The sequence below is a fragment of the Telopea speciosissima genome, chromosome 10 (assembly GCF_018873765.1).
Source record: "Telopea speciosissima isolate NSW1024214 ecotype Mountain lineage chromosome 10, Tspe_v1, whole genome shotgun sequence".
Classification (NCBI taxonomy): domain Eukaryota; kingdom Viridiplantae; phylum Streptophyta; class Magnoliopsida; order Proteales; family Proteaceae; genus Telopea; species Telopea speciosissima.
In genome coordinates this window covers 56,670,275-56,742,363 of record NC_057925.1, presented here as the reverse complement: position 1 = coordinate 56,742,363, position 72,089 = coordinate 56,670,275, and the positions used below count along the sequence as shown (strand labels likewise).

At 39.0% G+C, this 72,089-nt stretch overlaps 4 protein-coding genes across 5 annotated transcripts; 3 read left to right on the top strand and 1 right to left on the bottom strand.

The window, feature by feature from the left end:
- Window positions 1–14,516: 14,516 nt before the first annotated feature.
- Window positions 14,517–18,605, top strand: LOC122643781 (ankyrin repeat-containing protein At5g02620-like). Its single transcript, XM_043837366.1, has 3 exons — window positions 14,517–15,204; window positions 15,992–16,524; window positions 17,934–18,605. The coding sequence occupies exons 1-3, from the start codon at window positions 14,517–14,519 to the stop codon at window positions 18,603–18,605; spliced, it is 1,893 nt and encodes a 630-aa protein (XP_043693301.1).
- Window positions 18,606–28,983: 10,378 nt separating this feature from the next.
- On the bottom strand, window positions 28,984–31,783 carry LOC122643780 (ankyrin repeat-containing protein At5g02620-like). Its single transcript, XM_043837365.1, has 2 exons — window positions 31,105–31,783; window positions 28,984–29,591 (listed from the first exon to the last, which is right to left on the bottom strand). The coding sequence occupies exons 1-2, from the start codon at window positions 31,772–31,774 to the stop codon at window positions 28,984–28,986; spliced, it is 1,278 nt and encodes a 425-aa protein (XP_043693300.1). The 5' UTR covers window positions 31,775–31,783.
- A 7,301-nt stretch (window positions 31,784–39,084) lies between these two features.
- Window positions 39,085–40,693, top strand: LOC122643779 (ankyrin repeat-containing protein BDA1-like). The gene is made up of 2 exons (XM_043837364.1): window positions 39,085–39,681; window positions 40,424–40,693. Exons 1-2 carry the CDS (start codon window positions 39,085–39,087, stop codon window positions 40,691–40,693), a joined length of 867 nt encoding a protein of 288 aa, XP_043693299.1.
- An 8,057-nt stretch (window positions 40,694–48,750) lies between these two features.
- LOC122642415 (mitochondrial Rho GTPase 1-like) lies at window positions 48,751–70,831 on the top strand. 2 transcript variants are annotated; one of them, XM_043835873.1, is made up of 15 exons: window positions 48,751–48,920; window positions 49,084–49,305; window positions 49,423–49,555; window positions 49,667–49,816; window positions 50,437–50,613; window positions 50,745–50,996; window positions 53,365–53,433; window positions 63,222–63,277; window positions 64,034–64,115; window positions 65,866–66,077; window positions 66,229–66,298; window positions 66,482–66,594; window positions 68,969–69,119; window positions 69,584–69,770; window positions 70,457–70,831. In XM_043835873.1, the coding sequence occupies exons 2-15, from the start codon at window positions 49,091–49,093 to the stop codon at window positions 70,528–70,530; spliced, it is 1,941 nt and encodes a 646-aa protein (XP_043691808.1). In that variant the 5' UTR covers window positions 48,751–48,920; window positions 49,084–49,090; the 3' UTR covers window positions 70,531–70,831. The 2 variants fall into 2 exon arrangements, with proteins under 2 accessions (XP_043691808.1, XP_043691809.1); XM_043835874.1 differs by having other exon boundaries at window positions 48,751–48,927.
- The last annotated feature ends 1,258 nt before the right edge of the window (window positions 70,832–72,089 follow it).

Here is a 72,089-nt window from a genome sequence, read left to right as displayed (position 1 = left end):
TGTTGGTGAGACGAAGGATAGGGGTGTAGGGGTGTATCTTGTGAGATGTAGTACCATGGTTTGAGGTATCGGAATCGGAATGTCCACATTGAGGGACCTATATCGGTATCGCCAACCATTGATCCGCAATACTGTGTACGGACCATGGGTAAAACAATAAAATAAAATAAAAACAACTCAAGTGTTTTTTCAAGAAAACTAGGGTCAAACTTGTTTGACACAGGCCGATCCAAACTGACCTTTATCGGTATCAAATCGATTTTGAAAGTGACTAATACCCAATCCGATACCATGCACTAAAATCATGAGTAGGACACGTTAGAGGATTGTTGGATTCCTGAATTAAAAGTTTTAGCGTGTTTTATATGCCGGGAAGAGATTACTTGGGAGGTTGATATTCCTTTTTGTAATAGTCTTACTCTATTAAAGTGTTGGCTGTATTCGATTAAATCTTTCCTCTTTAAGACAATAGGAGGATCTATGTTGTCTCTTTATTCAACTTTTTAATCTTTTAATGTCTGAGTCAAGGAATTAGACACTTTGAGTCAAGCATAAGCAATATTGCTTTTACAATCTCATGCCCCATTTTAAAGTCCAGAAGATAGTGAATTTACCTAGCTAGCTAAGAATGCATAAGCAATGAACTAGAAAGCCTTGTAGCTAGACTCCTTGCTTCCTTCTCCTCCCAGCTAATTAAAGCCTTGTGAACTCCTCCAATTTCCTTCTCCGATCCATCGATCTCACCTAAATCCTTGTCGTAGACGGACTTCTCCCTTTTGCCGAAGATGTCGTACAAGGCCATGGATCCTCAACTCAACAGAGCTGCAAAACTTGGTGACATTACATTTCTCACACAGGTAAAGTCGACGAATGGAGATTATTGTTGCCGACTTCTGAGTGTTACTCCACAAAAGAATACGGCCATTCACGTTTCTGTGTGTTTTGGTCGTATAGACTTCGTAAAGGAAGTCTACGCTCTGCTTCTCCAACATAATTCAAGTTTAGAAGGCGACACGGAATACGGTAGAAGCTTATCGCTTCTCAAACAGGTGAACTCACTAGGTGATACTGCCCTTCATGTAGCGGCCAGAAGGGGCCACACTTCCATACCTGACTTTCTCATCAAAAAGATTATGCCTTGGCATTCTTCAAACCATGATGAAGTACTCGAAAGTGGAAATAGTTCAGTTGCTCGTGAGACAATAAGGATGAGAAACAAGAGCCACAACACACCCCTGCACGAAGCTGTTCGAAGAAATTATCATGAGATTGTGGAGTTGCTGATTGGGGCATACCCTAATGATTTAGGGCATCCCAACTATGATGCTGCTTATGATGATGCTGATGCTGATGCTGATGCGGAAGGAGGACGTGGGGAGTCTCCACTCTACCTGGCTGCTAGATACCAACGCTTGTATATTATCAAGCGTATCTTGGACATTTGCCCATTTGCAGCTCACGGTGGACCACATGGCCGGACTGTTTTACTTGTGGCAGTCATTGATGGGTGTTTAGGTATTTTTCACTGTTTTTCTCTTTTATTTTTTATTTTTTTTAGGGGAGGTGGGGGGAATCCAGATCTCCTACTGCCCAGCTGCCCGTAGCAGCCTGTGCGACATGAGGGCCGTGTGTGCAATGATCGCCTTACCCCCGCTAGGGCAAGGCACTAGGCAAGGGGTAAGGTGGTCATTGCATGCGCGGCCCAGTTTGCGCTGCACAGGCTGCTACGGGCAACTAGGTCGTAGACGATCTGTATTGGGGGACTTTGGGGGTTGACGTCGGATCTAGATCTTCTACTGTCGAGCTGCCCCGCAGGATCGTGCTGCCCAGACATGGTGCTGTGTGCAAAGACCACCTTACCCCTACTCAGGTAAGGCGTTTGGGCAGGGGTAAGGCGGACATTGCGCGCAGCACCATGTCTAGGCAGCACGGTCCTGCCTGGTAGCTCGGCAGTAGAGAATCCAAATTGGTTGACGGTGCAGCTGTCCGTCCTGCCTGTGCTGCGCAGACATAGGGCCACGTGCAAAGAGTGCCTTACCCCTATCCGAGCGCCTTGCCCGAGTGGGGGTAAGGAGGTCTTTATGCATGGCCCTGTGTCTGCACAGCACAGGCAGGACGGGCAACTGCGCCACAATCGATCTAGATGGTTCGGGTTCTGTACGAGTATGCTTTTTTGTACAAGAACCATTCTCTCGTACACCAGATCAATGATGCACAGAGAGAATCAATTCAAGAGAGTGAGTGGATTCCACTTGTGCGTCATCTGGTGTACAATAATGATTGATTAATTCTTGTACAAGAACCATTCTCTCGTACACCAGATCCAGATCCATGATGCATAGATGGAGTCAATCCAAGAGAGTGAGTGGATTCCATCTGTGCGCCATCTGGTGTACGAGAATGCATGCATGGTTCTCGTAGGAGAACCTGTTCTAGCTATCTAGCAAATTCATTCATGAGCAGCTAAGAAATATTTATAATTACTTAATTTATGTTTGGCTTTGTTTTTGTTTTTTTGGATTAAAAAAAACAACAAAAAAAAAAAAAACCTGCAGATGTGGTGAAAATAGTGATAGAGAAGAAAGGAGAAGTTGTTGTGAATAAAGTAGATGAAAATGGAAGAACCCCTCTCCATTATGCGGTATCCAAAAGCCATAATATTATATTACGTCAGTCGCGATGCCGTGATACTGTTGAGATAGTAAAGCAGTTGTTAAGGCATGATACTTGGAGTGCGTATCAATTGGATAAAGATGGTCTCTCACCACTTCACATCGCTGCTCTTAAATCAAGCTTTAAAGTATTTAAAGAGCTCATCAAATGGTGCCCAGATTCAAGGGAGTTGCTAGACAAAAAGGGTCGCAATGTTCTTCATTTTGCTGCGATGAGTAAGGATTTAATGAAAATCTTGTTTGCCTCACAACAAGTAGAATTTAAGGATTTCATAGACCAGCCAGATGATGAAGGAAACACCCCTCTCCATCTCCTGGCAACACAAGGTTCTGTCACCTGGTTTTATGGATTTCGAGTTTTGGATCAGCTAATAACTCGAAGAAGAAGAACAATAGACTTTAAGGCGACGAACAACAAGGGCGACACACCTCTTGATATTTTTGTCAACAACTGCCAGCAACACACATTACTGGAATGGGTGAGTGAGTGAGGGATGCCTTAATTTCTTTAGCTAGCTAAGTTTAATTAATTCATTAACTTCCAATTGACATTCGGTTTTAAGTAGGGATGTAAATGAATGGTGGAAATCCGTTTCTGTATCCGTGTCTGTATCCGTTTAGCACTATCTGAATCAGTCCAAAAGCTAAACAGGTGCGGATATGGATAGGCTATGGCTATTCAAAAAGCTATATTTACACGTAAACGGATAAAATATTCGATCCATATCCGTGTTTGTATCCATTTAGTACTATCGAATCCGTCTGAACGCTAGACCGGATGCGGATACTGATAGACTATGGCTATTCAAAAAGCTATATTTATACGTAAACGGATAAAATATTTGATCCGTATCCGTGTCCGTATCCATTTAGTACTATCCGAATCCATTCGAAAGCTAATCGGATGTGGATGTGGATATAGCACTATCCAAGCCGAATCCGACCCATTTGCAACCCTAGTTTTAAGTAATATTTTGTTCTTAGCTAGCTATCTATCCATTATCAACATAGATCTTCTACGGTGCGCTATCCTGTCTTGCCTGTGCCTGTGCTATGCAGACACAGAGCCGCACACAATGACCGCCTTATCCCCACTTGAGCAAGGCGTTCGGGCAAGGGTAAGGTGATCAATGCGCGCCACCTTGTATCTGCGCAGCACGGCAGGATGGGCAGCCCGTGCCGTAGAAGATCTGGATCCATCTATTATATTATATTGAACCAACCTATACGTACGTACATGATATATTCTTGTTGCAGCTTCACTGGAGTGCCTTCAAGCCCATAGCTAAGTGGGTATTCCTTGGACCACAAGGAGAGAACAAATGGATCATAGAAGGAGCGAATTATCAGAAGAAGCAAACATGCAGTAATAATAATAATAATAATAAGCAAGAGGAAGAGGATGAGGAAGAAGTAGTAGTAGAAGAAGAAGAAGAAGAAGAAGAAGACCAGATGGTGTAGAGGAAAATTTTAGAAAGCAAGCAGAGCAAATGGGGCAAACCATACAAATAATAGCATCTCTTATTGTCACCGTCACCTTCGCAACAGTTCTTCAAGTTCCAGGTGGTAATAATGAGAAAGGAGAGCCTAATCTCCTGAAAAATAGATGCTTTTATTATTTTATATATTACGTTACTGACGGTATGACTACATCGGTTATCTCTTTGAGTCTGATGCTCATGGGAACACTTCTTGGGGACTATGCCTATTCTGTCTCTTTAGTTATGGCCACAGCTTTGCTTTTATTATACTCCATTAATATCTCCACTACAGCAGCGTTCGTGGATGGTTTCGCGGCAGTATTAGGTACTACTTGCGGTGGTCCTAATATTAATCCTAATCAACTTCATGAATCGGTCCAGCACTTATCATCTTACGTTTCAAACTCTATTCACTCAGTTATTTTTTATGTTTTTGGACTCTCATTTTATCTAATGTTGGGACCTTATGTCTTAATTGTTATCAAACATATTTATGCCCTGCTCCGTCTCTGTCTCAGTCTAGGCAATTAATTCTTCTTAGTCTTTAGTTGAGAGTACTGAAATAATTTTATTTATTTATTTATTTTTTCATTTCCACAAGCTATGTACCATTTTTTTATCATGTTATTGTAAGTTGTAATCAAGGATGGTTACAATAAAATTATAATCTTACTTTTTTGTCCATTGTCTAATTTTCAAAAATTATTATAATCATGTCAACTTGGGATCATATTTGCAAATATATAAGAGTAGGTGGTGGGGCCGAAGAACTTAGTGCAGTCGTCCATGTTGAGTATGATCGTGGTTGTGAGACTTTCTATTGGCATATAGAAGCTAAAGCCACATAACTAAACCTATTGTTATACTAGGCATATACTGTAAGACAAACTAGGTATACAAAAATAGAGAAATACATGTTATCGCACAACAGTTGCAGAGTGAAACGCACCAGAAAGGAAGAAGCACGGACGACCGAGTTGAGTCGTATCTGAAAGATACTTTCCTTAAGGATTTAGATGCCCCCTCTTCTGCAACGGGGTTGACCTTGCATCTTACCCTCCAAGATAAATACAACTCCTAAACGTATAGGTTGCAGAACCTAATACGAGTACCAAGGATACCAAACGGTTATACAACCCTCTTATTACTTAAACAAAAATACAGTAAGTATCTGTCTCTGGAACGGACTGTTGCAGAGACAATACGTTTCTGTTGTGTGTATGAAATGCAGGCATGACATGGTGTATATATAATGCTGGAGTACCCTTTCATGAAGGGAGGTGTGACCGTATGTATACCTCCACGTACAGGGAGGGGGTGTAACTATTCATATATATGTACAAATAGACAAGTATGGTTCAACCGTATAGATGAACCACGGGTGAACCAAATCGAGTTTTTAAATAAAACATTAAAACTCAAAAGTGCAAAACTCCTATAAGGTTTTGCCCACACCCACACCCCGACCCCGGGCCCGGCCGACGCTCAAGATTCAAAAGCACCCCAAGGACCCCCCACACACTAGAGAGTATGGTGACTTTCTTTCCAAAGGGCTCACACCTTAAGAAAACAATCCTATATATATACCCCTCAAGTAACTCTCCCACAACCAATGTGAGACTATTCTTGAGCTCAATTCTAGCCTTTTGCACACAAGAGAGTACAACCAATTTCAAACAAAATAGAGGAGGGAAACAAAAGAGGAGGAAATGAAACAAAACACAATTTTGAAACTTTGACATACATTTGAAAAAGTGCTTTTTGAAACAAGTTCTTTGACCCAAAAGACGCTTCTATAAAATAATAATACAACACCTATGAATGTATTACCCAAAAAATAAAACCTATGAAACGTAAATGGTCCATACTCTTGACACCTCTTTGTATTTTACATGTTAAAAGGAGTTCGGATCTGTCCCCACCAGTCCCCATGTGGGTAGCTGATCCGGCCACCAAGGGCTCTTGTTAAATGGTCCATTTTTATTTTATTTTTTTCCTTTACATCTCTTACCAAGTGGGATATAAAGTACTGGTTTGAAACGTCCTTTTGACCACTCCTGACTGCTATGCTGCTGAGGCTGAAGCCGCCTTATTGGGAATCTTAAACAAATTGTCCAATTAGCTAGTCAACATAAAAGTGATAAAACCCAAACCAGTGTTTTAAATTTGGTTCATTGGTTTGCCAGGTACTTGGTTTTGTGCTGGTTATGTTCAACCGGTTTGAATCTTGACCTATGGTTAGCCTTTTGCCCTTCTTTAATCTTACCCCTGATATTGATCATAGCCGAATAGTCAGCCTATTGGCTACTACCTAGTTTATAAGCAAAGATCTAATGTAAGATATCAACAACTACCTAGCTCAGTTGGTGAGCCATGGTGCTCTTCATGCCCATGCTCATCAGGAGGTCTTGAGTTTGAGTCTTTTGACTGGTACCTTAACCTGTCCCCGGTTCAATCCCCCTGCCCTCTATACAAAATATATATATATAATAGCTCCCAATCCCTTAAAATATATATATCTAATGTAAGACTTGTGATTAATCCAACGGAATGTTTCATTGAGCCACTTGATCAAAAGAAGGTTGAACCTGTGAACAGTCACTAAAATCGGTTGAAACCCGGCTGGGCCGGGTTTTCAACTTCACCAGATTACTGATGGTAAAGCACAAATAATATCAAGAGGACTCTTTTCAGCCTTATCCAATCCTATACTCTTCACAAAAACAGGCCCTACACGTGTCATTCAAAAACCGATCGCAACCGTCCACTCCTGCATTCCGAACATTACGCTAGAAGGGCATTTCCGCAATTCTACCGGAAAAGCAACGAAATAAGAATTAAACGACGAAGGCAGATAGAAAACATCACATCACATCACATGGCCTGGATTACAGAATGAATCGCAACAATAGAAGGAGAAGGAGAAGAGGAAAGCGAAGAAGCAGCAAAGAATGTCTGAAGCAACAGAGCAGTTCGAGTTCGCTCTCCATGCAGATCGTAATCTCTCCGCTTTCTACACACTTACCGATTCCATCAAGATTCTCTTCAGAAACCCCAAACTATTTATTTCCATCTATATCCTCACCATCTTCCCCCTCTCTCTACACCTTTTCTCATTAGCTCTCTATGGTAATCCCCTGAAAGCCCAAATCTATCATCTTCAAGACATAGCCCGGCTTTCACCAACTCGATTCGAGGGTGGTCAAATATGGGAGCTAATCCGAGGCGACTCGGTTACTCTCCTCTGGCTTAAAGCTCTGTTTTGGATCCCTTGTTATGGTCTTTCTTTGTTTGCCATGATAACGTCCGTTAACTCGACGGCATTGGCGTGTGCCGGTAAGCGGCCTAACTTACAAACGGCGGTGTCGGCCGTTCGGCTGACGTGGAAGAGAACGCTAGTTACGTCGATATGCGTATTTCTCATCTTGATGGTCAACGTACAATTGACGGGTACGATTACGGTTACGGCTTGGACAGGGTGGGGCGCATGTGCATGGTGGTTGATGCTGGTTTTGAGAGCGGTTTTGGAGGTGGAGTTGATGGCTGTTTTGAGTTTTGTAATGGTGGTTTCGGTGTTGGAGGAGCGGTTTGGGTGGGAAGCTATGAGGTTTGGGTGGGAGTTGATGGAGGGAAGGCGGTTTTGTGGGTGGCTTTTGGCTGGTTTTCAGTTATTGGTCTCTGGTGGTGTTGGGTGGGGCTTTAGGGTTTCGATGGACGGTCAGGATGATACGATGGTGGTGGTGATAATGAGCCTTGTGAATAAAGTGGGCTTGATTTGCTTCTTTGGGCTAATTGTGCTTTGGAGTTATATGGTTTATACGGTTCTCTATTGTGAGTGTAAGACAATACGGCGTGCCAATAGAGTGGATAGTGGATCTTCTAGGGTTTAATTTTGAAGTTTACAAATAAGGGCGTATCCAGTACACGAAGTTCCCACCACTGCGTTGTCTTTCTTGGGAGGGTCATAATGTACACAATCTTAATTTTGAAATTCAGAATCCGGGTGTTTGTTGTTTCATGTTGGGTGGGCTTTGAACCACTGAGGTAATACACACATACGAGTAGGTGATGATATGTGTCATTTTGCTTACCATTAAGAGAGCATATATGGAGCACACATAAGCTTGGGCTGATGGTTTAATACTGCTCACTTAAGAGCATGCCTAAGCTTTGGTCAATGGATCAAATTCTCACAAGTGCACTTGGTGTGAGGCCTGCACCATGCCAATCCCTACTTCATATTTGACCCCATTAGTGGGATTCAGATCCTCTTTAATGATATTTGACCACCAGAGTCAATCTCTCACCATCCATGGAGTGTGAGGACCATCTCTAGGACTCCCACTAGTGGCCATTATAATGCAAAAAAAAAAATAAAAAATGGTGCATAGTAGGTGGGTATACGTGAAGCGCACACATATGGGTAGGTGATCTTGGGTTTTATCTGTCTTTGAATACTGTATATTATACATGGTCCCTGTTTAATAAATGGTCCCACTTTAATAATTTTGGATTGATATCCATTAAATAGATCCTTTTTTCTAAACCAATCATATGATTGTGACCTTTTGATGGTTCACCCACCATCCTAGGGTTCGCAAATCTCTTCTAAGGTTTTAGTATGTTTCAAAATACCTTTCCAATACCCATTCTCACCCTCTCCCGCTCCTCGACGAATGAGATCACATCACATTCACCATGGGTGGAGGGAAACTCGATCCAATATAAAATATCTAACTGTAAAATTTGCTTTATAGAAAGTAAATAGATGGAACATAAAATTACATGCACATAGGTTTTTAAACTTAAAGAATATGATTTATAAGTGTCTTTCTATTCAAAGTACATATTCTGAAGAGAAACCTCGAGTATATCCTAATCTCATAAATTAGTTTATACAATCACATGGAGTAATGATTACAAAAATTTCTTTTTTAGGTTTGAAAATTTTCCCTTCCCTTCCCTTTCATTCCCCTTGAAACAAAACGGAGCCTTGAGGATTGTACATTCTCATTGAAGACCCCAAATTATATCATTGTTACTCTTTGATCCATCTGTAGATAATCCACCTTTTTATGTTTTCTACTTTATCCTCTCAAAGAACATACATATCAATCTTTGCAAGGTGAGCATAGGTTTTTTTTTTGTAACCTTAGGTGAAAGGGGAAAAACTTAAAGGGGGGGGGGGATTGCTGCTAGGTCATGTGGCACAGACACATAGGGTGAAATGACCACCCAACCCCCATAAGCCCACCCTTGTTGGATGCTTGTGCATGCGCTTTCAATACTCTGCGTTGGTGCATAAACATGTGACGTGGCAGGCTTCTTTCTCACAAATGTAAAATATCTAAGGGAGAGGGTTCTGAGCTCGTGCCATAGGGGAACACACCAATGAGGTGCAACAGAATGGTATCATACACAAGGATTAAATCTTCCACAATTCCTTCATCTTGTGGTGCCTTGTACTTCGGGCTTGAGACACGTGGAAGATGCTTCATCCAATGGTGCGAGCTCGATTGACCCAGTTTTTTTTTTTTTTTTCCCTTTCTTCTTGAGTTCGGCACCGCTGGATGTCACATCTTCCACGTATTGAGCTCTCAAGCCCGAACTGCAAGGCACTGCAAGATTAAGGCACTGCAAAGGATTGTTTTTCCCATACATAGGAGGACAACAAAGTCATTTTATATGAGATGAATAAAAACATAAAAATGCCTCCCAATAATGGTAGAATTTGCTTCATGGGAAGTAAAAGGATAGAACTTACAAGCCCAAAGGTTTCTAAACTTGGAGTTTAGATAATTGTGAAACAAGTTCCAGTGAATTAAAAATTCCATTTAACCAAATGCTCTTAGGTAGAGGTGCTATATGACCAGACAGAGATATCTAGAAGAAAGAGGTTCACCAACTTGTGTTTCTCTTCATTATTTGAATCCCAGCTTTGTAGTTTGCATTTCTAATGATCAGACATTGCCAAACTCAAGTTATTTATCACAAAACATAGTGGGTAGTCATTGTTCATTACCAATCACAAGCCCATATCATCTTTATTTTATTTTTTTGTTAGAACAAGTCCATTTCATCAACCTACTTAAAGGATAGAGAGGATCCAAATTATGGATGATCAAACTCAATACTTACAGAAGAGGAGGTCCCCCCAACAAAGATGATCAAAATCAATTAATAGTTACAGAGGAGGAGGTCTCCGGAGGTCCCCACATGCTTCTCATAGGGAAGGAAATTATTGTTTTGAAGAGTAGTAATCTTCCAAATAGAGATGTATGACAAATCAAAGCATCTCATGATATAATTGTGTACTGTGGAGGATCTTTATTCCCTCCGGCCATTTCCCTGCCCAACCCAGTTCCCCAGTCCAGACCTAGTTCTCCAATCCCTCTAATATGCATGGGGTGAGGTGGGGTGGATCCCACCTGAGTAGAGCGCTCGGGCAGGGGTGAGATGGTCTTTTCACTCCTTACTTTGTCCAGCATTGCAAGTGCAGCCCGGGCAGAGTGCTAGATAGGAGCCAAGTCCGCTACATGAGCACATGACCAACCGTCTTTAAAGGGAAAACTAATAAGGAAAAGTATAAATTTGGTGGGTCCCACAAACTGGAAGTAAAGGACGGTGTATTGGGCTATGGGTTGACTATGGTTGGTGTTTTCGGTGTGGGACTGATAGGTGTAAATGTGATTGCGACCCGATTGATGATTGCAGTCGTAAGATCAAAATCTTGAGATTGGCCTTGGCCATGATTGACCCGGCTGATTCCTCGATTCTGCAGTTTCTGCTCCATTTTTGACTGACGAGTTCAATCCTTGACTCCTTTTTTTGAAACCTTGGGCATAAATCATAATTTGAATAGCTGTCAAGGAGAGACTTCACCATCTCATGGTGGATCATATACAATTTCTTTTGGACAAAGTTTTCCTTCACCCATTGAAGACGGTTTACCCACTATCCTAGGGTTCACAAACCCTTCCTAGGGTTTTAGTATGTTCCAAAATACCATTGAGATACCTATTCCCTCACTCTCACACACCTCAGTGAATGAGATCCTCTTCACCATGGGTGGAGGGAAATTCGATCCTTTTTTTTGTAAAAGATCATTGGAGACTTCTCCATCCCTGATTCTCTCCATGGTAGGGTTCCTAATATACGTCTCGGATCGGCGGATTTGCCTAGTTTGGTATTAGTTGAGACTAATACCGATATCAATACCAATGAGGTGCAACAGAATGGTATCATACACAGGGATTAAATCCTCCACAATTCCTTCATCTTGTGGTGCCTTGTACTTCGGGCTTGAGACACGTGGAAGATGCTTTATCCAACGATGCAAGCTCAATTGATCCAGTTTTTTTTTTTTTTTTTTCTTTCTTCTTGAGTTCGGCACCGTTGGATGTCACATCTTCAAGAGGAATCCCTAAGCTGGGAATCGATCCCAAGGGGATCCCCAAGCTTGAAAATGAAAAAGAGAGGGAGAAGGGGAGAGCATTCACCTTAAGGATAAGCCAATAGATGGCTTCCACCTCCACAACTCCCTCCAATCTTCTCTTCAAAGCCTTCAAAAGCTCTCCAAGCCTCCACGGTTTGGGTAGTTAGGAAAAGTAAATAAGCCATAAATGGCTGGGCTTTGCCTTTATAATTAGTTCCCACTTAGGGCCTGTTTGGCTTGGGGCTTTAAGAGTTAAAACTCATTTAAATGCCAACTTAGGCAAGTGGGTCCACCTAAATAGCACACACACCATTCAAGGAGACCAAGGGTGGGGTCCACCTTGTCTAGGTGCTTAGGTAGGATGTCCAGGGCACGGGGTGTAGGTCCCATACGAGGAAAACACCCAAAAGCCTAAAATAGTACAGACGGACTAACGGACAGAAGCAGTCTTATGAGTCCGTTCGTGCGTCCGTTGCTGCTGTAAAGGACAGAACCCTAAAAAATTTATTGGGCTTTGGCCCACACTTCAAGACCAACAAGGGGAGGGTATACTAACATTCACAAGGGCAGTGTCTTATCCCTCGACCATCACGACGTGTCCTTCGTGATTCTGAAGAGTTTCCCGACCGCGATGCTAAGCTCATCGCCGAAAGAGGTGTCTAAGTTTGGGGATATATGAAACGCCTTTCGATACTCTTCACTCCGGGGACTCGTGCTAAGAGGATGGTCGACAAAGTCACCGTCAATAAATCTCCCCCACTGCCGTTGAGGAACCTCTCTTCCACATGCAGCCCTGTGAACTGGTCAATGATCTTGTGGCTAGGTTTGACCACAAGTGAAAACAGCTCACTAGCGTACACGGCTGCAGAATCTACACATCACAAGAGAGAGAAATTATAATTAATAGTAAATCCGGACGCAGATGTAACAAGGTAGGTGGGAGGCACCCCCTCCCCATTTTTCCTTCCTTCATTTAATGGTTGAACCCATTTTAGCCATTAGCCCATCAATTCTCCCAATTCTTCTTCCCTTTTTCTCTCTTCTCTCTCTTTCTTTTTCTTTTACTTTGATTTTTTTGTACAATCTATTCCACTGTCCCAGCCATTTGTCTTGGACGGTAGTTGGCCCTCATAAATGAGGAGGACCCAACATAAATTTGCAAGAACTTCTTGCTACTGAGCTGCCAAAGAAATAATCAATCACAAGAGTCTTCGCTTTTGGACTCTTTTTTTTTTGTTTTTTTTTAATAGGTAAGTTAATTTATTGCAAAAAGAAGAAAAACTAGATACAAACTAAGGCCACCATATAAGGAATTTAGCTCATCTCCAGGGAGTAGGGAACGTCCAGATTGCAGTCAGCTGTTGAACCGTGCTGCACACATCCCTAAGCATGTGCCAAGATGTGTGCATCGAGATGTGTGCGGCACAGCTCAGCCACTGGATTCCCCTTGACAGCACTTATGAGCCAAAGTCTCAGTGACATTAACCTCAAGGAGAGGAGAAACAAAGCACCACAAACCACTAAAACCAACAAAGAAGAATTCAAACCACCCCCACGAATCAGCTCAACATGGTACTGTTTCGTTCAACCCGCAAAGGATGGAATTTAGCTCGTCTCCAGGGAGGTGTGTGTCTAGGGTGCTACCAGGGGACATCCAACGGTTGAGCTGTGCCGTACACTTCTTGGCGCACACCTAGGGATGTGTGCGGCACAGCCCAATGGCTGGCAGCACCCTGAGCATTCCCTGCTCCCTGAAAACAATCCTGATCCCAAAGATGAACAACCCATTTTTGTACATTTTGGACCATTATTAAATAGAAACAAATATCAATCAATCAATCAATCAATCAATCAAATAATAGCTTTGACTCTAGATTTCTCCATGGAGTAATGATGATGAGAGGAAAGGCATGCCACATATCTTATGAGACGTAGGAGTTGGTTTGAGGTATCGGCATTGGATTATCTGTATCGGGAGATTCGTACTGGTATCACTTGCCATTGATACCCATATTGTATTGATACTTTATGGACCATGGGTAAAGTAGGGGAAAAAATCCATTTTTTAAGAAAAATTAGGGTCAAACTTGTCTCAAACTGGCCAATCCGTGCTGATCTATATCCATGGTTATAAGTATTGGTATCGTATCGCCCAATACCGGTGATATGTACCGGTTTTATTATTCACCGATACCATATCAGTAGCATGATACGGACAATGGGTAAAATGGCCAGAAAACTCATTTTTTAAGAAAATTCAGTGGTAATTTTGTTCGATACAACCAATCCAGATCGAAACCGTATCGGTGTCATATCAATTTTGTGAGTTATCGATACCCATTCTGATACCGTGCACTAAAACCATGTCTATATCAAAATCATATCGATTTCAAAGGTGACCGATTCTCAATCCGATATCTTGCACTAAAAGCACTAAAACCATGAGTAGGACCGGTTGGAGGATTGTAGCCTCTAACCTATGTCCTAGCAGTCACGAATAAGGTGTCTCTCTCTCTCTCTCTTCTCTATTGTTTTTTTTTGGGGGAAAGTTTTCATACACGGTTGTGTAAACCGTGAATGTTAGAGGGTGGGAATTTCAAAGCATTAATTAATGGATGGGGATTTATGATTTTTCCAACTCTTTGTGAGAGACCCTCTCAAATACACAGCTTTCTCAGCCGTGTATGAAAATTTTTTCTTTTTCTTTTTTTTTTTTTTTTTTTCTGTTTCTTCTCTTCTTGGTTTCCATTTTTCCACCCTGGGTTCCAGGAAAGAGGAAGTTCAATTTTCTCACCGAGAGGGAGATGACTTTAAGGGGAGAGTCCGATATAAAGAGAGAAATGAATGAAACCATCACCCACGATTCAGTCTCCACTTTTCCCTTCCCAACTGGTTCTTTCCCTGCTGCTCCCTGTGGGCTATCAGATCATGGATCCTAAACTCTACAGTGCTGCAAAATTTGGTGACATTACATTTCTCAGACAAGTAGTGAATGAAGATTCCAATCGATTGCTGAGCGTAACTCCACAAGAGAACACAACTCTTCATGTTTCTGTGAGGTTTGGTCACACAAACTTTGTCAAGGAAGTGTATACTGCGCTTCTCCAAAGTAATCCAAGTTTAGAAGGCATCACCGATTACAGCAGAAGCTTATCGCTTCTTACACTGGTGAACTCAGTAGGTGATACTGCCCTTCATGTAGCTGCCAGAGCAGGCTACGCTTCCATAGCTGAATTTCTTATTGAAAAGATTCTTCCTTGGCCTTCCCACCACCATGACGTCGAAAATGGAAATAGTTCAGATCCCGGAAATAGAACAAGAGAAGTCGCTCGTGAAAAAATAAGGATGAGAAATAAGAGCAAGAACACGGCCCTGCATGAAGCTGTTCGAAGAAATGACCTTGTGATGGTGAAGTTGTTGATTAGGGCAGATCCTGAATTAGGGCATCCCAACTATGATGCTGATGCTGAAGGTGGGGAGTCTCCACTCTACCTGGCTGCTAGAGATGGACGCTTGGATATCATCAACCAAATCTTTCACATTTGCCCATTTGCAGCTCATGGTGGACCACGTGGTCGGACGGCTTTACATGTTGCCGTGGTTGACGGGAAGATAGGTATTTTTGCAATTCAATTCCTCTTGCTCTCCCAGCCTTCCTTATTTCCCCCTCCCCTTCTTTTAGCAACTCTGTCGATTTTGCTGATTCTTACTTCTTAGTAGTGGAGTCAGGAAAAATATTTGGCTGCTACCCAGGTTGCAGGAATGTTCCTGCTACGGGAAAAAAATATTTTGCTGCTACACTTGTAGAAGGAATGTTCTAGCAACCCTGGTGGCAGCCAAGAAAATGAGATGTTAAAGAGTATTTTAGAAAATACTAAAACCCTAGGAGGGTATTTATGAAATCGAAATACCTATGGTTTTGGAGGAAGTCTTCTATTCAATTCTATCCTTTTGAGAGATGGGAGGTGCTATACACCAGACCCAATTGGAGGAGTCGACCAACGTAATCAAAAGGAGATGACTCAAACCACAGTGGACTTGTTGAAAAAGAATTAGTCCTTCCATGGGGAGAAAGCTATTTATTGGGCTAAGGATTTGAAGAGAGGCCTATAATTGGAATATGAACTACCTTTCCTACCTTGGGAAGTAAGCCTGGGTTAGGTAAGTTCATCACCCGTCTATTCCCGATTCGATGGGATATCTCTTGTTTTGGTTTGGAGAATAGGATACACATGTCGAAGAAATCCGTTGTCTAAAGAGTGTGGAATGATCTCATATGGTTTCTATTTAGAAATTTTATATGGTCAATTAGATATTTCTTGTTTTTCGAATCAAATAAACAAAAATGTCTTTCTCATTAACTAATTTAGGTTTGACTGTTTTTTTTTTGGAGAAAATACCAGATGTGGTGAGAACACTGATAAAGAAGAAAGGAGAAGTTGTGAATAAAGTAGACGAAAATGGAAGAACAGCTCTCCACTACGCGGCATCCAAAACATGGGGCCACAAGATAGTACAGCAGTTGCTAAGGCCAAATGATACTTCCAGTGCGTATCAATTGGATAAAGATGGTCTCTCACCCCTTCACATCGCTGCTCTTAAATCAAGGATTACTGTATTTCAAGAGCTCATCCAATGGTGCCCAGATTCAGGGGAGTTGTTAGACAAAAAGCGTCGCAATGTTCTTCATTTCGCTGTGATGAGTAAGGATTTCAAGAAAATCAGGTTTGCTATACAACAAGTAGAGCTTGAGGATTACTTAAACCAGCCAGATGATGAGGGAAACACCCCATTCCATCTCGCGGCAACACAAAGCTCTCTCCATCTTATGGAACTTTTTATTTCAAATAGAAGAATAGACGTAAGGGCCACTAACAACAAAGGCCAGACAGCTACTGATATTTTTGCCTTGATCGCTTCCGAAGCCAAAATAACGGTGAGCCTTAATTCCTTTATTGTCGATCATTTTTTCTTTTAAAATAGGGAGTGACTAAATGGGGGAAAAAAAAAAAATCCTCTATCGTGTCTAAATCTTGCGGTACCTTACAGTTCAGGCTTGAAAGTTTGACATGTGGAAGATGCAACATCCAATGGTGCTGAGCTCGAGAAGAGAGACAAAAAAAAAATGGGTCAATTAAGCTCACACCATTGGATGAAGCATCTTTCACGTGTTGAGCTCTCAGGCCCAAAGTGCAAGGCACCACAAGATGAAGGAATTGCAAAGGATTTTAATTTGTCTCAGTGACATCTTTTTGGCTCTATAGGTGTATTTAGAACTTGACATCATCCTATAATTACTCTTTGTCTTATTCTCATACGTTTTTTTAAGATAGGGGTATAAAAGGGTTTTCAAAAATTATATCATTATCAAAAGATATCATTGTGCTTCATATGAAATAACACTGTTAAGCCTCATTGAAAAAAACTTGTGTCATACCAAATGAGTAAAAAGGGTATGGTTACAAATTATTTGACACCTCTCAAAGATAAGAAAATCCCTCACAAGCCAATAATTGATGCCATATATTGTGAGCTTAGCTAAGTTCTTTATTGTTTTTGGTGGAATGGTTTTCTACTTATTTATTCCCCTTTTCGTCTACTTTGAATTAAATTAATTTTTCATAGAAAAGATAAATGGTTTCTCAAATTAAAAAAGCATCATCTGGCACATATGGGTTGCATTAGGTCTGATAATTTCACTACTATAAATCAAATTTCCCATGCCTCATGATAGGGGTGTCAATCGGTCAGTTTGGACTGGTTTCTGTTCATTTCACTGGTTTTGATGTGAGCATGAGTGAGTCTGAAACATCAAATTTCCCATGCCTCATGATAGGGGTGTCAATCGGTCAGTTTGGACTGGTTTCTGTTCAATTTCACTGGTTTTGATGTGAGCATGAGTGAGTCTGAAACATGATCTAATAAGGATATTCCCGTTTTGGTTTGGTTTCGATTTCTTATCGGTTTCTCTTAACGGTTTACTATCGGTTTGGTTTAGATTTACCATGTAAATATAGTAATAAGTACAGGAAAAAAATGTGCCTTTATATGAATTTTAGGCTAGCTGCTATCCATTTATTATCGGGTTGTTTTGGTTTTGGTCCAATTTTTTTAGTTCAATTTAGTATCTTATCAGTTTTCGGTGGTGCGGTTTACTTTGGTTTCGATGTCATAAGACCCCAGCCCGAAACATGATCCGGCCAATAAGCTCATATCAGCTTCGATTCGGTTTGATTTCAATTGATTTGGCTCAGTTTTGACACTCCTACCTCATGACAAGAAGTGTTTTTTTTTTTTTTTTGTATTTGTAGAAGTCCCAAATGAAATTTCACATTCTTATTGTAGAGTGGCTGGTGTCGTTTTATGACTTTTAATCTGCGGTATCGCTTTGCCATAAGAGGAGAAGAAAAATGGACAATAGAAGGAGTGAATGAAGAGCAAATACACACCGACCCGAATAAGCAAGGGGAAGTACCACTAGTAGCAGCAGCAGCAGCAAAATCAGAAACTATAGGGCGAACAGGAAAGGTTTTGGGGCAAACCCTTCAAATAGTAGCCTCTCTTATTGCCACAGTCACCTTTGCAGCAGTTTTACAAGTCCCCGGTGGATACAATAGCAGTAATGGAAGCCCTATACTTTTGAACAATCCACACTTCCAAAAGTTTATAGTCCACAATGCTCGAGCCATGACACTATCGGTTTTCTCTTTGATCCTCATGTTAGGAGCACCAGCTATTGGCAACAAGTTTTACTCTTTCTTATTGATATGGGCTTCACTTCTTATATACCAAGCGTTGAATGAGGCTTCAGATGCGTTTCAGGAGGGCTTCACTGCAGTATTACCTCCTACTAACTCTTTCTCTGAGGCTTCAGGAGCAATCGTATCATTCAGTCGATATATTCTCTCTCTTAATAGTTATATCCTGTTCTTGGTGGCACTTTTCCTTTTTGTTCTTAATCATTCGTTTAATAAGTTCAGGAACCATTATTTCTCCATTGTAAAACGAAAAAAATAGTTATTCAAGGAAACTTGGAAACCTTTTAATTTATTAGTCTTGTTATGTATATTAATGTACTGCTACCAGCCTAGCTAACATGCTTCTTAATTTATATATATGTTTTGGGTAATCTTAGGTCTTCCCATGTTACAATATTTTTTATTTTTTTGGATTTTCACAAGCAGCTGTTTTTTAATCTGCTGTCAGATAATTGAAAAACCCCAATTTTTTATTGGGACAAGTCATTCAAGTCTAATCAAAATTTTAGAAAACCTGGTCAAAAATCTTGTAGCGGAATGTACCCTCTTACCCCTGTCCGAGTGCCTTGTCTGAGCGGGGGTAAGGCAGTACTTTTCACCATGCTTGTGTGTGGGAGGCACACGACAGTACCGGGCAGGCGGAAGTAGAGGAGTCGGATCCTCTACCAAAGAGTAGAGGCGAGGGATGGTAGGAACCTTCGCCCAAACCTGGATGAGGTCTATAGAGATGACCCTAAGGTCTAAGGCCCGGGTCCAAAATACCATCCCGAAAAATAGACTTGAGTAATACCGAATACGATTACTAGAGCGCATGATAAGAAAACCACCGCCACACCATTTTACTTGTTAAATCGGATCCTTGTCTGTTGATTGTGAGATCTCATAAAATTACTACCATCGAGTTCTATTCTAATCTGTAATTTTAGACTCCTTGTGCAGTAGGATATTTCCATATCATCCAATACAACAGTTGGATTGATATATACATGTACAGATGTAAATAGGCAAACCCAAACAAAGCCCAAACCCACTCACTTGTCGTCCACATATCGTTCGGTGCGATTGCTAATGATTGCTTTGATACACACTCCCCCATATTAATTAGATCATTTAGGGATGCGTGAACATGGTTCGAAGATGTAGGAGGGACCGTAAGATTAGAATCTTGAGATTGGCCTTTAGCATCTTATTCCCTAAGATCAACTAAACTTCGACCAGAATTTTGTCCTTTATCTCATCCTTTGATGTCGTATTATCTGATTTTTCCAATTAAACCCTACCTTTTAGGTGCTTTAGAACCCCATTAATTAAAATTTTATCTTAGAAATCTAATCACTGTTAGAAAGCAAACATTTCCAAACACTAACCTTAATGGATGATATTGGGATCAGTCCGACTCTGATACAAAATATTAATTATTTGACCGATACGTTAAAAGCTTCAAAACTGATAAAACGTGTGAAATCAAGCCTTTTAACTTATTTCATACTAGATTAATCCAATCTAGCACTCATACATTAGATCAAGTCCCATTAGCCACGCTTTAAATCATCACGCTTGGGTTTGCACACAAATCATAATTTGGAAACATGTCAAAGAACTTGATTCTACAAGCTAAAATTACTCAGATTCCAAGATTTTGTAAAAGTTTGAAATATGAGGTTAAGTGGGCTTTGCTTGTTTACTTTTTCTCTCCCTGAACTGAAAGACGGGGATGTGGGTGGGAAAGGTGGTGGAAAGTATTGGCGGTGGTGGTGACTATAGCCGTATTGCTTACGGCCTGGTGGGTCTACTACTCTACTCTTATAGGGCATGGGCACATGAGCAAACCGTCTTTGCAAAAGGAAAAACAGAAGAAGGAAAAGTGGTAATTTGATGGGGCCCACAAACTGATAGTAAAGGACGGTGTATGGGCCTATGGACTATGGGTTGACCGTTGATAACGGTTGGTGTTTTTCGGTGCGGGACTGATATAGGTGTAAATGTAATTCCGACCCGACAGATGAATGCAGTCGTAAGATCAGAATCTTGAGATTGGCCTTTGGCCATGATTGACCCAGCTGATTCCTCTCGATTCTGCTCCATTTTTGACTGGCTACTTCAATCCATGACTTCCTTTTTTTGAAACCTAAGGCACAAATCTTAATTTGAACAGTTGTCAATGAGAGACTTCACCATCTCATGGTGGAAGGTGGATCATATTAATTTTTTTTTTTTTTAATAAAAGATCATTGGAGCATGAAACTACTTTTAGTTCAAATATGGATCTAGATCTTCTACGATGTAGCTGCCCGTCCTGCCTATGTCTGCATAGCACAGGCAGAATGAGGCAGCATGCCATAGAGGATCTGTTTCCTTCAAATATTACACTGAAATTTGACTCCAGTTGTATCCATGGCAGGGTTCGTAATATTGGTCTCGGATCAATGGATTTGCCTAAATTGGTATCTGTTAAGATCGATTCTAATTTGATAAAGATATCAATACCGTTGGTGCGATCCATAGATAAAAAGATAATAAAATTTAAAAAAAAAATAAAATTAAAAACAAGGGTAAATCCATCCAATCCAACCTGATTCTAATCAATTCCAAGAGTAATCCCAATCCAAGATTGATCGATCAGAAACCAATCCTGAGATTACGAACCATGATCTAGGAATAGGAATGTATTGGTGAGACAAAGAGTAGGAACGCGGATCATGTCTTTGTACCTATTTTTTTTTGTTGGTAAAAGATCATGTCCTTGTACAAGTACCATCCAAGGCTCGCCAGGGCTAATCACATGGAATCCACTGTGGGACCCACAAGAGGAGTGGATTCCATATGAGTGATCCTTGCCAGAGGGCCTTGGATGGTACTTTTACAAGGACATGGGGTGTCTTGTGAGGAGTAGGAGCCTAGAAGGTAGGACCTGTTGGAGGATACTAGTCGTCCCTTTCGGGATTTTTATCCTCTCAAGTGCAGTGCACTACACTTAAGAATCCAACCACGCACCAAACACTTGAGAAGATAAAAAAACGTTACTGCTATGTTTTTACGGTTGAATTCTCAAGCCATGCACCACACTTGAGAGGATAAATATCCGTCCTCACTAATCACGGATAAGGTGTGCTATTTTTTCCTATTGTTTTTTCCTTTCTGTGGGCCAGTAAAGAGGAATTTTAATTTTTTGAGCTAGAGGTGACTTAAGGGTTTAGACTTTAGACGGAGAGTCAGGATATCAGGAGGGGAATGGTAGCTTCACCCACGCGGTGCAGTCTCCAATTTTCTGAACTGGTTCTCCTCATCTCCCCATGGTCTCTTTCTACTTCCCTGCCACCTTAAAGCCTTGTGGACTCCTCGATTCCTTCACAATCCAAGACTTGTGGATCCCCAATTTTGGCACGTGGGACTCGTCCCAAGTAAAGTAGATCCCCATGTGGGACCAGGGGATCGTTCCCACATGGGGAGCTGATCTCGACTCCTCTTTCTGGTCTTCTAGCATCTCTTCAAAAGCAGCAAAACAATTACTTACTTTATATTGATTCAATAAGAAACTGATTTTTTTCATTGATTTTATCTGTTTGATTGTAGAGGTTTTGTATGAGCTTACAATACATAGGAATATGAGTCAATTATAGGATTCTGATACGCCCCCTCAAGATAGGGACTCACAAAGAAATTAAAATCTTGCAGTGGCAAGGCTTTTGGTTATAATATTAGTAATTTGATCTTTGATAGAGATGAATTGTACCTGCATCTCCTTTTTCGCAACCTTATCACAAACAAAATGAAAGTCAATTTCAATGTTCTTTATTCGAACATTGAAAATTTGATTGGCAGAAAGATACGTTACCCCAACATTGTCACACCAAATAATAGAAGACACAAATTGTTGACACCAGAGTTCATGTAATAGGGATTGTAGCCAAGTAATCTCAGTCGATACGTTAGGCAAAGTCTTGTGTTCTAACTCTGTAGAAGAACGCGCAAGAATTTTGTGCTTGCTTGAGGACCAGGAAATAAGATTGTTACCTAAAAAAATGGCATAACCACCCGTTGATAGGGACTCACACCCCATGAAAAGTAGATCCCCATCCCCATCCCCGCATGTAAGAGAAAAGGAGCTGATTTCCACTACTCCTCTTTCTCTTCTTCTTGCATCTCTTCATGAGCCGCAAAACAATTACTTATGGGACATTTTAGTTCAAATAGAAGAGTCGACCTAAAGGCCACGAACAATAATGGCCAAACAGCTAGTGATATTTTTGTGAACCGGATCCCTATAGACAGGTTAGCAGTGATGGTGAGACTTCCTCTTTCTCCGGCCGGGTCTCTTTATTCATTGGTAATGATATGGTTTTGTTCTTATTTTCCCCTTTTCTTCAATGGTAGAGAGAAATGGGACCTAAATCTTTTTCTTTTTTTTTTTTTAAATGATTATTTATTGGAAATTTTAATGCTAAGACTCTAAGAGTGCCAAATTAAAAGTGGTCATGAAGGGGACTGCCCTTCATGGTTTAGATAGCAGTAACGGATCGATCGTATCTGTCGATTCATATCAATATCGGTTATGATTGACATTGATACCTGATCGATAGCCTATCAGTTATATCTGAACAGAAATGGGTACAATGGTCAAAAAAAGATTAGACAATATTTTTTTAAAGAAAAAATGATCTGCTTAAGTAGACGGGAAAGTCCGAGGATTAGAGACAATATTTTTTTAAAGACAATATTAGACAATATTTTTTTTAAAGATAAAATGATACCTGTCACAACCTTGGTTTTGATACCACTTGTTAGGGACTTTGGTAGAACTCATGCATCCTTAAAACCATTAAGTAGAAGGTGCCCAAATACTTATAAATCTCCACATCAGGTTACTTACATTCGATGTGAGATTATTATAAGCCCCAACATAAGTATAGGAATTCCACTACATTTATGAAACTCTATTTTAAATTATTTTTGCATATTTGTCATTTGACCAATGAGGTGGGTTTTAAGCAATGTCCTAAATCTTGGTATTGTGATCTAGACTAGACATCACCAATCCTGAGTAATTTTCCCATTTCTTGTTGCAGCTTAGCTTGAGTATGATTAACCAGCGTATTAGGACCACAACTCCTTTGCAAGCAGACTATGCATTAATAAGTGTAAGAGGAGAAGAAAAATGGATTATAGGAGGAGCCAACAAGGAGGAAATATGCAGTTATTAGAACTGATAAATTATGGAACATGGAAGGAGAACATTATTAAACAGAACGTACTTCATTATTATTGCATACCTTGATCACAAAGAAGGGGCCTAATATATATAGGTCTAAGAGAAACTACTTACCTAATATAAGATAATCTACTTACCTGTAATAGTAGGTGTATATATGAGTGAAGGAATCCACATGTTGGAAACTCAATCACCTATAATACACATTCCAAGTATAAAGGATTACAATATGATATTATACTATTCATGGAAGATTGAGAGAGATACATTGAAGATTGCAAGAGATTATGAATTTGATTCCTAATATAACTAAACTACTTACCTAATGTGCTGTTGAGATAAGGATGGAAGACCCTTCTCTTATTCTAATACTAATATATTCCTAATATATCTCTAATACTCCCCCGCAAGATGAGTGTAGATAGAAGAGAAACGCTCAGTTTAATTATTGAATTGAAAGGCCTACACAATCTGCAACACGCGTGTGACTGAAATGGCGAGCGTCCTGAATGGCGAGGTCGTTGAAGACATAGATGGTGATCGGTTGTGGGAGCTCGTAGGAGCTAGGTGCGGTATGATTCATCGGCCAAAATTGGGGTGCCTGCGCGCTATTGAGCGGCTACTGGTGCACAAATGAGAAAAGGATTGAGAAGAAATTGTTTGCCCGTGCGCTATGGAGCTGCTGCTGGTGCACAAATGAGAAAAGGACTGAGAAGAAATTGTTTGCCCGCGTGCTGTGGAGCTGCTGCTGGAGCACACTGTTGAGACAAGGATTGAGAAGAATCTGTGTGCCCCGCGCTTTGGAGCTGCTGCTGGTGTACTGATGGAGAACGAAATTGAGTTTTGTGTTGTTTTTTTTTTGTGTTGTAGTCTTAAGCCCTCTACCTGAGGCACGCCCCTAAAAAGGGACCTCAACTTAGGGCACAACTTAAGGATGACGGAAATAGACAAGGCAAAGAGATAAGAGGAAAGACAAAAGAAAGGTGGATAGTTTTTGGATGCTTAGTATAACTGGGCCTACGATAGCAAGAGAAAGGTGGATGGGTTGTTTTTTTTTTTTTGTGTGACGAAAAGGGAATTAGGCCATGATGGATGAGGTGGTGATGTTATTGCGGTTGCAGACGTGAGATCTCAAAGAGGGAAGGGAGTAAAAGAAACTTATAGATCTAAACAAGAAAGAGCAAGGAAATCATAAAAGAAAAACGAAAACTAGAGAGGGAAGAATGGCGGATCGAGTGCTCATTGGAGCCTTGAAGGCTTTGATACCATATTAGAACTGATAAATTATGGAACATGGAAGGAGAACAATATTAAACAGAACTTCATTATTATTACATACCTTGATCACAAGGAAGGGGCCTAATATATAAAGGTCTAAGAGAAACTACTTACCTAATATAACTAAACTACTTACCTAATGTGTTGTTGAGATAAGGATGGAAGACCCTTCTCTTATTCTAATACTAATATATTCCTAATATATCTCTAATAGCACTGGCCCATATAATAAGCAAGAGGAAGTAGCAACAACAGCAGCAAGATCAGACATTATACAGCGCGAAAAGGAAATGGGGAAAATCCTCCACATAGTAGCATCGATCTCTTATCGCCACCATCACTTTCGCCGCAGTTTTTCACTCCTCCACAATGGATCCTTCCAAAAATTTCTACAGTATGATATATGCTATAGCTAGGGGTTCATCGGTTGCTTCTTTGTTTGTCATGCTCATTGCATCAGTTGGCACTAATCTCTTTTATTCTTACTCGTTGAAACTGGCTAGAATTTTAATATACCTAGCCTTTTCAATTATTGCAATCTCTATTATCGTTTTTATGGTTTATTTTCCATTATTGGTATTAGATGTTATAATACTATTATACATAATATTATAGTATAATAATATAGTATACTAAATATATGGACTGAATATAGGAACCAGAATTGTCGTGTAAAAATCGAGTTTCGGTATTTGAAAGCGAACCAAACTGACCCGAGTAGGTTCAGTTTATCGAATTTAGGACTGATTCGATTTCGGATAACAAGATTGCTTGCCGTTTATGGTCGGATGAAGATATAGATATATGCACGAAAACGAAAAATAAAGCATAAAAATGATAATAAAGATTGCAATGATTGAAAAGGTTCGAGTTGAATGCCCAGGAAAACAAAGAAAACGGTTCCCTCTTATCTTATTATGTTTTTTTTATTCCTTTTCTTGACTTCTAAACATACCCTAAGTAACAGTTTAATATTTGCCACCACGAGATTCTTGTCATTCCATGGACCACAATATGTGGCCCTAATAGTGCCACATGTGTTACTTCTTTAAAGTGACAGAATCATTGTCGCAAGATATTAGGAACGGTCGGTGGTCACAGACAAGACGTTTTCTACAATGTCATAATTCATCTTTTCTCTCTGAACATTCTTTTTTGAAGTGCCCTTCCTTGTGACAGTGGTAACACTTAATTTTTCTGATCTTGGATTTTGAGTGATTTCTGTTTCTTGAACCTCTTGCTTTGTCCCTACCTCTCACAACTAGACCCTCTGCTTGATTTTCTACTCCATTTTCAAATACTCTCTTTCTCAACTTCTAAGAGTTCAGGGAGGCTTTAACTAACATCCTCTATAGAAATAGTATTGTTTCCATAGAGTAGAGTATCAATGAAATATTCGTATTTGTGAGGTAGAGAACATAACACAATCAAGACTTGATCCTCATCACTAATTTTAATATCAAAATTTTTCAAGTCCATAATGATTTTATTGATGAGCTCGTCAAGGTGCTCATTTATTTGTGTATCTTCTTTCATCCACAGGGTGTATAATCATTGCTTCAGGTACAGCCGGTTTGTGAGAGATTTGCGCAGGTACAAATTTTCCAACTTCTTCCATAGACCAGAAGCGGTCTCTTCGTCTGCAACTTCGCACAACACCTCGTCCGTTAGGCTCAATTGTATAGCACTGTGGGCTCTTGCTAGCAAGAGTCTTCCTTGTTTGCTTTTGACAGACTTGCAAGTAACTTTTCTTTACCCTCTAAAGCCTTGTACAACCCTTGTGTAACAAACGAAGCTTTCATTTCGATACACCACATGCCTAAGCTGTTTCGCCCATAAAATTTCTCAATCTCATACTTAGTAGCTGAGACGTGTGCAGTCATTGTAACAAGACACTGGTAGATAGTTATCTCTGATACCAGTTTGTTGTGAATAACACCAAGATTTCACGAAAAATCGCCTACTAATTGCGGGTCTTATTCGCATGAGAAAATGACACAAAAACAAACACACACAAGAAACACAGGGATTTATGTGGTTTGGCTTTTAGCCAACGTGCACAGGTGAAGACGACGAGATGATTTCACTATTGAACAACTGGAGAATACAAGAAATGGTATCTCATGTGAAAAGGATGTAGAGTACACAAGTTTTTGTCACGATCGACAATCCCTTTTCATGCTTCTAACCACTCGCGACCCAATTTAATAAGAAGTACAAGGCACCGCAAGATTAAGGCACTGCAGAAGATTTTTTCTCGTTCTTCCGTTGGTGCATGGGGCTCTCACTTGGGAGGGGGCAGATGTACGCTTCCAGCCCAATTTTACTGATAACATTCCCAATAATTTTGGTACAACTATATGTAATATGAATATTGAAGGATAATAACACAGGAAAATGACAACAGAAAATCCAATGACTGAAAAGATACGGTTTTTTGGATCAGTGTTAGAAAAACAAAGAATATCACCACAATTAGGTGATAATACTGCCTTGAAGCCCTCCAAGAATGCAAATGAAGTGAAAATAACCGCTACGAATATTAAAATGCTAGCCACAGTCACTGAAAGAGAATATAAAGTCTTGCTGCCAAGCGATGCGATGAGCATGATGATCAAAGAGGCAACCGATGAACACATAGCCAGAGCATCGTACTCTAAATATTTTTGGAATGATGAAATTCCCAGGAGTAGAGGCTTTCCATCACTGTTGTACCCACCGGGAATTTGATAAACTGCTGCGAAGGTGACGGCAGCAATAAGAGATGCTATTACTTGGAGGTTTTTCCCCATTTTCCTATCCTCTGAACTTGCTTCTGCTGTTGCTACTTCCTCTTCCTTGTTCGGGCCTGTTAGTGTTCTCTCTCTATTAGCTACTATCGTCCATTTTTCTTGTCCTTGTACGCTTCGTTGCGACAAAAAAGAAATGTTCAAGGTAAGCTGGTTAAATTCGTGCCGCATGTAAAACTGCAACAAGAATGTGAAAAAGAAGTGTTAAGGTAAGTGTCTGATGCACTTTAAAGATGCATTGGCTGTGAACTGTACTTGAAAAGTTGAAAATCCCCCTCCGCTAATCCCACATCAACTAGTCTTGAGACGGTCTTGGGTTTTTTAACTAATTAAGGAAGGAAAACCACCAAATATGTGTAACTATCAGTGGTGGATTCGGACCCAAGGTTAATAAGGGTGTCAATTGGGCATTAGAATATTTACGAAAAGATAAAATAAAATAAAATAAAATTGTTCGCCCTGTACATCGATAAATTTTGGACTGTTTGGAACCGATTAAGTAGGCATCGAAATTAACCCATCCATTAGTTAATGGGCTTGGATCCCAAGTTTTGAACCGATTAGCAACTTATTGATATGGCCGGTTCTAGTTTATATTAACCCCTTAGAACTGCAACGATTAAGGAACTGGACCAATAGCCCAGAATCAGATCAATTAAAACCCTTATCCAAAATCACTATAGAGATGTGGATTTGTAAACACTACAATGTAGGACACCATGCCAAGATTTAAAGGCCTTTCTTTAAAAGCCCAAATCATTAGTCAAATGACATATTACCCTTTAGGTGTATAAAGAGGTCCTTGCTGTTGCCCTTGAGCGTACGAGCTGAATATGTTCTCGTACGTTGGATGTCAGCCATATGGAATCTGCTCTTTTCTGGGCAGGGAGTGTAGATTCCATTTGGTTGGCATCCACCAACATACGAGATTGTGAACCATTCTCGAATGTTCTCCTTCTTTTTTTTTTTTGGTTAAATCATATTTAATATATGAGTAGGAAAAAAGGATCCGACAAGGTTTCCCTCCACCCATAGAAGACGATTTATATATCCACCATCCTAGGATTTTTGCACTTTCTAAAATACCCTCTCGATACCTTTTCTCGCCCTCCTCCCATTCACCATGGGTGGAGGGAAACTCAGTCCAAAAAATTATACGAAGTTAGCATATTTGAAAGTGAGAAAAAAAAATGAAGGGAAGAACCAGAAATAGAAAAACAAAAAGAATTTGGATTGTCTATGATGCAGTTGCCCGTCCTGCCTGTGTTGCGTAGACACAGGACTGTGCGCAAAGACCACCTTACCCCTGCTTGAACACCTTATCTTAATGGGGGGGGGTAAGGCGGTCTTTGCGCGCGGCACTATATCTGCACAGCACAGGCAGGACGGGCAGCTGCCCCATCCGGAAAGAAAGGGCTCACCGCTTTAATGAAAGTTATTAGACCATTGAAGCTAGAGACCGCGTTCAGATAAATCTCATCAGCTGTCTGGCCGTTGTTATTCATGGCCGTTTTGTCGACCCTTTCATTTGAAATAAAAAGTTCCATAAGCTTGAGAGAGCCTTGACTGGCGGCGAGGTGAAGTGGAGTGTTTCCATCATCATCTGGATGGTTTATGAGTTTCTCACGCTCTAGTTGCTCTATCCCAAACTTGATTTTATCCAAATCCTTACTCATCACAGCATAATGGAGAACATTGCGACGATTTCTGTCCAACAATTCCCCGAAATCTGGGCAGCATTCGATGAGCACTCTAAATACACTAAAGCTTGATTGAAGAGCTGCGATGTGAAGTGGTGAGAGACCATATTTATCCAATTGATACACACTGGAAGTATCTTGACTCAGCAACTTCTGTATTATCTTGTGGCTTTCTTCCCATGCCACTGCATAGTGAAGAGCTGTCCTCCCATTTTCATCTTCCTTATTGACAAGTTCTCCTTTCTTCTCTAAGAGTACTGTCACCGCATCTGGTTTTTTTTTTTAAACAAAGAAAACTAAATTAGTAAATGTAATATTATATTCATGACCTATAGTGAGGAAAGATTCGGTCCTTTAAATCATTTTTCCCAACAAACAAGTGAACAACTAGGAATAGAGAAATTGATTTGATGTGTTAACAAAGATGAATAAATTGTAACGACATATAACTAATATTGAATCAATGGATAAATAGAGTTTGTACTCAAAACATTGTTACAAATCAAATCAATTGTTTATCATTATAAGGGAAAGATTAAACTAATATTGAAATCAATGGATAACTAATAAGTAAGAAGATGATAACTAATATTAAAATCATAAAATTAACCCTACTATCAAATAATTAATCACTTATTTTACTGTTTACCTAATTTTGTATAGTGAACAAGGAGATCAATGGAAGTATTGTGAAATCAAATTCGCTATTCATAACCTTAGGCGTGTCAAAATTGGGACCGAATCAGGTCAACCGGCTTGGACCTAACTGAGGTCTTATTGGCCAGGTTTCAGATTCAGGTATTACGGCCCCGAAATTGAACCGAAGCACACCGAAAACCAAAGGAACCTGACATTCAAACTGACTCAACAACCACCCTGAAATCGAAACTAAACTGATTTACCCGGATAAGAAACCGATAACAACCCAAAACCCATCTAAAAATCAGTTTTTTTTTTAATATTTTGGTTTCCCATAGTTTTGTATAAATTTGTATGCTAAACCAAACCCAAACCAGGTCAAAATCGAAGCTGACCCGATAACAAAATCAAACCGAAATAAAAAATGAGCCGCAATCGAAAGTTCCTTACTGGTTTGGTTTTGGATTCACCATTCCCACGCCCCTACATAACGTCAGACTCATTAATTTGTAACAATTCATCCCCTTACAACTAGAAATCTTCTCACTAATATTGAAATCAATGGATAATCAATTCACCTATTCATAAACTCATACTCAATGATTTTTTTATTGGTTTCATTCAATTTGATTTTCAGTCTGGATATCGATCGATTTGATACGGTTTGGTTTTCAAGCAGTCCCGTCATACCCCAGTCTAGAACCGATCCGATAAAGATCGATTTGGTTCAATCTAAGTTTTTTTTTATTGGTTTCGATCAATTTAACTAGTTCGGACTAAATTTTAACACCTCTACGCGGACGATGGCGGATTATGTGGACCTAGCTCTCCTCCAGTCGTGGCGGAAGCTGGAGGATCCAACCCAGCAAAAACAAGGGGGGGGGGAGCTTGTGATATGACCCAAACACCCTTATTTTTACTGGGTTGGATACTCCAACTCCCGCCACGGCTGGAGGAAAACCGAATACGGAGCATGTAGGAGAAGGATGAAATTTCGCTACTACACTAGTACATTCCTGCTACAAGACTGGCAGCCAAGGAAATGTGATCTTAAAAGGTATTTTAGAAAATATTAAAACCTACAAAGGTATTTATGAATCCAAAAGGGAAAGTGAAAGAGTATTATTGCAAAAAGGAAAATACCTAGATGACCCTGAACGACGGCCACATGTAAAGCCGTCCGGCCATGTGGTCCACCGTGAGCTGCAGATGGACAGATGTTCAAGATTTTGTTGATAATATCCAAACGTCCGTCCTTAGCAGCCATGTAGAGTGGAGACTCCCCACGTCCTTCCGCATCAGCATCGTAGTTAGGGTGCCCTAAACCATCAGGGTCTGCCCTAATTAGCAATTCCACCATCTCAAGATCATTTCTTAGCAAAGCTTCATGAAGGGCCGTGTTTTCGCTCTTGTTTCTCATCCTTATTGTCTCACGACCAAGGGAAGTATTTCCATTTTCGACGTCATGGACGTCAGAATGCCAAGACAGAATCTTTTCGATGAGAAATTTAGCTATAGAAGTGTGGCCTTCTCTGATTGCTTCATGAAGGGCAGTATCACCTGCTGAGTTCATCTTTGTGAGAAGCGACAGTCTTCTGCCGCAGTCTGTGTCGCCTTCTAAGTTTGTATTGTGTTTGAGAAGCTCAGCGTACACTTCCTCTACGAAGTCAATGCGACCAAAACTCACAGAGACGTGAAGGGCTGTGTTCCCTTGTGGAGTTACTCTCTGCAATCGGCTAGAATCTTCATTCACTACTTGTTTGAGAAGTTTGACATCACCAAGTTTTGCAGCTCTGTAGAGTTGAGGATCCATGACCGGCCGCCGTCCTGTATCACTTAATTTCTCTGATTTCTTCTTCTACTAAGCTTTGGTGTGCGCCCTTCTCTCTATCTCCCTCTGCCTTCTTCTGTCCAGCTAATATAGTTTATTTTTCAAATAAAAAAAATCGACTGCTTAGTCATGGGTAGGCCCTTAATTTCCAATTTAAAATGTTAGGACAGTACTAGATTAGCATACGGATATTCTCTAGGGATGTAAACAGATCGGATTCGGTTCGGATAGTACTATATCCACATCTGATTAGTTTTCGGATGGACTCGGATAGTGCTAAACGGATACAGATACAAATACGGATCAGATATTTTATCCGTTCACATATAAATATAGCTTTTTGGATAGTTATAGTCTATTCGTATCCGTATCCATTTAGCTAAACGGATAGTGCTAAATGGATACGGACACGGATACAGAAACGGATTTCGGCTATTCATTTACATTCCTAATATTCTCCAGTTAATGGTGAGACAATGGAGGGGCAGGGAAGCCGCAGCCCTCCATTACCTCCCCACAAAATTATCTCCTCCAGTTCCCTGCTCGGCCAATTCCCCAATTCCTCTAATAAGGGGGGGGGGGGAGGAGAATCCCACCCAGGCAAAGTGTGTTCGGGCAGGGGTAGGGTGGTCATTCCAGCCCCCCTTGTTAGAGGAACTAGGGAACTAGAGGGGATAAGAATTCCCCAATATCTTTGTTTCACCAGTCCTCTCCAGTTATTGGAGAGGATCCGAAGTCCAGTTTCTTTGACATATGTGAATAGAATAAAACTTGTTTCCAGAATCATAGATGAGTTTGTAAGTAAGAAAAAATGAAGGTGGCATTAAGAAATACGTTACACAAAAGGAGCACATGTTACATATGATATAATAATCAATGAGATAAAATATTTATTTTTTATGCAATTTTTTCGCTATATAAGCTTTTAAAACAAATTCTTTTACTATATTTTGTAACATCCAATTACGCCCTAATGCATGATAAATGGAGACGATAAATATCCCTAATGCATGATCCTCTCCGCCCCAGTGCGTTCATGTAAATATTTTCTCATATCACGGACCCACCCTTATGATAAAACATTGCTTCCACTAAAAAAATATTCATAATCTTAGTTTCTTGGTTTACTTGCACACTATGGTAGAAAGGTGGAGCATTGCTTCCATCACAGTGACTCAAACAAATCATTTGTTTACAAAAGTTAGACTACAAAAATCTTAAAAGCTGTGTTTGGTATGCATTCTAGGTCGATTTTGCATTTTTGAACGATAAAAAACAACTATTTTTATTATCTGAGAATACGAAATCGACCTAAAACGAATTCCAAGAATGCATATCAAACCCAGTTTTAGTTTCCTGGTCAATTTGCACAATAGATTATTTTTCAAAAATCAATAATATTGCATTCTTCAGCTGAGCTACTTTTATTATTAATCTTCAAAGTAATATCCATCAGTATCAAATATCACTGTAAAGATTTTTGAAAATAAGGATGTATAAGCAACAAAATATCATTAATATAACATATAGCCATATAGAGCTACAATTATTACTTAATTCATTATCATATAATAAGCAGCAGAAAATAATACCTTAAAGCTATCCACCAAACCTGGTTGGTTTCTACACACATCTACCTCGGGATTTCTCTCTTGTTGCAGTCTAATGATGTGCTTGCACAGTCAATCGAAGAGAAGTCGAGGACGTGAAAGGAAGGGGACTGAGAGAGTGAAAGCAATGAAATAAAAATTTAAAAAAAAAATGGAGTGAAAGACCTTTCGTCCCGTGTTGGGAGCTCATATGTTTTTTTTTTTTTTTTGGTAGAAAACACTTTATTTAGATAATGTGAAAGTTTATGACTATAGGATACATAAATCGAATAACCATAGATCGGAAATAGGTCATCCCTATCGTGCATGTCACCAATAGGGTTCTCCTTGTCAGGGAGTCAGCACAATTATTAATCTCCATTGGAATAAAATTGAAAATACAACTTTCAAAATAGGAAGATAGTTGAACAACATCTTCCAAGATGGTACGCCCAAAAAAAAAAAAAGAGATGAAGATTGCAGTCCTCCTTGCAAGTATGAGATTATACTCTTGTTGTCCGATTCCAATATAATCCGAACATAACCTTCTGAAACTGCCTCCAACAATGAATAGTGAATTGCTAAAACCTCACCCAAAGCAGCATCAGTAACAGTTGCAGGGATTGACACAACGTGGAGAGGTCGACCATTACAATTTTGACAAATTATGCCAAGACCACTAGCAGTTGTGTTTGAAGATACAGATGCATCACAATTGATCTTCACTAGACCAAGAGATGGGACACTCCAAGTCGTAGGTTCTGCCGATGAAATAAGTATATTGAAACCTATTGTAATAGATGCAGTTTGAGCCTTTTAATAGTCAATAAACCCCGAGAAAGATGCATGTATAACCTCTTGAGGAGTCCAAGTTCGTCGCCCAAATACAACATCGTTTCGGATTTTCCATTACATCCAACAAAAGGTACAATGATTTACCATTGTCCGTCGGTCCACCTTGTCAGTGGGTGCTATAGAGTCCCAATCTTGAATTGATTGAGACAAAGAAGGATCATCACCTGGTGTTAAAACATGTCCCAAGGAACTCCCAAACCAAACTGCCCTTGCAAAGGGACAGCCAAGCAGGATATGGGAGATTGTTTCCACACAACCACAATGGTGACACCCATGATCCACATGGACATTACGGTGTTGTAAGGCATCTGTTGTAGCAACACCAAAAGCGCAAGATCGATCTCCATAAAAAACGTTGAATCTTCGGCAAGGACTTTGAATACCAGATTTTCTTCCAAACATTACCTGATATATTCGTCCACGAATGAATGTAGGATGAGGATGCTCCCAAACTCCTACCATCAGATATGCTTGACGAAATATATGATAAGCACTCTTAATAGAGAAACGCCCAATTTTTGAAGCCATCCATTCAAGCTTATCCAGATGAGAAAAAAAGAATGTTGGATTTGTAAAATATTATCCACATCTGAAAAGCAAAATAAAGAATGTAGTAGATTCACATCCCACTCCATATTCTCTTGATCTATAAGGTCATTCACCATGTGAAAGGGGCAAAAATCAGGGTGTTGTGTAAGTACCAAGTACCTTGAAACCTTTAAGTGACGGTACTCATCTATCTATCCAAGTATCAACCAAATACCCATCTCCAATACGCCAGCATAGTCCTTGGTTCAACACCTTGATTCCTCTGGGATACTTCTCCAGCCCCAACTTGGAATATTTCCTTCACATTAAGCAGCAAAGAATAGGGATAATATATTGATTCTAAAAAACGAGTAATTTATTTTTCCCAGAATATGGCGAGCTTCTAAGACAAGAGTCCAGAAAATTCTTAGTTTTTTTTTTTTTTGGCTAAAGATCAAGAAAGAATGGATTAATTAGAAGAAGAAAAATAAAAAAATTTAATGTCTAGACATACCCAGACGATTACAAAGAACAAGAGAAATGGAAAAGAGCCCTAACCACACCGAAGAAAGAGGGACTCCCTCAAACTAGCCAAACCTGAATCTTTGGCTCACGAAGGCATCATCGAATAAGAAATCATTCATAGGGGAAGGGAAAATAGAATCCCAAATAAATGATAAACCGTGCTTTGCCGAATATTTAGCAAGAAAATCTACCATCAGGTTCGCTTCCCTGAAACAGTGAGAAATTTTCCAATGAATAGCATTCAAATAAGGAAGAAGGCTATTCCATAGCTGTCGCACAAAACAAGGAATAGACCCTGACTGGACCGCCTCCAACACCACCATTAAGTCACACTCAATCCACAACTGGTGCACCCCCAACTCCTTCACAACAAAGAGACCATGCATGATTGCCATAAACTCAGCCACATAATTAGATTTAATACCCAGGAACACACCAAATGCTGATAATGGAATTGCTTGGTCATTTCTAAGAACACCGGCCCTGCCAGGGTTCCCAAGAGAACAAATCAATATTTAACTTCATCCAACCTTTAGGAGGTCTACACCACCACACCTCTCTAATCACCGGAGCAGGCTTAGTGAGCAAGGGGAGCTTCATCCTTCTAGAAAATTCTTAGTCATGTAATGTATTAATTACTGTATTGCTACCAGCCTACTATACTGATGAGTAATGGTTGTTGTTGTTGTTGGTTGGGGTGTCTTATGTTTTCCCATTTCAAAAAATGTCATGTGATCTTCCAGACTAGTTTGGAGTAAAATATTTTTTTTGGATTTCCACAAATTACTACTTTCTACCCAATCCCATTGTTTCTTATAATGCCTTTTGGTTTGCAGTTCAATCAAATTTTACTACTTGCAAAGAGGGGTTTTGAGGCGTAGGCTCATTTTTTTTAAAACAGAGTGAATGTACCACCCACACCCAGACACAGAGGGGACAAAATGACCACCATGCCCCCCCTACAGATGAAAGGCGGAAATCCTGCCCCCAATGTGCCAACTAGCGCGTACACAGGGACCACACTCCCCCACAGAGTACATCGGCTCATTTACATAATAGCTAGATAAATTAGCATGTGGGTGCATAAGATTATGTGTGTGATTAAAGAGAAAGAGAGAGAGAGAGAACAGACTCGACGTAATAGCTACAAGACAAGACCAAATAGATCCAACAAATTTGGGGTTTGGGTGGAAAAATTATCTCCTCCAGGTCCCTACCCGACCTAGTTCCCCAGTGCCTCCAATAAGGGGGGAGTGGACCCCACCCAGGCAGACTGTTCGGGCAGGGATAGGATGGTCATAGCGCCCTCTTATTAGTTATTAGGGGCACTAGGAAACTGGGCGGGGCAGGGAACTGGAGGGAATACGCTGCAGGGAGGAGGGAGGGAATACGCATCAGCCATAAGGGAGCCAACACAAACGCTATACTTCTTTCTCAACGGAATGGAGACACGCACACACAAACACCTAATTGAAAGTGAAACACCCATAAAATCACACCCCATGAAACAAGATCAAACACATATGACTGCTGGTTCATATAATGCCTTTTGACTTGCAGCTCAATAAAATTTTGCTACTTACAAAGAGGGGTTCTGAATCGTAGGTTCTTTTTTTTTTTTTTTTTTTTTTAAAAAAAAAAAAAAAAAAGAAGAACATTGCTCTTGAAAATCCCAACTGGAGGCCCCCTTACTCGGATGCATACAAAAAATGAACATTGATAGTTTACTTTTGAGATGCATTCAACATTGTTTAGTTGTATTAATGCCAGTGTTATGATCCTAAATTTCATCATTTTTCATGCCCTTCTACCTCCAGGCCATTAGAAAATGGCTTTTAGGTGGCATTCTTTAGGGAAATCCCATGCATGGGGTAGTCCTAATATAATGAGGCTCAAAGCTAGCAATTGACTGCATTATTGAGTATTCAGGAGCTCCACGACAATCAACATAGTAGATAAATTAGATCTGGTGGCTTAAATCCTTCAATTTCTTCAGAATTGACTTTAACTTTGGATTCTATCTAGGCAACGTGGTAATTGATTTGCTCTTGCGTCTCCAATCTATATCCTTTTGACAGTTTTAGATTTTTTTTTTTTTTTTTTTTTTTTTTTGGGCAAGAATTCACTATGAGGGAGCATTGCTTCTGTGCACGCTGGGGCCAATGAGAGTGCACATGACAGCATTAATAGGGCAGTCATTATCGCCTTTCATGGGGGAGGGACGCCCATGAAGAATGTAATATTGTAGGTTTTTGGAAAATAATCAAATTTGCAAGTTGATCAAGGAGCTAAGGTTTTTGTAGTCAACTTTTGTAAACAAATGAATTTTTTCATTGTGATGGAAGCAAAGCCCCAAGCGTTCTATCATAATGTGCAAGTAGACCAAGAAGCTAAGATAATGAATTTTGAGTGAAAGCAATGTTCCATCATTAGCCCACTAGGATGGAGAGAGTCCACATTTTAAAAGACTGAAGGTGAGATAGCTTGATTATAAATTAACTGGGCCAGAGAGGATTACACAGTAGGGTGGTCCTTTCCATTTCAAGGGAAAGTTATCTCCTCCAGTTCCCTGTCAAACCCAGTTCACCGTCCCTCTAATAAGGGGGGAGGGTAGACTCCACCCAGGCAGAGTGTTCGGACAAGGGTAGGATGGTCATTCCCCCCCCCCTCTCCCTTTGTTAGGAGGACTGGGGATTGAGTCAACCAGGGAATGGAGGGGATAAAGATCTCCTTTTGAGGGCAAGACTAGATGTTACAAAATATAGTAAAAAATTGTTTTAAAAGAATATATATAACTAAAAATTAATATTTTACTTCGCTGATTATTTGATCATATGTAACAAAGACAATATAAAGTAAGTAATTGTTTTGCAGCTCATGAATTAGCCAGATCGCTTCAAACTAAAAATTACATAAAAATTAATATTTTACTTCGTTGATTATTTGGTCCCTTTGTGTAACGTATTTCCTATTGCCTTCTTTTTTATTATTCTTACTTACAATTTACAAATCATTTATGCTCATATGTGGAAAACAAGTTTTATATTTATCCAAAAAAAAACAGGTTAACAAGTTTTATTCTATTCACATATGACACAGAAATTGGGCTCCGGATCCTCTCCAATAACTAGAGCTGCAATAGGGTCGGGTTGGGTTGGGCTTTTCAAAACCCCAGCCCAACCCTGACTCCCCTTAGTTGGGCCCAAGCCCGACCCAATCCTAACTTAGGGCTTGAAAAATTCAATCTTGACCCGCCCTCAAGGTCGGGCTGGGCTGACCCTGATTGGCCCTAATCATGGAGTGGGGGAAGGTAGAGATGCATGGACTGAACTAAATTAGGTAGGGTCTAGGAGAAAATTATCAATTTTACATAAAATAACACTGTAATAAAATATATTACCACTCATTATCTTCATATATAATATATTATCACTTGTTATCTTCATATATATATATATATTGGGTAGAAATTCATATATAATATATTATATAACAACATATGTGTGACATTTAAAATTTATAATATATATATAGTATTTCAATATACATATTATAGTATAACTTAAAACAGGGTTGGGCTAGGCCGGGCCGGTCTCAACCCGAGGCCTCAACCCTAACCTGACCCGACCCTAACTGAAGGACAATAATTTCCAACCCTGACCTCACCCCCACCCCCCCCAAAAAAAAAAAAAAAAAAAATGTCCTTCCTTTCTTTTCTCTTCTTTTACTATGCATACCTTCTGATTGATTGCTGCTGATTCTTACTTTCTTAGTTTGAAGCGATCTAGCTAATTCATGAGCTGCAAAACAATTACTTACTTTATGTTGCCTTTGTTTTTGGAAAAAATACAAGATGTGGTGAAAATACTCATAGAGAAGAAAAGAGAACTTGTGAATAAAATAGATGAAAATGGAAGGACCCCTCTCCACTATGCGGCATCCAAAACATGGGGTCACAAGATAGTACAGCAGCTGCTAAGGCTTGATACTTCCAGTGCGTATAAACAGGATAAACATGGTCTCTCACCAGTTCACATCGCAGCTCTTAAATCAAGCATTAAGGTATTTGGAGAACTCATTCACTGGTGCCCAGATTCTGTGAAGTTGTTGGACAAAAATCGTTGCAATGTTCTTCACTTTGCTGTGATGAGCAAGGATTACAAGAAAATCAAGTTCGCCTTACAGCAAGTAGTGCTTGAGAAACTCGTAAATCAGCCAGATGATGATGGAAACACCCCATTTCACCTCGTGGCCATACAAGGCTCTTTGCAGCTTATGAAACTTTTTCTTTCAAATACAAGTGTAGACATTAAGGCCACCAATAAGAAGGGCCAGACAGCTGATGCTATTCTTCACTTGATCCCTAGGAAAGCCACAATATGTTCAAGGATGGTAAGCCTTTCTTTATTTCCTGTTCTTACTCATGCTCTAATTACACCCCCCCCCCCCTTCCCCTGAACTATGCTCTAATTTTTGAAAACACAGGGGAGGGGTGGTGTAATTTTCCCATTTTTATAATGTGAGCTTCGCAAAGCTTCTTTATTTTTTTCATGGTAAAAATCTTAGAATGTGACAAACATCGACAAATAATTAGAATCATTGAGATGGTACCACTGAGGTCGAAGGTCTTCTGTCTTGTACTGGCTCTTGGCAAACATGAGCATTAGGGCTGATAATTTCACTGCTCAGAAATCAAATTTCATATGCCTCTTGAAAAGAGGATTTTCAAGGATTGTAAGGGAAGATTGAAGGGACAGGGGAGGGTTGCAGGGGAGGAAGAAGGAATAAAAAAAAATGGGTAGAAGAAGGAATAGTTTCCCCTGCAACTCTCTCACAATTTCTCTTCTTCCATTCTTGATTACCATTTAAGGAGATTTCGATCTGGCGGCTCACAATGGAATTTTCCAAGATTTTTTTTTTTTTGCTTGTCACATACCATAGATGCATACATATATATATATATTTTTTTGGTCACTTGGCACATTTGGGTACGTTAGGTCTTATAATTTCACTGCTCAGAAGTCAAATTTCTTATGCTATCAAGTGCTGCAAGGGAAATTAGGATTCCACCCCTCCCCCCCCAAACCAATTGACATGCAGAAGTTCGTATTGAAATTTCACATTGTTGTTGCAGAGTGGCTGGTTTCATTTTAACGCTGTTAATCTGCTGCGACTCTTTGCTGTAAGAGGAGAAGAAAAATGGATAAGAGGAGAAGCCAATGAGGAGCAAAGACAAACTGACCCGAATAAGCAGGATGAAGTTGCAGCAATAAAATCAAAAATAAAGAAAATCAGGAAAGCCCTCCAAGTAGTAGCGTGTTTAATTGCCACCATCATCTTTGCTGCACTCGTGTTGCGCATCAGTATTAACAATGGAAAACCTATTTACCTGCACAAAGGTTGAATTACAGCTTCAATCCATTGTTGTGGGATCTTTGTCCCCTTTTTACTGAGCGTATCATAAGTTTGTTCCTTTTGTTTTTTTTGGTTGAAGTTTCTTCTTTTTTTGATATAAGCATTAAAGTCACCATTCATTCAAAGGGCAGGGATAGGGGTTGAAGGATATGATAAACTGAAAGCTAGCTATGCGGTTTCCAATTGAAAGATTGGGGCGAGGTGCAACAAAAACAGAATTCGTTAAAAATTTGAAGAACAACAAATATGGTGAACAAGGGAGTTCAACCAGACAAAACAGTTAGGCATTAACAGAGAACAAGATGGAATTCTTTGACGATATCATTTTTTTTTAAAAAAAAAAAAAGGGCCCAATTGTGAGTTCGTAACAGAATTGATTGATGTGTCTCACTTTCCCATCAATTAAACTCTGGTTACTCTCAATTCAGTTCTCTATTAAGCTACCATGAAGTACCATTGTCCAGAAGAGTCTTCGTTCGACCAAAACCAGAAAGAAACCCAATGCCATTTGTCTGAAATTTGATTTTTTGAGAGTTGAGAGATTGACCAAGTTGCTGGCTGTAGTAATCTATTCTAGAACTTCTTTCCTCTCTCTCTCTCTCTCTTTCTCATACATATATTGATAATTGTTTTGTATTTTTTATTCCATTATTTCTCAATTCCGGCAGAAATAGAAATCATATGGCATTTCAAATCTGTTCATCCAAAAAAAGCCAATGGAATTAGCTGGGCTTGTGTAGGCTTTAACATTTTGAAACTCAGTCATCACCTAACAATGGTAACCAGCCTTTCTAAGGAAAGTTTCTTTTGATGATAATGGAGGGATCTAAATATACATTAGATTTTTAAAGTTAAATTTTATCAATAATCTCTGTTGAAATTGTTGTCACTGTCAGATTTCCAAGCCTTGATGGCTTCTTTACACCTCGCCCATAATAATACAAAATTTATTTTAATCTTTCATTTCACCCACAGGAGTGGGAGCCTCGTGCACTGGTTACACTCTTTCTTTTTATTTCACCCATAGTGCTTTTACAAGATTCAATCAGTTTAGTGAAACTTAAAAACAATTTAATTCAAAGCAAGGAAGATAGGTTGGAGCAAAAGCATCGCTCATGTATAGATGTTTTCTGATGTAAATGTCTAGTCAGCTAACAAGCCTTTTTTACAACCAAAAAAAAAAAAAAACCAAGAAGCCTTTGCATCCAAGTCATTCTTTGCTTTTGTGTTGTTCTTGTGCTTAAGTACCTTTTTTTTTTTTTAGTTTTGATTTCACATTTCATGGAATCACTTGTGTTTCCCCCTCTTAGATCTTGCCCTTTTGAATTTCCAGAGACTTGAAACTGACTGAGAAAATACTTCATAGTTTTCAACTCTATATAGGGATATTGGATTCTAGAACTTTAGGACTGCATCTTCAAAACATCATGAATGTCAAAGCTTGTGGCAAGGTCTCATGGTTACTTGTAAATTCCAACCTCTGCTTGATGGATCTTTAGCTCAAATTCGTAGAGCACTTGGAACATGAGTATGTTCCAAGGGGATGGTGATTCAAATTCCCTAAGGCCCAAACTCCTTTAACCACTGAAGATTGAGACCATTTCTTATAGATATCACAAAAGATAATTCTAGATTTTCTGAAAGGATATTTGAAGAGTGCAATCACAGCCTCAGAGGATCAAGTCAAGATGTGCAGAAACATCCTTGAAGCTGTTAATCAGTTAGACTTGAAAAAAAATAAAGATTAAATTCAACTTTAGGTTATTGAAATTGTAATTTCAGTTTTAAAAAACTAAAATTTGACATATTTTTAATAGGATAAATTACACGTCATCCCCTGGTTTTCAAACGAAACTCAGATCACCCCCTAGTTTTTGAAAAAACTCAAATCACCCCTTGGTTTAGACCCTAATATGACAAATTAGTCTCTACCATTAGTTTTATGCTGTTAAGTGATGATGTCAGCCAGTTAAATAAATTTAAATCCCTAAACTATCATTGACCAATGTTGAAGATGAAAGAAGGGTAGTATTGTAAATTTAATTCTAATGTTTTAGTACAATGGTAAAATAGTCCTTTCACACCAATAACTAACAGCAGACTAACACCGTTATTATAGAGGGGGTGATTTGAGTTTTTTCAAAAACTAGGGGGTGACGTGTAATTTACCCTTTTTAATATCACAATAGTATAGGAATTTTTTAATTATATTTTATTAATGTAATATATAACAAATTAACAATGACATTTATTGGATAGTAACTCTTTTAACTGCCACTCTAATTCAAGTTTAAACATCAGGTGCATGCACATATCTTCATAAATGTCCCATATTCTAGCCATATAGTAACCAATATGTTGACAGAATCTTCTAAACCAAATAATTTTTCATACAGATTCAAGTTGAATCCAACTGACTGACTCAGGGTAACCAAACAGTTTTTCAGGAAGATTTAGCTAACAGATTCATACAAACCATATAGTTTTTTGTCAAGACAACAAAGCCACTGGTGCACCACCAATGGATTCCTTTACCAATACCAACAAATTTAGCAAACCAAACATGCCCTTAGACTGGGAAGGGATACAAGGGGCGAGGGCACTAAGGTAGGGTTTTCATCTGTCAATTTTTTTCTTTCAATCCGATCCACTGGCTGATTCTAGACCAATCCCAAACCAGGACGATCCAAATTGATATATATAGATTCTGATCCAAATCTCAATTCTAGTTTTTTGAACACCGGTGCTACTATCATAAGGGGTGCCGCAACCAATTGCAAGGGTAATTTAGATATTTTGAATTACTAGGGAAAACAGAGAAGTGAAATTTTATTTTGATGGAGGAATTTTCAATAAATATAAGAACAAGGCAACATTGATACAATTGGTTGGTACAATTACAAGTTGTTATAGAAGCCCAAGGGGTTAGGGGGTGCCAGGTGCCTCCCCTCTCCTTATAATAATAATAATTAAAAAAAAAAAAAAAGGAACATTGTATAAACATGATTTGGCATAGCATACTTTTTTTTTATAAAAGCATTTCATTAACGTGGGAACAACGTTCCTGAAACATCCGCAAACAACAGAGGGGAGATGAAAGGGGGAGGGATCGAGAGCCAGCACTTAGAATGCTGAGAGCCCGCAGCCGTGGAGGCTAGCTAGCAGATTAGCAACGTTGTTGACCTCACGAAAAGCATGAACAAACATAATACCATCGAAGGAAGAAATGAGAGAACGACAATCTAAAATTATAGCCGAGATCCTTCAGGGTGCCTCCCTGGTGTGCCCAAGGAGAAGATTGATGAGAAGTCAGTTGTCACTCTCAATGATAACGTGTTTCAAATTGAGGTTTCGGGCTAGTGACATTGCTCTCCTAGCAGCTAAAGCTTCCGCCACTAATGCAAAATTCCATCCCACGTCCTCCGAAAAAGCACAAATAAACCTGGCAAGACTATCACGACAAACTCCCCCAATTTCTGCTTCACCTAGGTTTCCTTTGCTAGCACCATCTATATTAAACTTGAGGAAAGGAGAATGGGGCTGGTTCCATCTGATCAGTCGGGTAGGTCGTTGAGTGCGAATTTTAAAGTGCTTCAGTGCTTCCTTGGCAGCTGTAATGGCTCTGAGTAGTATGTTGTTTGCATTAAATGGCTCCTGTCTGAAAGTGTAATCCCAGTAGCCAACCCATACATACCATAAGATACTACATACAAGCGCAGTTTGTAAGATACTATCTCTGTTGGCTGTATTAAGGGTTTAATAATGGATTCCAAAGCTATGAAGAAATTGTCAGTCCCAAAGAGGTGCAGTAACCCAACTTGTTTCCATATAGGCGCTATGTAGGGGCACTTCATAAACAGGTGTTCCGCTGACTGCCTTGGATCGTTGCATAGGTTACAGCGAGGGCTAATATTCAGCCTTCGGCTGAGAAGCAAATTTGGAAGGGGGAGCTTATTATGTAGTGTTTTCCAAAGAAGATGTTGGATCTTCGGAATAGTAGGGAGATGCCATATCTTGAGCCAACTGCTCTATGGCTGATAGAGAAGACCTTGTATGGAGATGCTGTAAGTTAATGCAATAGAAAAGGCTCCATTTGAAGTGGCAACCCATATATATTGGTCCTCCATAGGAGAATAAGGGAGCGGAATGGAAACAATCTTCCAAGCGACATCTAGTGGCCACCAGTGGAAAACTAAATCCCATTTCCACGAGCTTGCAGGAGCATCAATAAGATCTTGAACCGAGAAGGGAGCTTCTCTTTGAAGAGGGTACGGTGCAGCCAATGGAGGATGACCGGGAATCCAAAAGTCCAACCAAGGATTAATGTTCTGACCATTACCCACTTTGATAAAAACATCTTTTCGAATTAGATCCCTCGCCAAACAAATAGATTTCCAACCCCAAGACGAAGTAGAAGGACACCTTGCATCAAGGAAATTAGAGCTCGGGAAGTACTTACTCTTCATGATCCTCCCCCAAAGAGATGTTGGCGAAATCAATAGTTCCCATGCTTTTTTAGCAAGAAGGGTTTGATTCATGTCAGCCGAACGTTTGATATTCAAACCTCCAAATTGCTTCGGCTCACAGATGGAACTCCAAGCCATAGTAGGGATTGACCTTGTATTGCCAGCAGTCCAGTAGAAATTTCTGCCAATTCCATCCAACTCTTTGTGTATCGAGGTAGGTAACCGAAAACAAGACATCGAATAAATTGGCATTGTAGAGAGGGTTGATTGACTAAGAACCACCTTACCCGCAGGGGAAAGAAATTGAGTCTTCCACAATTGAAGTTTCCTAGAAACCCGAGTAATAAGATTCGAGCAGTGAGACTTGGTGATCTTTCCCGCAATATACGAAATTCCGAGATATGTATCAAGTGCGGAGGTGGGACTTATTTGAAAATAGTCTCGGAGCTGCCTTTCACATTGGAATCCACGTTGGGGCTAAAGTGAGCTCTGGTTTTGTTGATGTTTATTGATTGGCCAGAAAACTTATAGTATTCTTGCAAAACATCATCAAGGGCTCTAGCCTCCTCCATAGAAGCTTCACCAAAGAGAATGAGGTCATCTGCAAAGGCCATGTGGGAGATTCTCTCTCCTCCCCTACTGATTTGAATGCCATGTATCTTCCTTTCTTGCATAGCCACTACAAGCTTTGTTGAGGGGACTTCTGCACATAGAACAAAGAGATACGATGATAGAGGATCCCCTTGCCGAATACCTCTAGACGGGCTGAAAAAAGAGGATCCCCTTGCCGAATACCTCTAGACGGGCTAAAAAAAGGAAGGGGAGAACCATTTAGAAGAATGCCAAGTTGAGTGCTCTCTACGCAAAACATTACTCTCTTTACCCATCCTTGATCAAAGCCATATTTCAGAAGAGTCTCCTTGAGGAAGCTCCATTCCAAACGATCATATGCCTTTTGCATATCAATTTTAAGAGAGAAGAAGCCTTTACTTCCCCTTCTGGTTTTCTTGATTTTATGGAGGAGTTCATGATTGATTAACACATTATCTTGGATGTGGCGTCCTTTGATAAAGCCATTCTGATTGAAAGAAATAATCTTATGAAGGATCAGCCTTAGTACTGATCAACACATTATCTTGGATGTGGCATAGCATACTTGCAGCCACTATACACTACAAAAATATTATACGGGTTATTATTGAAAATAAATATAATATTATAAAAGGATTATATGTAAGGAAAGGAAAAGTAATAGAAAAGAATTATAGAAAACAACATCCATTTCAAAATTCACTATGTTGTTTTTTCCAAAACCCTAATGGTATCTTGATCATTGGTGATCTTAACACCCATGATTGGAATCTTTCTCTTACTTAATCGTGTTCAAATGTGTTTATTGAGTATATACAACAAAAAATTACCGACTAAAAAAAAATATGAAATAAAATTTAGGGCAAGAGCTCTCTACAAGGAGCATGACCCATGCACATGTCTACGGGAACCAATAAAAGCGCACGCAGCAACATCAATTGGGTGGTCATTTCGCCCCACGTGTCTAGACGCAGGAGGTACACTCCCCTACCGAGCATTTCTCCTAAAATTTATAAGTGATAATATTTTACGGTAAAACAAACATATCATTAGCAATGGCCATCATTTTCATTTGGGAAAAAGGTTCCCATAGTTGTTTACCATATTCCTTCCACCATTTATGGTCAATACACAACTGATTTTGCTTCATGATAATCATTCAAGCCTTTGAATTAATCAAACTGATATCCTTCTTGCTCTGTTACTAATCATGATTGAAGCCTAGAACAATGGTAACAATGGACTTCGTGCTATTTTCATCTCAAATTTGAGAATATTTTCTTCATGAGATATTTATATATTGGCTTGCTTTGCTAGCATGGGTTGTTAGGTATGGTAACTAATGAAGAGACAAAAGACCAAATCCAATCTATATGTGCATTATGCATCACTAGCCATTCTTTTGTGCTTTGTTTTGTACGATGGTTATTTGTAAGAGGAAATATTATATTTATTGGAAAAAGAATTTTGTTGAAAGTGTAGCTCCTGCACCCAAACACAGGTGGGACAAAATGACCATCCCGCCCCATGAAAGGCAAAAGTTTTGCCTCTTTTAATGTTTATGTGTGCTCTCCTAGGGCAAGGGTCTTGCTCCTGGACATAAAACTCTTCCCCTACATTTATTTAGCAAAGAAAAAAGAAAACCTCACAATGACAGTACAATACTTTTCTCATGCATTCTCACATTCCAACCATCTAATTTTGTTCTAACAATCTCTCATAGGGGTGCAAGTTTGGTCTTGATGGACCGAGCCTGCCCAGAGCCCGAACAAGGCCTGGGTTGAGATACCTTGGCCTTGAGGGTGGTTCAAGGTTGGGAATTTCTGGCCCTGAGTCAAGGTCGGGCTGGATCAAGGTTGAGCCCAGCCCGGCCCAACTCGAACCTATCTTCTTTTTCCTGTTCTTTTTTCTCTTATTCTTATTGTTCTTTCTTCTTCTTGCTCTTCTTCTTTGGGATTTCACATTACCAATCGAATCAGAAATTGCTTCTTTCTTTCTTCCTCCTCCTTCTTCTTCTTCCCAACCTAGCCAGCCCATGCATCTCCTATCCCTCCATGGTTAGGGCCAATCAGGGTCAGCCCAGTCCAACCCTGAGGGTGGGTTAGTGTTGGAATTTTTTGGCATTGAGTCAGGATCGGGCCAAGCTGGAGCCTAGCTAAGGGTACTCAAGGTTGGGTTGAGATTTTAAAAAGCCTGGCCCAACCCGACCTTGTTTCAGCCCTAATCTCTCTCCTTCTTAATCATGTAAACTCTTATTAAATGAGACCATTTTTCTATGTCATAATTGGTGTAGAATAAGAGATCCCCCACAAACTATCTCCCATTTATCTATTAGGAGATTAACCACACTACTCACTTTTGTGTTTTTTTTTCTTCCTAGACTTTGACATTTGATGGCTAAATGGAATAAGTCTCTCCATATGTGGTGGTTGTTTGGGCGTTTTTTCGTGCCATCAGATGATTTTCAAACTTTTGGAAAAGTTACATACGTCACCTTTAAGACATCGCTAGAGTGAGGGCTCCAAATATATATTATATCCAACTACCTAGTCAAATTAATAAATAAATAATGGGAGAAAAATGATACCTGGTTGCGTATGGTGCACGGCCCCTGCACAGGGTTACACAAATACAGAGATTTTCGGGTCTCTATAGAAGCACGATTGTCATTTCGCATGACTCTGTGTCTGGACGTAAGAGCCCCACACCGCACATGACCAGGTATTCTCTTTTCCATAAATAACTAATCTACGTGGCTGAAAAGTGACGGGTTCAAGGGAAACTCTTTCCTTGTAAGGCTTATATTGCTGGGCTTGGGCTGAGCTGGCATTCGTCGCTCTCCAGCCCACTCGGATGGGGCCATGAGGTTCTTAGTTTCTTACCAAAGTTTCCAGGTCTGGTTCGAACTTGGACCTGTGCCGGGCCAGTTCCGTGCCACTGTTAAGCAAACCGATAGTGAAGGTGGAGAGGACTGAGAAAGAACCACCAAAATATTTTGTGGAAAACACTTCAACGTTTCATCTTTGGTCCCATCTCATAACTTCTTCTTCAAGGATACGAGCTGCGTCCAGCACCTGGAATTAGGGTTTCGGCGGTTTCTTCACCGTCGAGAATTCTAGAGAGTCCTGATCAAAGTTCGAAACAGTAGACTGAGGTTCGTCTCACCCTTCGTTTTTCTTTCTTTACTCTCGAAAACTAGGGTTTTCATCATTCAGTGATTTGTTTATAGAATTGAATATATAGATAAAATTTTATTGATTGGGAGCAATTAAGCGGTCGTAATTTTAAAATCTGTTTGATTTTGCTATTTTGTGTTCTCTCCAGCTTCAATGGCGGGTTCAGATGGGAATGCGAGCTCACTCTCTCCCAGCAGTGTTCGTGTCGTCGTGGTCGGAGACCGTGGAACTGGAAAGTCGAGTCTGATTGTTACAGCTGCAGCTGAAGCGTTTCCTAGCAATGTTCCGCCTCTGTTGCCTCCCACGCGGCTGCCGGCGGACTATTATCCCGACCGCGTACCGCTTGTGATTATTGATACTTCATCCAGGTTTCAAAATTTTATTTTCTTCGCTGTTGGATTGGATCGTAGAACTGCTTATGGAAATTCCATTGATTGGGTATTTAATTTGATGTTAATTTGGATTCATCCTTGCTGTTCCCTTAGCCCGGAGAATCGAAATAAGCTTGCCGAAGAATTAAAGAAGGCTGATGCTGTGGTATTGACTTATGCATGCGATGATCCTGCAACGCTTGACCGGCTTAGTACCTTTTGGCTGCCAGAACTTCGTCGACTAGAGGTTCAGCATGTTTCTGGTTTCTTCGTTTGGCTCTGTATTAATTAATGATATTGCATTGTCGTGTGTACATATATTGATCGCCCCCACTCTTCTGCCTCGGGAAAAATACAGGTGAAGGTGCCAGTGATTGTGGTTGGTTGCAAGCTGGATTTACGCGATGATCAACAACCTGTGAGCTTGGAACAGGTGATGTCACCAATCATGCAGCAGTTTAGAGAGATAGAGACTTGTATAGAATGTTCGGCACTTAACTTAATTCAGGTATGGTGTTGATTTATTTTCTTCTGATTTATTGATCTTTCCCTTTTCCCTTCAGTTTTTGTCTGAGCTCACTTGCAATCAGTCTGGAGTCGAGATTCTATTTTAATAGCACTGATCCATTCCTTTTCTATAAAACTAAACTAACTAGTAGTACCACCAATGGTAGTTTATCATTAAATATTTATTGAGAAGGCACACATGAAAAAGGCAAGAGTTTGTACCATTGTGCAGCTTTAATGAAAATTATAAAAAAATGCACATATATTTTTTTGTTTGGTTGGCTACTTTTCTGTTACAATGTGTTTGAGCTCTATTGTGGAATCAAGTATTTGTAGCCTAGTGAATTTCACTTGGGCTTTAAGACTCAATCTCCCTAGTGACAGGTTGTCAAGGAGTGTAGCCCTCGGTTGCCTGCCCCTACATTTGTGGCCTGAGGCCCGTCGTTGCTACACACTTCGCCTGGTGATCCCCTTTATAGCTAGGTTGTAATACTCTCTTTCAGTTGATGCACTTTCTTTGCTTTCTTACCATCTCTGTGTCTGTGTCTGTCTGTTGGTATAATGTCAGCAAGATGCGTCACAGTCAGAAAGTTAGTATTTAGTTTATTCATCTGCTCGCAGGTCCCAGAGGTTTTCTACTATGCTCAAAAGGCAGTTCTCCATCCGACGGGCCCACTATTTGATCAAGAAACACAGACTTTGAAGCCTCGATGTGTGAGGGCTTTGAAGCGGATATTTATTCTATGTGACCATGACAGGGATGGTGCTCTCAGTGATGCAGAATTAAATGATTTCCAGGTTATCGTACTCTTTATTACCATATTTTGTATTTGGTTTTTGCTTTGTGTTTTAGTAGTTGAGCTATGCAAGGCTACTATTTATGAGTTCTCACTTTTTGGAGTATTTTTTTCTTCTTCTCCTGTAAACAGGTTAAATGTTTCAATGCTCCACTGCAGCCATCTGAAATAGTTGGGGTTAAGAGGGTTGTACAGGAGAAACTGCCTGAAGGGGTCAACGGTCGTGGTCTTACGTTGACAGGATTCCTTTTCCTTCATGCACTATTTATAGAAAAAGGTCGCCTTGAGACAACATGGACTGTCTTGAGGAAATTCGGATACAATAATGATCTTAAACTCAGGGATGATCTGCTTCCAGTCCCAATCAAACGGAATCCTGATCAGGTATTTCTCTTATTGAGCTATTTACCAGAAATGATAAGGGTACTTGCTGAAAAGTTGCTTGCCTCTTTATACTTGAAGATATTTTGGAATTCAGATTGCTTTCCTTTAATGTAAAACTTTGAATATTTTCCAGAAAATGGGTCTTGTAGTGACAGCTAGAATTCTAGAGCCATATAATCAGCAATATAAAATTATGCCAGTTGAATATTAGGATTTGTACTACTGGATAATGATAATCTTTGTGAGATTAGTTAATCAAGATTTATTCTTACCAAAAAAAAAAGTTAATCAAGATTTATTTTTTCTTAAATAATTTACCTTATCTGAAGACAGATAGTGCATGTCCAGTTATATGATAGTACTGTTTTTGGTATGTTTTTTACGTTAAAAACGGCCTCATTGTGACACAAATCTTATTATAATTAAAATTTTCTACTTGGAATATGGTTTCCCACATTGGGGTCCTAATGTTGGAGAAAGAAAGTCAAATACATGAGATTGTATTGTTAATCTGAATCTACATTTATTTATTTGCAGCTTGTGAGAATGTAAAATGTTGTTCTTGAAGACCTTGAAAGGGAGCATGGCAGATGCAACATCCATGTTTTTATGTGCATGAGATTGCTGATTTGGACTTTGAAATAATTAATTGCTATGCTACAGAAAGAGCTTTTCTTGATTTGAACCAGTTCTTATGTTTATATTGGGCTGAGGAAGACACATCACATTGCGGGTGTTAATTTGAAAATGTACTGGCTATTCACATGCTAATCAGTAAGATAAAAGATGTGATTATTAAACTAAACTTTCATCAGGCATGTTATAATACGGAGTCATCTGAAATATTGTCTATCCTCTCCGGTGTGGCTCCATGTAGTTTGCAAATAAGGTTTGATGCGGAAAAATAATTCTACAGTTATGTAGTAGAAAGAATGGTATGCCAACAATTCACCGATACTTTAATCACGGTTAGAGTTTGGGCTAGCAGAGATGCCTATCATGTTAAGAGGATCAAGTTATAGAGTTTGTGGTGCTCCAAAGTCCCTAAACGTCAACATTGGAAACGTCACATGTTGGTGATGGTCTTACCAATTGGTATTTCCCCTCTCTTGTTGGGCATATGATTACCTTTTGACCTTTAGGGGGTTGTGAGGCACTGTCAAGCATCAGCATCTTTAACCGCTCGAGCCAACCTTCCTCAATAATTAGGTGTTCTCACGATCATTCCGCCTTCACTTCCTGTAGTCAGGGTACTTCACTAACAAGCATTAATCAATGCTCAACTCATCTCATTCCCTGTATTTCTCTCAAATTAAGAAAGCGGTGCATTGAACTTTATGATTCCACAACCCTCATAAGGACAGGATTGTAGGCAAAACTTCCTTCAGGGAAATGACAGGGAAACCTCTCCTGTTTGTTTCCTCTTGGAAAGATTCTAATGTTTGTTCATGAACTCAGAAGGTTAAAGATGAATTTCCTCTCAGTAATCCATTAAGTACCCCTACAAGTGAATAGAGGGAAATAAAAGAAAACCTGTAACTCTCTTGAGGCCTAGGTTACAAATGTCATCCATTTATCTGGAATTAAAAATAAAAGTGAGTTATGCAATTTAGAAAATGAAGAAGTCTACTGGAGAAGTTAAGGCATACTAATTCTTCACAGATGACATTAAATCATCAATGATTCAAATGCATTGCATTAGATCACTATTCATACCTCTATAATTATCGGTTTAAAGGCTCCACAAGTCAAAAACACTTGGGGACTTTGAAGGAGAATATATATATATGGAAAGTCATGGTCGATTCCAAGTTTGTTGGATATTGGCTTCTTGTTTGATTGGGCCTGTGCATCCAAGGATTTTTTCTTTTGACTTGCATTCTATGAGTTTAATGGGGTTATTGATAGATCATCTTTTGGGGTAGTTTGAGATTTTTTTTTTGATAGAAGGGACAGTTCATGGGGTCCTATGCTCTTTCATGCATACAAATACATACATGCATTCTGTTATTGTTTTAGATGGTGATTTCCATACATATGTACATAGACACACAGACTACTGTTACATGTTCAAATGCTATACTTATATTCGTAAATCCTTTCATATCCAACCGGGGAAAAGAATTTCCCAGAGATCTACAACTCCATCCATCTTGTTTCACTGTATACATACTTTCTACCTTTTTTTTTTTGGGTGAATCATACTTTCTACCTTTATTATAGTAGAATAGAATGATCAACTATCTGTGTCCAGCATTCTCTTGAAATTGCTGGGAAACAAGCCTCTTACTTTTGAAAGCTTGAATGTGGGTATTATCGAAGCTTCTGGTGTTAGTTCAAAATACTTATTCTGAACTTCTTCTTGTAGAGTGTGGAACTGACAAATGAAGCTATGGAATTCCTAAGGGGAATCTTCTGCTTATTCGACATCGATGGTGTATGGATTATTCTCTTCCCCATTCTTTTTCTATGATGCCCATGTTTTATTTCATTTGATTCATTTGCATGATACTAATGCATTACCAATTTAGTGTGAAAAGTTTTTCCATGGTTTGATTTTGTTCTTTTAAAAATAATTGTTCATTTCAATTTCCTTTTTTTGAATGTATTGGCATCTCTGACATATAATCTTGTATAAATATCAACCATTTGTTATCTTCATTTTTTTCCTGTTTCCCTGTTGAATCTTTTAAATTTCATATCTATATCTGGTTAACTTAAGCGTATTGCAAGGAATTAAATTGCTTAAATTGGCAGTCACAGATCAGGATTTCGGTTGAATTTTGACTGAAATCTGTTACAATTCAGCTGCACATTTGGGTTGACATTTCGGTGGTCAAATGGCCATATTTTGGCCCAAAATTTCAAGGAAAAGCATCTCTAAGCATGTTTGAACCTTTAGATAGTAAAAAAACACAGCCAAATGGAAGTTTGTCTTCGGACCCTAGGTTGCTAGTGCGAGCTGTACCCTGTTGTAAACTTCTCTAATGTAGCGTATTCTACACATGATTTAGTATTGGATCACTCAAAATTCAGTTAAAACAACTAAAATATGCATTTGGAATAAAAAAACATAATTATCAATAACATTATTAATTTATTATTCTATTTTTTACAAAATTAATTTAAAAAGGAAAAACTGTAAAAAAAATCTTGCACAAATCTTGCTCAAATCTGGCAAATCGTTGTTGCAGATGGGCTGTAGTAGTCCCCACTACTTGTTTCAACAAGAAATATAGACAATTTGTTATTCTATTTTTTACAAAAATTAATTTAAAAAGGAAAAACTGTAAACAAAATCTTGCTCAAATCTGGCAAATCGTTGTTGCAGATGGGTTGTAGTAGTCCCCACTACTTGTTTCACCAAGAAATGTAGACAATTTGGCCAAAAATCTGGAAATCTGAGCTTTTCTGGCAATTTTCCTCTCTAGTTCGAAATAGGCAAAATTAATGAAATGGGTCGAAATGATGCATTGGCAATTTCCCTGTGTTGTATAGTTTCACAGAAATGACACTGATATTGAAATTTTGGCCGATATGCTGAAAATTCGACCGAAATTCTGCATACTCGCTGAGTTGACCATCATTTCATTTCAACTCACGTCGAAACCGAAACAATTCATGAAATTTGTCGTCTCAACTGAAATCTCGAACCATGCTGGTAGCATATACTAAAAAAGTTGCAAATGGAAGGCAATACTAAAAAGGTGCAAATAGAAGGCAGTAATAGATCAATGACATTGTCTTCATTGCAATGATATTTTTTTTAAGGTTGAATTGTTAACTTGGTTGAGAGAAACTGAGTCTACTTTCACATTCTAAAGATTCATGTTGGTCCTACAGTTGGGCAATTAATCACTGTGGAGGTGGGGAATCAATATGTGGGGTTTCTTATAGTAACAGCTCTGGCATGGCAGAAGACAATGTCGTTGATCTGCGGATCGAACTTGTTTAAGAGTATCAAAGTGTTAGTGGCTCTGAGAATCTCTTTTCAGTGATGCAGCACCAAGTAGGAAGAAGGAGGAGAAGAAGAAGTCCTGAATTAGGGCTTAGTTTGGAGCCATAGCTTTAGGGTTGCATTCTAGTATTTTTTCATTCCATACTTAGTTTATTTTTCTGTTTTTCAATTGAACCGGTTCAAATTGGTTGCATCCAATTGGTTCAATTGGGTCAATTTAAGTTATTTAACTAAGTGTCTTTTAACTTAAGTTAGTAGGGTTAATTAGGTCTTTTCAGTATTTTAAGTTATTAATTTTAGATAGTAGTCATTCCCTTCCATGATTTATGATGGAAGAGGTTAGATTGTGATAGGGTTTGGCTGTTAGCCTATTTTATAAATATTCAAATCTTGGGAGGCTCCCCCACAAGTTTTATAAAAAAAAATCATGGTTGCTTGGCTGCCATTGTTGCTGCTCCTTTGCTCCTTGTGAGTGTGTGCATCCTTGTGGTTCTATCAAGGTGGAAAGGGATTGGTGGAATCCAGTTGACTCTTTACGCCGTGACTGTTGGGAGGATCTCTCTCTGAAGGTGGTTCCATCCTTCATTGCTCAAGCTTGCTGCCAATGGAGTTCTGCTGTAAGTTTGAATTTTAAATTCTGATTCCATTCCTTGCCTTCCCCAATCGATTCCCCCTTTGTTTTTGTTTGGATTCCATAAACCCTAGTGTTCTAAATTCTGTCCAGCTAATTCCTATCATTCAAATCCCCTCAAATTTCAGACTTAACATCATTACATTATTCTCAACCCCAGCCCTAAAATTCCCACAGCCTAATCTAACCATTAGAATCAGCCCAAAATCTGGTCGAACTTCCCTCTTACTGTCCCCCAAACTCAATCTCAACCCCGGTCCTAAACTCCCATTAGAAACCCTAAATTCAATCTAATTTCTAAAACCCGAAACCCTAACCCTAATTTGTGAGATGTTAAATTCTTATCTAAACTTAATCAAACCTAGTTCATTACACTCCCTAAAACCTGCCTAGTTTAATCATATAAACTATATTCCCATTACCCCACCCTAACCCTAGGATTTTTACCTAAAACTATACTTTTGTCCTATTGAAACTGCAGAACCAGCAGCCCCTTAGTTCTTTGTTATTGGTCCTGGTATAATTGGCTTCTAGTAGCGCTTTACCCTATCTAGAACTACATTATTTAGTCTCTTTGCTATCAAAGTGTTAGTGGCTCTGAGAATCTCTTTTTAGTCTCTTTGCTAGCCACAGCTCAATTTACTTACTAAGCCTTGTCCCCACTACTTGTAGCCAAGGTTCTAAATTTTGGTTTTGAGGCTGATTTCGACCCTGGCCGAAACCGAGATTTCCCAGGTTTCGACCGAAACCTGGTATTTTCTGGGCAAAACTCGACATGTCATGGGTGGGTCAAAACAGGTTGAAACTACCGAAATGTGTGAAATATGGTTGAAACTGGTCGAAAGTTGGTATGAATCAGTATTGACTCAAGGTTTTAAGAACTGTGCTCGTAGCATGTGGTACTGGTTTCTGTTCTCCTCTCTGTTGATAGCTCCCTTCATGAGAGACTGGGACCCATTCATCTATTCTATTTGTGTCTCTTCTCATCTTTTGATAAACATCACGTTATAGAATACAGCTACCCATAAAGTAATACATGTTACAAATATTAAAATGCAAGTCAAATAGCTTATACTAACTAGCTAGTCAACTGGTTATCCTCTGATCAATCTCCCACAATAAGTTACTTTCATCTACTAGATTAACGGGTATGACTTAATGATGCAGTTGCATGTGCGTGGCTGGGTCGGGCATGACCTGATTAGGAAACCCAGATCGAGAAGAACCGGGTCCAGACTTGGCTTCTGGGTCAATAGGGAAATTCATGATTTTTATTTGTTAGGCTTATCTTGTAACTGCCTTAGGGCATGTTTTGATAGTACTTGCTCATGGACTTTTGTTTTTAATGTTTTTATTTGTAATACAACAGAAACAACTTGACCTTATCCCAACTAAATGGGGTCGGCTACATGGATCCTTTCAAAACAAAGTACGAAAAATGAAGACGAATGCAGGTTAAAATGAAGAAATGGGATACGAAAAAAAGTAATGGAACATGAAAAATGTAAGTAAGAGGAAAGAGGATAGCCCAGGGATTCGTAGATGGGGATCTTATCTATAGCTGGAGATTTTTTATCTCCTTAAAAGTAGGTTGATTGGGGCTTGACCAGCATATTTGGAGGATATCTAGAGGAGATCGACCATAATATTTGGAGAATATTCTGTTGATGTCTTCTAAGTTTTATAGGAGATTTGCGTGGGAAATATTCTGTTGTGATCTTCCAGCTACTTGTTGGGATAGTGGGTTTTACTTTGTGGCTTCTTTATTACTTATTTCGTTACCTTAGTCTAAAAGATTTTAGTTGTATTTCTTGTAAGTTTCTACTTTTTATTATGATAACTCTTCCGTAGTTATGAATAGCTTCTCATTATGTAATGTTGCTTCATTATTATAAAGAGGACTGCCACACCCTAGGTGGCACGATTTGATGATTGATATTTAGTTGATTTAGTAATATTGAGGCTATTCCCTTTGGTGTTTCTCTCCCTTCCCCTTATTTCCTCTCCCCATTTTCTCATAACTGTTGTTCACCACCAGCAGATCTATCTACCTGATCTGTGTCACTAAGACTTTGGTTGCCAGGTTTTGGTTTCGAGCCTGGCTTCAACAAGGCTTGAAATGGAAATATTTCACGGAACCGTGTCTTTTGGTCAAAACCTCTCCAGGTTTCGGTGGATGATAATTTTGAGGCCCAAAACAAATCAGGTCTCGAAACTTCTAGGAAACCATATTTTAAGCTCTCTAAACATAGTAAAACCCTTAGATTGTAAAAATACACACTCAAAATGGTAGTTGGACTTCAGACCTAGGTTGGTAAAATATGTACACTGATGTATACGTTCTCTAATATGGCCTATTCCACACATTTTTGAATGTTGCCAAAATTTCACAAATGCAACAAATCTTTGCTTTCGATGCATTCTACTACTATCAAATGACTTTTTTCATGCTTGTATGGGAGTGGATTTTGCCAAAAATCCGAAAAAACAAGTTTCCGCAAACCTTAGGAGTTGAAATCAGCGAAACCAAACAAATGGGTCAAAATTTAGACCCATTTTGTTCGAAACTATGCATTTTCTATTAAAAGTTTGTATCAGTTGATACAAAACCAAAACCATACACCCAAACCTTACACTTTTTTGATATCAATGGAGTCTTGTCTTGATATCTTGTGAAATTGAAATACATGGCGAAATTTTGTGGCGAAACTTTGAACATTGTTTGGGTGTGAAATCCCCTACCCTAGACGACTCAACCTTGGTCAGTTTGGCTTCATAAAAGTATCACTATGCTAAGACGAAACCCATCATCAGATCTGGTTCCTGATCTTCTGCCAGGTATAGTTTCAGTATTTTAGTATTAAAGACTCGGCTGCTCTTTCGGGTAGTTAAAACTGGATTCAGGAGGGTAGCGTGTTGGGATTCATAGCCTGAAATCTCATGTCAATCATAGCTTACAATTTACATTAAAGAGTACTCTCAATTGGTTTAGGTGCTGGTCTATCGTAGAACCAGTCCTGTCACAAGGAAGAAGGAAGAAGGCTGGTTCTTCGTATTGGCAAATAAGGACAAGTTTTCTGAAACTTACGAATTTGATCTCCTTTCTGAACTTTGTTTCTAAATTATCCCCACTCTGAATTAAAAATCCAGAATGGTCCTTGCTTTCTGATACAGTACAAATCCAGCTCAACCAGTTTCAGTGGTTTAATTGTAACAAGCCCAGCCAAGCCCCTTTTTCTGCCCATCGGTTCAAGCTACACGCTGTCCCATCTACGGCCCATAATCTGGTTCATATTAAAGCCCAAATTTTGCTTAAAATAAGCCCATGTTGTGCCCCACAACATGGCCTGCAATTCAGCATGGTTTTTAGAAGATTCTTTGAAGATATGCCCACTTCAGCATATAGAAGATTTTCTAGGTTTTGTGTGGGGCCCATTCTGATCTTTGCATGGAGAAAAGTTTTTGGAGTTCGGTTGCTGCCTTGCATGGAGAAGGGCTTCTAGGAGTTGCTGGATTGTGTCTAAGAGAAGATCCTTGGTTTCTATTTTGTGTTAGCATCATAGTTATCAAGGTGTTGCCAAGGCTTCGCCTTGGCGTCCAGGCTCCTTGGTCACCTTGGACGCCTTGGGCGCCATGGCGGTGTCGCCTTGCTTTTTTATCCTCTAAAACGCCATGGTCGCCTTCCCGCCTTGATAACTATGGTTAGCATTACTGAGTTTTTATTATTGTAACTTTAGTTACTAAGTAGGAGTTTCTATTTCTGTGTTTTTCTTTGCAGAGTAGGCTTTTTATTTCATGTTATAGCAATATTAGATTTAGTTTTTATTTCTGCTTAGAGGCCTTGACGGATGGAGGATCGTAGTTTGTAATAGCTTTTAGTTGGTTATTATCAATAAAGAGCAAGGAGCACACTGGCCCATAATTTGGATGTTTTGAAAAAAACTATGCTCTACGTGAGTGTGTGCTGCTGCAGTGATTCAGTTGCTGTCCTATGTGGTGAAGCCTTTCCCGCAGGCCAGTAGTAGTGAAGTCCTGGTCATATCACCCTTTCTATCTTCTTCTTTCTTTTTTTCCCCTTTACTGTTCTTGATGCAATGATAAAGGTTGCTGAATTGTGACCAAGAGGTCACGGGTTCGAGTCTGGAAACAGCCTTTCTGCGAAAGCAGGGGTGAGGCTGCGTACATTTTGACCCTCCCCAGACATTGCAGTGGCGGGAGCCTTGTGCCCTGGGTACACCCTTTTTTTATTCTGCAGTGATTCCAGCAGTATTTTTATCTCTATTGTGGACTCATCTTGGGTTATTGCTAAACTACTTTTGTGTCTTAATGATCTGTCATTGTGACTCTCGTATTCTCATCTATCCTTTGTTCATTTTACCTATTGTTTCAGGTCTGTGATGGGAGTATTTTACAACATATATGTGTGAAGTTCAGTCTCTGTTAGTATCTAACCATCAGATTAGGCTGAGTATTGGATATGTTATTCCATTCCCCTTTTACTTCCTTCAACCCAAATTTGAGCACCATTGGACTTTTGGAGTATGAGTTATTTCAGTTTTCTTGACTTGTTATTTTTCTGTTTTTAGACTTTCTATATTCTGTCCATGCAAGTTTCTGTCCATCCAATTATTACATCTCTTTGATCCTTCTACCACATTACTACCTCCATAGGCCCTCTAGAGTATATTAATTTCATCTTCATCGAGTTCATTGTTTGTAAGTTCTTTTTACTTTGATTTTCTTCTGTGTTTTAGGTTCACTGTGATTCTATTTCTGTAGGTTTGTTAGTGTTGCTTTGTTTCAGTCTATCATACCTTATCACTTTCATATTTCATAACTTGTTTTTATTTTTTACTTTACCCCTATAGTTTTCTGAATTTCCAGATTCATCCTTCCCTTTAAATTTAATTACTTCTACCTCCCAGATTCTGTTACTTCTTTCAAAAGGCTCCTAAAACTGTTTCAGAAATTACAAAATTGCAATTCATCCTTCTATTTGAGGTTTTCATCACTTTATTGGGCCCAATTCAACCTTGAATTAGGGTTTTGGAACCCTAGGTTGCATTACTTAACCTATTTATTGAGCCATGATTATAATTCCTCATATAGTGACAGTGAATTAAATTTAGAAAACATAGTTTGCTTGTAAATACTAACCAATAGTCCCTGGGTGCTGCCCATATAAAAAGATAATTACAATATGATAAATGTAATAGGAGAAAACTCTCTCATGGACCCATCATGAGGGCCTTCTCATGAAGATCACTACTTTTGGGCGACGCAGAGTGTGTGTCTCGAGCACCCACCATTGGATTCCCACATGTCTTCTTTGATGTCCTGTCTCAACTGTATGGCCCATATTGTATTGAGCTCTTTACCTTATACTATTTCAATGGTGAAACCTGTGACAGAACCTGAACTTAAAAACCATGACATGTGAAGAAGAAGCAGAGAAGGAAAGCAGTAGAGAACCAAGAAAGATCACGATAAAAGAAAAGGGAGAGAATCTTAGAGCCACGATAGGATTCAGAATAGTCCTATCATGGGCTAGGCCCACTACTTATATTAAACTAAGAATCCTACTCGACTAAACATAAGCCAACTCTAAAACAACACAACTCTCACGACTTAACTGGGAGGACATTCCTCACGGTACACTTTAACAAAAGCAAAATTCTCAAAGTTGATTTTTCAACCAGTTTTTGGGGCTTTATATCTCTATGTGAGAAAATTGGGTTGGTCTGAAAGTTAACCAAGCGAATGGATGATAATGTGAACAACTGTTCGATGAATTTTAGGACCAACAGAAATGTCAATGGGGCAGAAATTTAGGCCATTATGAGAGGCTTGCAGGGAGACTTCACTTTGGTAATATATCACTTTTAATGTTTTGTGTACCTGCATGTCATTTCAAAATAGTTATAGAGATGTCTACACATCATATTTCCAGGGCTGCTTTTTCAAACACCTTATATGTGTCTCAGTCAGCAATTTATCTGTGTGTCCTTGTCACATGTTCACTATGTAATTCTTTGCATGGATGCTTTCCTAAAGAAGTTATCTCTTGAGCATTTTAAGACTAGAGGTTTCTCTTTGGCAAGAAGATGTAGTCTATTTGACTGGGTTGAAGAGACTGCTGTTCACATTTTGCAATATGGCTTATTTCTTATGGTTCTTGGAACTTTTGGCATGGCGGGATTCCCCCCAAAGTGAAGATGGGATGGAATATGATCCCATATACTATCACCTGGACCACATGGAAGGAGAAGAATAGACAAGGTTCAAGAACTCGGTTTCTGTACAGGTTTCGCCCAGCCAAAAAATCGAGTTGGGCTGGTTTCGGTGGGTTTTAGACCAGTTTGGGCTTGAAATTTGGTATTCAGCCTATTTTAGGCCATTTAAGCACAATGACACTATCAGATTTTGCAAAAACAAAGTTCAAATAGGAGTTTCACTTCGGACCCTAGGTTGGTAGGCGATGACGTACTAATAGGCCCTATTCTACACATAATTTAGTAATTGAAATCAATCAAATCATACAATTAATATAAAACAACTTAAATAAACATTACAAATGTAAAGTGTACAATACATCAATCTTAAGATATTACATATATCTCTATCATAAACCATCGTAAAAATTCCTCAAAAATCAGGTCAAATGCACACTTCTCTGTTGAGTTCTGGAGAGATCTCGATTGTCTCGGTCGAGATATGTACATTATAAATATAAGTTTGGTATAAATCTCAGCCGAACCGAGAGACCAAGATTTCAACCGAGTTGGGGTAATATTTCATTTCGCCTCGAGCCTCGTCTCGCTTTTTTGAAAAGAAAGATATTACCGAGATCTCGCCATCGGCGAGTTATTGAATTATTGGAATAGAAGATTATTTGATGGGAAGGAAAGAGGAAAAGTCAGGTGGTGCCTGAAGACTGGACAAAATATTTTTGAATGAGCATGCTCAACTGAGGAATTTACTGCCATTACACCTCAAATTCTTGGAAGTGATTCGAGAGCCAGTTTGGAGATTTGAGATTCTGCTGCCTTCGTAGATTTTAATTGTATTTTTCGTTTGTATTGTGTAGAGACTGCATAGTTCATTTTCGTTTCTTAAAGGATGTATACATATTCTCAATGGTGAGTTTGCACATAACTATCCTTTTAAAAGGGCGTACCCAGTGCACAAGGCTCCCGCTATTGCAGGGTCTAGGGAGGGTCATAATGTACTCAATTATCCTTTTGGTTTTTTTTTTTTGGTGGGTGGGGGTGTTGTGTTAGGCAAAACATAGCTTTATTAACCAAAGCACATGGAATATTTTTATTTCTATTAGTGGATGGAACTTTAATTATACATCTAATAAGTCAAAACATAAGTCTTGACTCTTTCTCTATTTAATTTTTATGTCGTGAATTGGTCGACTTTATTGCTCAAAATTGACATCCTGATACACTACATGTTTGAAACTTTTAACTATATTCAGATGAAGAATCATCACAATGAACCCGCACTATAATTCAGTTATAATCTAGTTATTTAGTTGCTTCCCTATTTTAGATTTTGCATAAGGAACTCTTATATGTTAGCTAATCCCAATTTTTAAAGTTTCTGAAAATATGTATCTTGTGTCTGCCAGGATGGGGCCCTACGACCTGCTGAATTAGATGATCTTTTTTCTACCGCACCAGAAAGGTGGGTTGTTTTTATTTTTTTATGTTGAATCGGTGGTTATTAGCATCAGCAAACACTAGCATTTCTCTTTTTGTTTGTTTTGGAGAGCCCTTTTCCTTTCCCCTTGTAGCCTGATAAACTTGTTGAAACTACAGTCAGGTATTAATACTCATGTCACTGAATAATCAGTAATATGGGAAATGATGATTACTATGTTTTTATTGGCTTGCTATCAGATACTGTGCTTCTAGTTAGACCTCTTCACTTACCTTTGCAAAGAATTTGAGGCTTAAGTTTTGAGCCTTTGCCTTGAGGCAAGCTTAGTGGAATGACTTTCTTAACCTTGAAGGTTCATGCCTCAAAACTGTGGTGCTCACCTGGTATCTGCTCAGTTCCATGCATCTGCTCATAGCTCCTCTGTTGCCAAGGTGGTTGGTTTTCTTATTGGCAGATTGTTCTGAGGCTTTTGGGGCCCAAGGGTTGTTTCTTTTACCCTATACTTGAGAAAAAATAATGCTTGGCAAAGGAAAGGAAGGAGTGGAGTCTGACTTTTCAACGATGATCTCCCCTCCCCCTTTGAAATGCTTTTGAGATTTGATGGTTCTGAACTTATTTTTGGCGGTTTCACTACTAATCTTAATTGATGTCTCAATATATTATCCAATCCAGAATTGTAAACATTCTGCTTATGGTGCTGTCATAGTAATCTTTCAAGGTGATGTTTTTTTCTTTTTTGTGTTGTCTTATAATTTATTTTCCATTTCTGCATGTCGTCAGTCCTTGGGGAGAAGCTCCTTATAAAGATTCTGCACAGAAGACTGCATTGGATGGTTTATCACTGGATGGGTTCCTGTCATTGGTGTGTATGTCCACTATAGCTTCTTTTTTTGTGTGTTTACGAAGTTGCATAGTACCTCAAATATTTCTTATGTGTTTCAGTTTAAACTTGTCTTGTTATCATGTTTTTGCCCATTGTTTTCGGTGTTTTAAAATTTCTAGCTTACAACCACAACAACAAATGCAGCCATATCCCAACTATGAATCAAATCACTCCTCCGTATTGGAGCATCCAAAGGCCTCCATTGAACATGGCCATGCCACCTCAATCGATTTTCTCATAGCTTATCGTGTATCGGAGCTACTTCCAAATCAGCTCTAATATGATCATTCCTTACTTTATCCTTCCTAGTTTTGTCACTCATTCATCTCAAAATCCTTATCTCCGCTACACTGAGTGTATCTATATAATGCTTTTTAACTACCCAACATTTAGCACCATACATCACAGCCGGTGGTATGACTGTCCTATAAAATTTTCATTTAAATTAAATGGAATACGCTGATCACACAACACTACGGATGCACCTCTCCACTTCATCCATCCTATTTTAAATCTCTGTGAAACATCATCTTCTATATCACCTTCTTTATTGATGATTGAGCCCAAATACCTTAAATGGTCATTTTGCGGAATCTCCCTCATCAATTTGTACCATCATATTATCCGTCCTAGTGTAACCAAAGTTACACATCATATATTACGTCTTCGTTTTACTTACTTTAAAACCTTTTGATTCCAATGTTGGTTTCCATAACTCCAACTTGGCGTTAATCCCTGCTTTTGTCTCATCCACCAAAACAATATCATCAACAAAAATCATACACCAAGGTTAAAGTTGATCCTTGATAACTGCAAACAAATAAGGGCTTAAAGCTGATCCTTGATGTAACCCAATTGTAATTAGGAATTCACTACCTCGGCCCCCACAGTTCTTATACTTGTCACTGCACGATCATACATATCTTTTATTATGCCCACATATTTACTTGAAACACTTATCTTCTCTAGTACTTTCCAGATTAACTCTCTAGGGACTCTGTCATAAGCTTTTTCTAGGTCAATAAAGACTATATGGAGATCCTTCTTGCAATCTCTAAATCTTTCCATGAGTCTCTTAATTAAGTAAATAGCTTCTGTCGTGGATCTTCCTGGCATAAAATTAAATTGGTGCTCTATAATAGTAGAATCATATGGAGATCCTTCTTGCAGTCTCTAAATATTTTAATTTCTAGCTAGATTTACAAATTTTGGTTAAAGGGATTGCACATTTGGCACGTGTTTATTCAATCATGTTATAGGTTACAAAGTATTTTCGATTTTACGTTGCTGTTATGTACTGACCTTTTGTTCACTGCCATTGTTCCCCGTATAAGCTTAGACTTTCATTTACCGTTTGTTTGAACTATCTTCAATTTTCTCATTTTAAGCTATTTATGTATAATTTTTCTGAAAAATGCTGGTGCCAGTTGGTACTCATGAGTCATGACACTGCCTGACACATGTTTCAATTAATATTGAGCTTATTGTCATGTTTATGCTCTTTTTCAGGTGTTCTAACCTTTTTTAACTTTGTTTACTGCTAAAAAATTTGTCGGTTCAGTTGTGTTGTATACTGTTTTTCCCCTTCTTTTCTTTCCCAACGTTTTTCTTCGGGTGCTTCTTCTCCTCATGTAACTTTGACCTTGAGACAATTATCATGCGCTGAAACTTCTTAGCTTGTTGTTTTTTGGCTATGATATGTATTTAATATCTGTACATGTTGCTGCAGTGGGCCCTCATGACCCTGCTAGACCCTGCGCGTTGTCTATCAAATTTGATATACATTGGTTATGCTGGTGATCCTGCTTCCGCAATCCGTGTGACCAGAAAAAGACGGATAGACCGCAAGAAGCAACAATCAGAAAGAAATGTGTTCCAGTGCTTTGTCTTTGGACCTAAAAATGCTGGAAAGTCCGCACTTCTGAATTCACTTATTGGAAGGTGCATACTTTAACTAATTGGTCTGATTTAATTTCAGGACCTTGGTATCAACTAAAAATTCGTTTTAGTTTACCTGTTTATGTCGATACGACCGGTCATCCTTGCTTCAGTTGAGCGTAATGATATTTCTTTTTTGTTATACCAAATGCAGGCCCTTCTCTGAAATTTATACTTCGACCACAAATGACTGCTTTGCAGTTAATGTTGTTGATCCCCTAGGGGTAAGTACTATTAGAAGAATCAGTATGCATAGCATGCACCTCTTTTAACTTGGCACAAGAACTCTTTATCTCTTACATTAATGAATGTTTACATCTGTATTTAAAGTAATAAAGTTATTCGTTCCTTTGGATTTGTTCATTCTGATTTTTCTTATGTGGTAAAACTTGTTCTTGCCTTTGAAGGGATCTAAGAAGACACTTGTCTTGCGTGAGATACCAGAAGAAAGAGTTAAAAATATGCTGTCTAATAAAGAGTTTTTGGCAGCCTGTGACATAGCAGTATTTGTTCATGACAGGTGATTATAATGCTGTTATGTTTATTAGGTTTAACTTCTAGCTTAATGAACAAAAGATGGTTTTTATATTTTCTTCTTGTTCTCTAACCCAATCTAATGTTGTTCTCAGAAGTCAAATTTTGTAGTTGGGCTGTTAATAAATTTGGAGCCTTTTGGTATCAATCATCAGAATAATTTGCATTCAAGCTGGTTCTTAACTGTGTAACATTATTTTTTTCCTGTCTGAGTGGTGTGTCAGATGCTTGGGGCAGGATGCTAGTTATTATAAGTTCTGTAGTAAATTTTTTTTTTAAACGATATAAGTCAGTAAATAGAGAATTGTGTACATATGTCTTATTCAGCAGATGATGTAATGCAGTGTTAATCTCAAACCACTAAGATCCAATAGGAGATCAACGTACAACAGGATTGCAAGTAAGGAATGAAACCAGATTTCCAAAGAATCTCAGTAGCGAAGATTCAAGGGATCAGATTCAGCCGAAATTTTGTTCATTTGCTCTAATTAATATCAGAAATCAGGCTTGATCCAATGGTCAAATTCTTAGGATCTTAAGATTCCTACTTGAAGATGGAATTCCCAAATCTAGAATCGATGGAAGGTTCATACAAACCATATTTGAGATTGATTTCAGTACCAAATAACATACCTAATGATTGTCTGAAATCTGAGATAAGACATAGAAAAGAACTTGAAGATCGATTAAACTGAAATGAGACTAAGTAGGAAGGAACTAGTTTCAAACTGTAAGAAGGTTTAAAATTGAAACAAATTGCCAAGTATGGAAGCAGAATTGAAATCCAATGGTTAAATTTAAAGTTACAATAGTTGTCAAGGTGTTTCCTAGATGGGAACCTTGGTCACTTTTTTGGTGTCGCCTTGTGTCTAGACCCCCTGCAACGCCTTGGGTAACCTAGACGCTGTGACAACTATAAAAGTTTTGGAAAATTCCTAGTTCGAGTAGGGATTTCAGGAAATCTTAAAAAAGTCAGGATTTTTATGCTAAGAACAGAATTAGAAATTCATATGAAGAGAGAAGAGAATTGCAGAAACTAACCCTGTGATCAATAGAGAAGAGGAGAACAAATCAAGTCTAGCATGTCAATCCCGTATTGCCGAGCTCAACAACTTCAAAACGCTTAAATAAAACTCATTTTTTACTCATATCATCTCCAACTGATGGGGGTTGTATTACATATATAAAGACCTAAAATTCCTAAATTGACTCATAAAAGGACTCCTAAAGACACTGAACAATGTAAATGCACTGAAAATAGAATTCTTTCTAACTATTGAGTATCATAATCCAACCCAAATACTTAACGTTGCTACTAATTCTGTGTACATACTTTACTCCCACTTCATGGGCTTATGAAAGATGCGCATATATTAAAAAAAAAAAAAAAAAAAAAAACAATAGGAAGCTCAATACATATGAAACCCAACCATGGGTCAAAATAAATTTTTCCGAAGCTCAATTGGCTTGATTGTACACCCTTGACTGCATCAAGATGCCAAAAGATTTGTGTCGAATTGCCAAGTTGAGCCAACTTTTTTTCAGCTCAGCTAAGGTTCCTGAATCTTTTGTCCATGCTCCGCATGTTGTGCAAAGAATATAGTGAGGCTGGATTGGCTTGGTTTCACTGGTTTAGGACATTGTTCAAGAAGTGAATCTTGGACAGTTTTTACTTAAAATTGAGAATCCTAGGGTACGTTTGGGTAACTCTTAGCTCCTGGCTTCTGACCCAGAATTAGAAACTGGTCTAAACTCTAAAGGGGGGCAGTATGTTTGGGTAGCTCCTTGACCTAGGATTTAAGAGCTAAGGGGGTCAAGAAGCCAGAATGGAGGAGTGGGGGCACTTTGAGTTTCTCTGGTTTCTTGTGCTCCCCTTCCAAACAAAGGAAGCATCTTTTGCTCCCAAATTAGATTCTTGGATTTTGCTTCTCGAATCTCTGAATTAGGATTGTAGAAATCCTATTAGAATCTGAGCCGCAGGAACTTAGCCAAACTTGGACTTTGAGTACAATCAATCGATCAAATTGGAATTTTCTGTTGGTGCAAAATTCTATGTGATGTTTCTTTCTCTTCCCTTGAGTTTGGTTAGTCAGCCTTTAGTCCAGGCTCTCTTTTTTTTTTTAGCATTCTCTTTGGCTTATATGTGCTAGTTAGTCTGGTTTTTTTTCTTCAGAAGTTCATTGGCGTAGATTTAAAGTGTGCTTTCATGTGTTATTCTTTGGAATTTATATGCCTCTGTAAGCTAATGTTCTTGTTTTGTTTCTATTATTCCACTTCTCTTCGTCAGAGAGTATTTATCAAACCACCACCTTAGTTTATTCCCATGAGTACTAACAGGAAAATAATTATTACGTTTTCAGTTCTGATGAAAGTTCATGGAAGAGGGCAACCGAGTTGCTTGTGGAAGTTGCTAGTCATGGAGAGGCTAGTGGCTTTGAGGTGCCTTGCCTCATTGTCGCTGCCAAGGATGATCTTGATCCATATCCAATGGCCATACAAGATTCTACAAGGGTAATTGTTTTGCCTACATTTGTGACTTGAAAATATTGTCACGAGGCTTTTCGTCATTCATTGAATCCTTATTTGAAGTAAAAGAGAATGTGGCTAAAGTTCTGCCAAGCTCTCATCTGAGGAGATTCATGACTTCCTACCTGTGTATTTACATTAATATCCCTCAGATTCCAGTAAAAATTGGCAGTTAAACAGTGCCTGCACATACCATACTGGTTAATAGTTTTCTCTAACATGTTTGATGTCATGTCCCAGCTTTCAGGATGTTGAAATTTCCTAGATTAGCAGTTGTACTACATATTACTTTAGCTAATACATCTAACATTTTATTTTCTTTTGTCTGCCTTTTTCCTTTATGATAGTGTACCTTCACTTTCCCCTAAATAGAGTTAAATATCCTTGTTTTTATAATGTATGTTTATCATACCTATAATAATTTCTTCATACTAAATGTGTTTCTGTAGGTTAGTCAGGATATGGGAATTGAGGCTCCTGTTCCTGTAAGTATGAAATTAGGAGATTATAATAGTATATTCCGAAGGATAATCACTGCAGCAGAGCACCCTCATTTGAGCATTCCTGAAACGGAAGCTGGCAGAAACCGCAAGCATTACCATCGGCTTGTTAATCGTTCTCTTATGTTTGTTTCAGGTATGTTTGTTGGTTTTGGATATATCAGAGAAAATCCTACTGGTTCATTGGGTTCTTGAAGCTTGAAAAAAATCTATTAAATGATGTTTGAAAGAAACTCCTACTCGGGGGAAAAAAATGGAGAGAGAGAGAGAGAGAGAGAGTTAAGGAAATTTGAAAAACATATGGTTCTTGACAAAGACTGTTTGTCTTTTCCTCATGACATTTAATTCTGAAAACTTTGGAAAGTTTGACTCGTTTTTCCACTCCAAAGGATTTGTTCATCTATGCCATATACAAATGCCATTTACTTCTTTTCCCAGTTCTATTCAGAAATCGGCTCACTTTTAGGTTGCTTGAATACTTTTGTTCCTTTAATCCCATGTTGCAGTTATTGTTATAATTTCCACCCTTGGTTAAAAAAAATTTATTGCTTGGTTATAAATATTGTGAGATTACTGCTGCACTGTTGTGTGGGGAAATTCGAATGTTTTTAAAGAATGGTTAAAGGAAAGATTAGAATCTATTGGAGGATAGAATTCATTTGTCAGGAGTTGTCTGTTTGTATTTTTTATTTTCATTTATCATGCTCTACCATTTTTTCTTTATTGTTATGCCAGTGAGTTTATAACAGTTCTTGGTAGCGTGCTTTTCTTTCTCTCTTGGTTTCTATGTTCTTTACATGATTTCTGTTTCACCATATACAGTTGGTGCAGCAGTTACTCTGGTTGGATTGGCTGCATACCGTGTTTATGCTTCAAGGAAAAATACTTCCAGTTAAAAGAATCGAGTTTACCTGTCAAAGATCTTCTGGGGTTGCATTGTGTCAACCAGTATTGTTATCTTGCTAGCATTGGTTTTAGATCACTTCTCCACCTAGTTGGGAGTTCTTGAAATGAATGATAATTATGTACAGTGCCTATGCAATTTTTCTTTGGTGCAGGCCTCTTTATGTTATTTTTGTAGCAATTTTAATTTGAAAATTTCTTTTCCCCTGGCACTTAACTCGTGTCTTAAAATTTGTTAAAAGCCTTCCATGCATCCTGTAAAATAGGCCACGATGGAGGTGGTTTTTGTGGAACTATTATTTCAAGCATTTCTATTCAGCCTATCCGATATCCACTTCTTTTTTGTGTTCTAAATTGGAGGTATGATTAATAATGTTCTTGGGACCCAAAATAATTCTTAATTCTTCGGATAATTATTTTCGCCTTGAGACAAGGGAGGGTGTATGCATGTTTAACCATGTATCATTCTGTTTAACTACCTCTCGTCTATGTGTTTCTTACTTTATTAAAGCACAATACAAATAGACAGTCATTAGGTTTCAACATCATTTGAGCCCATAAAAGAAAAGAACCAAATTTTTCTTCACTGATTGTAATAATTGAGTGTTTTGAAATATTGATGGGTGTGTAATTTTCACTTCCAACAGATAGGGGGCAGTGCCATGGGTGAAATAAAACCCAGTGACAGCGCTACAGCACCCCAAAAAGAAAGGGGGAATGTTCTCTTTTCGACAGCACAGGCTGCGCCCAGGCATATGGGTGTGCCAATTAGGGGGTTAGGGTGGTCATTGCGTCCACCCCATGTGCTTGGGGGCAGCTTGCGCTGCAGCACAGAGAACAGTGCCCCAAAAAGAAAGGGAGAATGTTCTCTGTGCCGCAGCTCAGGCTGCGCCAGGCACATGAGCCTGCAAATCAAGGTAGTAGGGTGGTCATTGCGTCTATCCCCATGTGCCTGGGTGCAATCTGTCCTGCGGTGTAGAGAACAGCAGAACAGCGCCTCCAAAAGAAATCGTGGGAAGGATTCTCTACACTCCCTGAGTGGAGTTTTGGGTGAATGAAGGAATTCCCTTTAGAATCTGATAGAAGGGGAGTGCCATGTAAGACTTGTCACTTCGGTACATGAACAATAATATTTTAAGATGTGCAATTTCATTTTTGGGCTGTTGTGTTAATCTTTTTCCTTAAAATTATATATGATTGTACGAATTACTCCCTTTGCATCTGGAGTAATCCATAGAGTGGAAGAGTGAGAGTAAGGATGACAAGAATAAACTAGTTAGTTAATGAGTTCAATACTCCCGTGGTTCAACCAGAAGATTCCCATGTCTACATTAAGGGTGTCAAAACCTAGTCCGAAATGTTAAAATCGATTGAAATCAATCGAAAAACCCGGGATCGAATCGAACTGCTTCTTATTGGATTGGTTTTGGACTCGATTATGACGGGATCGGCTGAAAATTGGATCGGACCAGATCGACCAATAACAAATTGAAAACCGAATCGAATGAAACCAATAAAAAATAATAATGAATATAATAGTTTATGAATAATT

Coding starts and splice junctions, on each gene's coding strand:
- LOC122642415 (XM_043835873.1), top strand. CDS start 49,091: ATGGCGGGTTCAGATGGGAATGCGAGCTCACTCTCTCCCAGCAGTGTT. Junction 49,306..49,422: donor ATTATTGATACTTCATCCAG/GTTTCAAAATTT, acceptor CTGTTCCCTTAG/CCCGGAGAATCGAAATAAGC. Junction 53,434..63,221: donor GCTTATTCGACATCGATGGT/GTATGGATTATT, acceptor TGTGTCTGCCAG/GATGGGGCCCTACGACCTGC.
- LOC122643780 (XM_043837365.1), bottom strand. CDS start 31,774: ATGGATCCTCAACTCTACAGAGCTGCAAAACTTGGTGATGTCAAACTT. Junction 29,592..31,104: donor CGTCGTTCAGGGTCATCTAG/GTATTTTCCTTT, acceptor AAAAAAAACCAG/ATGCGGTGACAGTACTCTTA.
- LOC122643781 (XM_043837366.1), top strand. CDS start 14,517: ATGGATCCTAAACTCTACAGTGCTGCAAAATTTGGTGACATTACATTT. Junction 15,205..15,991: donor CGTGGTTGACGGGAAGATAG/GTATTTTTGCAA, acceptor AGAAAATACCAG/ATGTGGTGAGAACACTGATA. Junction 16,525..17,933: donor CTTCCGAAGCCAAAATAACG/GTGAGCCTTAAT, acceptor TTCTTATTGTAG/AGTGGCTGGTGTCGTTTTAT.
- LOC122643779 (XM_043837364.1), top strand. CDS start 39,085: ATGAGCTGCAAAACAATTACTTACTTTATGTTGCCTTTGTTTTTGGAA. Junction 39,682..40,423: donor CCACAATATGTTCAAGGATG/GTAAGCCTTTCT, acceptor TTGTTGTTGCAG/AGTGGCTGGTTTCATTTTAA.